The sequence below is a fragment of the Monodon monoceros genome, unplaced genomic scaffold (assembly GCF_005190385.1).
Source record: "Monodon monoceros isolate NGI ecotype Baffin Bay Population unplaced genomic scaffold, NGI_Narwhal_1 Super_Scaffold_7, whole genome shotgun sequence".
NCBI lineage: Eukaryota > Metazoa > Chordata > Mammalia > Artiodactyla > Monodontidae > Monodon > Monodon monoceros.
In genome coordinates this window covers 90,825,068-90,893,347 of record NW_021703784.1, presented here as the reverse complement: position 1 = coordinate 90,893,347, position 68,280 = coordinate 90,825,068, and the positions used below count along the sequence as shown (strand labels likewise).

At 42.7% G+C, this 68,280-nt stretch overlaps 1 protein-coding gene across 1 annotated transcript; it reads right to left on the bottom strand.

Moving 5' to 3' along the window:
• Positions 1-8,419: 8,419 nt before the first annotated feature.
• LOC114887600 (E3 ubiquitin-protein ligase RNF113A-like) lies at positions 8,420-17,334 on the bottom strand. The gene is given in 3 exon segments (XM_029209389.1): positions 8,420-8,615; positions 14,186-15,098; positions 17,331-17,334. Coding segments are annotated over 3 exon segments (1,113 nt in total).
• Positions 17,335-68,280: the final 50,946 nt, after the last annotated feature.

Genomic DNA, 68,280 nt, shown 5'->3' with positions numbered 1-68,280 from the left:
CCTCCCTCCCTCCCTCCCTCCCTCCCTCCCTCCCTCCCTCCCTCCCTTTCTTCCTCTCTTCCTTCTTTTTTTAAATCTGGGAAGACTGTGGAGCAGAAGGGCCAGTGGTGGCAGGAAAGGAATCTAATAGTGTCATTCACAGGCATGGTAGTCCCTGATTCATTTTTTAGAAACTCATGAGCCTGACCAAAAAATTCATAAGTATTAGAATAAATGAAACTCTCTTTGACAGATAAACTGAGGCTCAGAGAGTAGAACGTTTATTTTTCCTAAGACCACACAACTAATTAGAATAAGTGGAACTTTAACTTAACCTGTGCTGACTTCTGGCCTGGAGTTCTTCCTGGTTTTTTGTCTTATTACTTACAGAAAAATTAATGCAGCATGTTTTCTTTCTATTTGTTGGCTGTTTGATAGAATGGCTTAACTTAAAGAAGGTAAGTGTTTCTCCTGGAACTTAAGTAAGAAATAGAACATTTAAATGTTTCCCCTAATAAGAATCAATCGACGATGCCCCTCTTTGGATGATTTACAATTATGGAGTAAGATTACTGGCATGTAATAAATTGCAATTCAAAGCCACACTGACCTGTACTTTTTAATCTACTTACTAGTATTATTAAATACGAAGTAGAAATACTTTAGAACTTAAAGAGCTGATATTGAGACTCATTTTGTGCCAGACGTAGAGCTATAGCCATTTGAAATATAACTTAGATATTATTCTCTTCATTTTGCTGTTGAGGAAACTGAGGATTATGGAAATTGTGACTTGCTAAACATTGTAAAGCTATAAAGTGGCAGAGTTGGGATTCAAATCTGGCAAAGCTGGACTTTAAAACTTGTGTTTTTCACACTGTCTCAAACTCCTGTCCAGTGCTTGGGTACTATAATAATTATATTTTAACCAGTACCCACTGTGTACTAAAAAGCGCTTAGTAGTTAGATAGGGAACTAATATATGTCTGAATAATTTTTTGCTTCTAAGTCATTTGGGAGTTAGCATTTTAGTATTTTGCATGTAAAAAATGTTTTATGTGTTTTATAGACTGAAAAGTTTCATATAACTATCGATTATCATTATCCTTACGTTAGAATTCAGGTTGCCTTCTTGGAATTTCAATGTAGGCCTTTAAAACGACTTTGTGCGGCATTTTGAATTTTTCCATACTAACATAAAGAAGTAAAACATGCATTGTAAGTTGTTTAAAGATTCCAGCAGCTATTATGCATCATAATGTGTACTGAAGTTAATTCTGAAGCATATCTATAGCTCATTTTATTGCTATGGCACCTTGTTTATAGTACAGTATATTTATGGCTTAGAATACCTTTAAATATTCTGGTCTTACGTAGTTGTTTTTTTCTTTCCTCATAAAATCTTAAAAGGACACTTTATGTTTTAAGAAACACTGCACTTGAGGTGCAAAGCTGTTTTATTATTTTGTTACAAGTTAGCTTTTTTCATAATCCTTAGTTTTTAGCTTGTAGATAGTTGGTTCACAAACTGGCCCCCATATGTGGCGGGCAAGGAGAGACTGAAAAAAGAGGCAGACCGCTCCAGAGTGATAGGTGGAAGTTTTAATAAGCAAGGGAAATTACTTAGGAGGCTTGTCTTGGGTGTCCACAAGACAAGTAGATCTCTGCACCAGCCAGGCATCATCTTAAAAGTTTATATAGAGCCCTTAACTGGGTTCAGTCACACATCTGGTCCAGGCGGTCTCAACAACATCTTGTTGTCACAAGGCAAGAGAGAGTGGGCAGAACATACATTGCAAGGACAGGGGAGGGGGTGGGAGGAGCTTCCAGTTACCTGGGTCCAGTTCTCCAGTCAACTAGCAGTCACGTCTTCTCAATGATCTCCCCCAACATAGGGGTTTATAGTAAGAATAAGGTAAGTACTACATTAAATTTTAAAACTTTAAGTACATACTTTTATCTAACACATATAATGATTAGTCCTATGTACCGCTATTACACTGGGGTACCTCCTCACATAGCGAAAGTTTCCTGTTAGGAGACAATTCTCCATAGGTCACTTGCATTTCTGAAAATTTTATGAGCAAAAGCATTGGCTACCTTTGTCCTGGACTATCTTTTCAAGGATGCTTGTACAGTAAGTCCCCCACATACAAACAAGTTCCTTTCCGAGAACGCGTTCATAAGTCCACTTTGTTTGTAAGTCCAACAGGGTTAACCTAGGTACCCAACTACACAATCTGCTATATAGTACTGTACTGTAATAGGCTTATAATATTTTTCACACAAATAATACATAAAAAACAAACACAAAAAATAAGAAAACATTTTAAGTCTTACAGTACCATACATTGAAAAGTACAGTAGTACAATACAACAGCTGGTGTACAGGAGCTGACACTGAGTGAACAGGCAAGAAGAGTTACTGACTGGAGGTGGGAGAGGAGGTGGGAGATGGTAGAGCTGAATGATCACCAGCAGTAAGAGACGGAGGGCAAACTGCAATTTCACTCATGCCTGACATTGATGGAATGTACGTTCGCATCTTTGAAAGCTTGCAACTTGAAGGTTCACATGTAGAGGACTTACAATATAGCAATCAGCCTTGAAGGATAGCTCTAATGTCTCCTTCTGGAGCAAGGGACAGATTTTCCTACAGACTTGGAACATAGAGATAGTATATAGAGCATGGGCCAAGCGGTCTTCTGCTCATTACAGAAAATTAGGGCTCCGTAAGTCAGTGTTAATCTCCTATAATACAACCTTCTTTTTATTGTCTTATGGGAACTAGGATTTTGGGAGCTGGCACAAGTGCTGATACTCTGGCTACTTTTATTATCATGAGTAATAAGTCCTTTATTTCTGACCCAGGAATCTCATGTGTTCTGTTAGCATACGTGAAACTGTGGCAGGCTACATTGTTAGCTTATAAATAGAATAAAATCTCAGACCCTTCATAGCTTTTGACTGAAGTATCCAAATTAAGTATCTTGGACCTACCACCTAGATTAGCAATTTTAATACATGGTAACTCAAAGTTTTTTAAAATTTGAAGAGGATTTAAGCTTCAGAATATTCCAGACTAATATAGTAAAAAAACCATCAAAAATGTTAAAATGTCATCATATTTCCACCAGATTTAAAAAATAAAATGGTTGAAACATTACAAATAAAGTTGAATTCTACTTTGTCCTTTCTCAGAACACTGCTTTTCTCTTCTTTCCTGGAGGCAATTACCATCTTGATTTTGGTGTGTGTCCTTACAGTCCATGATTTAATACTTTCACTATATATATGCAAAGATATGTAGTTCTAGTTTGTGTTTTTTAAAAAATTATATAATTTGTTTCATAGTGTATGATTTCTTAACGATCTTTTCTCACTCAACATTGTTTTTAGATCTAGTCTTGTGGATGCATATTGATCCATTTATTAATTTTCTTCTGCTTCACTATATGAATATAACGTATTTTATTCATCTAAACATTACTGATTAGGCATTTGGGTTGTTTCCAGTATTTTACTATTGCAAACAATGCTGTGATGAACATCTTTATGTCTTGGGACAATGAGGGCACCTTTCTCTTGGATGAATAATAGAATGTGGCAGAATTGACATGGTGCCAGTCTGGGCCTAAGAAAACAAGGCAAGCTCTACTTTTGCTTTTTGGAGGAAGCCAGCTACTATGTAAGAGATCCAACTACTCTGAGACTGCCATGCTGTGAGGAAGTCCAATCTAGCTACGTGGAGAGGCCATGAGGAGAGATGTCCCTCTAGTCTCCCTGCTGTTCCAGCCATCCTAGCTGAAGTGCCAGACATATGAAGAAGTCACCTTTGACTTTCCAGCCATGGCAAATGTCACAAGGAGTAGAGACAAGCTGTTTCCACTGGGGCCCTGCCAAAATCGCAGACTCAAAAGCAAAGAAATGATGACTAGTTTTGAGCCACTAAGTTTAGATGATGAAAATACCCATTTTTCTCGTGGGCATTCTTTTCTTGTATTAATTAGGAAGTATTCTTTATATACTATGGATACACGTTTCTAGTGTTTTTGTGAGGAAACTTGACTCATCAAGGCATAAACTCAAATGCTTTTATTTTTGTCGTCAACTGCTACCAACTGTACTATGTTGAAGCCTCGTTTTCCACTAGGACAATATCTCAGCATCTGCGTTACTTTTCAGCTGCATTCCATTGTTAGAACAGACTCTTAACATTTTCTAAAATTTATTCCTGAGTGTTTTAAAATCAGAGTCTCTTATTCGATTAAAAAATTCTCTAGGAACTTCCCTGATGGCACAGTAGTTAAGAATCTGCCTGCCAATGCAGGGGACACGGGTTCGAGCTCTGGTCCTGGAAGATCCCACATGTCATGGAACAACTAAGCCCGTGTGCCACAACTACTGAGCCTGCGCTCTAGAGCCCGTGAACCAGAACTACTGAGCCTGCGTGCTACAACTACTGAAGCCCACGCGCCTAGAGCCCGTGCTCCACAAGAGAAGCCAATGCAATGAGAAGCCCATGCACCACAATGAAAAGTAGTCCCCGCTTGCCGCAACTAGAGAAAGAGCGTGCAGCAACGCAGCCAAAAAATAAATAATCCTCTAGCTCTCCCTCCTAAATAGGTGAGACTTGCAGGGGGTAGGAGTTTGGAACAGTATGTGTCGGTGCGTATGGGACACGTGTAATCTCAACACACATGGGATGTTGGACAGGCAGGAGTGATGTGAGGCAGATTCTGCCCTGCTTCATGCTCCTGAAGTGTTGAGGCTTAGTTCTTTCCTTGGTTGGCCTTAAATGGTGTTTGAGATTGACGTCTGTGGACTCCATAGGACAAGATAATGGTTCCCACAGATTCAGCTGATGATGGTCTCTTCTCAAGCAGCCTCTGAAGGCATTGTGGGTTCCTTTCATGATTGGCTATATCTTCCACTGATCCTCAATTGATAGCTTTAAAGAATATTTTTTTGAACTGAGTGCCTGTTTGCTTTATGATGTAACCATCACCGGCAAGACTGTAGCCCAAATCTGAGGAAACTGGAATGCAGGTTTGGGATCCAGGAGTCCTGAACTTCCTTCTTCTGCCCTGTGGGCTCCCACCGTGCTTTCACCCCCAATCGTCTCTTCTCCTACTCCACTAGTGCAAGGAAGATCATCAAGTTGAGTGGCTAAGTAAACATCCTACCAGAAGCAAAATATCAATATGACCTTCTTGCAGCCATCGTCAAACTTTACCAATCATTGTCTTGAGTGTTCCCTTGGTTTGGGGGAGAGGAAGCCCCTCCTTCCCTTCCCTTAGAGAGAGGGGAAAGAAGGAAAAATAGCTTCTATTTACGAACAAAGATAGCTTATAACTTCCTTTCGTCCACATATAAATCAGAGGTTTAGGGGAAAGGTGGTGTCAGTTTTGTTGAAACTGCGTCTCTGTACAAGCTCTGAAGGGAGTGACAGCTGGAGGTTTCTGATCTTGAATGTGTGTTTCTTGGATCTGTTTTTCTCAGCCAAGTCTTGGTTTTCCTAACATCATCCTTTCATATAATTAACTCTTTGTTACATATGCTACAAAGATCTATACCCAAACTGTGGGTTGACTTTTAATTTTGTTTATTGTGGCTTTGGTCTTACAGAGGTTTTAATTTTGATGTGGTCAAGTTTATGTATAACCAAAGAAATACTTCCATAAAGTCATAGAAGCATGTATTTTCCTTAATAGCTGTACAATTTTGCTTCTTTCATTAAGGTCTCTCATCCATCTGGAACTTATAAAAATTCATATATGATGTGATAAGGGGATCTAATTTAATTTATATAGAAAGCCAATGGTTCCAACACAATTTACTGAATGTCTATTCTTTTCCCAGGAATCTGAAATACCAGTTTTGTCTTATATCACATTTCCATATGTGTATAGCTCTAATATTTTTGTTTCCTTAGTATATTGCTCCTCTTTGAAGCAAAACAGTACTGTCTTCATTACTATGGCTTTATATATCCTAAGATCTAGTAAGTCTCCCATCCTTTCTCCCAGAATAATTATGATTATTCTTGACACTTTAGTCTTGCATATAAATTTTAGAATTGATATAAGTTCTGTAAAAAACTATGTTATGATTTTGATTAGCACTGTATTTGGACTTATAGATTAATTTGGGTATGAACGAACTCTTTAATGTAAAAAAAATGAAGTAGTTGCCTAGCAGTCTAAATGCATAAATGTTTCCATTTATTGTATAGCTAATATATCTTTCTTACTTGGCAAATTTTTATGCAAAGCTTTATCTATTGTCATGGTCAATGCCTAACACAAAGCTTCTCTCAATAAATATTTGTGGAATTAATGAATGAACCATGTAGACATTTGTGCTAGACATTTTTTAACTTAGAATGTGTTTTGGGAACTCTATGTCATTAGCTATAAATTTTCCAAATTACAAAAATGTCCTTCCTGATTTAGTTTGAGAATGTAGTCTCTCAACAAGAATGCCTAATTTGTAATTATTAAAGCTGCACTAAGTCTACATTTTGCATTTTGTGTGGTCCTATGTTAGTAATTATTGTGTCGTTTCTGCTTATTTGTTGAGGATGGTGGAGTGAGTTATATCTTCAGATTATATTTTTTAACCCCCTGATTGAAGTATGATTGATGTAAAAAATTTTTACATTATTTAATATACACAACTTGATGAGTTTGGGGATATACATCCATAAAACCACCATCACAATATATGCCATAAACATGTCCATCACCTCCAAAAGTTTCCTTCTGCCTTCTTTATTTGTAATAATAGTAATAAAGGCTGTGTCAATTTACATTCCCACTAACAGTGTACAAGACTTTGCTTTTCTCCACACCCTCCCAACACTTGTTATCTCTTGTCTTTCATAATAGCTATTCCAAAAGGTGTGAGGTGTCTCATTGTGGTCTTGATTTGTATTTTCCTGATGATTAGTGGTACTGAGCACTTTTTCATATACCTGTTGGTCAGTTGTTTGTCATATCTATTCAGTTCCTTTACCCTTTTTTTTTTTTTTTGCGATACGCGGGTGTCTCACTGTTGTGGCCTCTCCTGTTGCGGAGCACGGGCTCCAGACGCGCAGGCTCAGCGGCCATGGCTCACAGGCCCAGCCGCTCCATGGCATGTGGGATCTTCACAGACCGGGGCACGAACCCACGTCCCCTGCATCGGCAGGTGGACTCTCAACCCCTGTGCCACCAGGGAAGCCCCCTTTACCCATTTTTAAATCAACTTGTTTTCTTTGCTGTTGAGTAGTATGAGTTCCTTATATATTTTGGATATTAACCCTTTTTAGATATATTTTCTCCCATTTAGTAGGTTATCTTTTTATTTTGTTGGCTGATTCCTTTGCTGTGAAGAAACTTTTTAGTTTGATGTAGTCCACTTATCTACTTCTGATTTTGTTGCATGTGCTTTTGGTGTCATATCTGAGAAATCATCATCAAAATTAATGTCAAAACGTTTCCCCCTTTGTTTTCTTCTAGGAGTTTTATGATTTCAGGTCTTTAATGCTTAAGTCTTTAATCCATTTTGAGTTGATTTTTGTGTATGGTAAGATAGGGATCCAATTTCATTCTTTTGCATGTAGCTATCCAGTCTTCCAACACCATTTATTGCAAAGACTATCATTTCTCATTGTATATTCTTGGCTCTTTTGTTGTAAATTAATTGACCATATATGCATGGGTTTATTTCTGGGGTCTCTATTCTGTTCCATTGATTTTTGTGTCTGTTCTTATGCCAATACTATACTGTTTTGATTACTATAGCTTTGTACTATAGTTTGAAATCAGGACATGCAATGCTTCCAGCTTTGTTCTTCTTTCTTAAGATTGCTTTGCCTATTTGGGTTCTTCTGTGGTTCCATACAAATTTTAGATTTGTTAATTCTATTCTGTGAAAAATGCCATTGGAAACTTGATAGGGAGTGCATAGAATCTGTGGATCACTTTAGGTGGTATGGAGGTTTTAACAATAATAATTCTTCTGATCCTTGAGCATGGAATATCTTTCCACTTATTTGTGTCATCTTCAACTATTTTTTATTAATGTCTTATTGTTTTCAGTGTACAGATCTTTCACCATTTTGGTTGAATTTATTCCTAAGTATTTTATTCTATTGACTGTATTTCAAATGGGATTGTTTGCTTAATGTCTCTTTCTGATAGTTCATTGTTAGTGTATAAAAATGTGACTGATTTTTGTATATTGATTTTCTATGCTGCAACTTCAGTGGATTCAGGACTGTCATAACAAAGTACCAACAACTGAGTGGCCCAGAACAATAGAAATTTATTATCTCACAGTTCTGTAGGCTAGAAGACAGATTAAGGTGCTGACAAGGCCACGCCCTCTCTGAAGGTACTAGGGAAGGACTCCCCCCCCCCCAAAAACAACATTTGATTTGAGAATAATGGGAAAATTAAGTAATGGGAATTGGACCCTCATCGGGGTCTTCTGGGAAATCAGAAGCACCACCCTCTTCTGCAGCTCTATGCTTCTTTAGTTTAGCAATCAATTCTTTCGCTGGATTGAAGATGCCATTGGTCTGCTGGTCACAGACAGAGCACGGGGTGGTGCAGAAATGCTGCAGCGCACAGCTCTCACAGAAATAATGCCTGTGTAAGGAACGGCACCAAAGACTGAGGAGAGCTTAAACAAGCTTTATTTGGGAACACTCCCGGGCGAGGTTCACTGGTCCGAGAGAAAGGGAACAGAGAAGTCGCGCCCGGGCGAGGGTTTGGGCAGAATTTATAGGGGAAGAAGGGAAAGGGGTGTGGTGAATCCGGGAGGGCGCAGGTTATTCCTTATTTGGTGGTCTCTTCGGGTATCGTGGCAATATCCGGTGCCGGTCGCATCAGTCTTGGGACTGTTAGTCCCGCCCCTCGAAAGGCGGGAAGGCTGGGCCGGGTGGAAAGTCCCCAGGTCAGTTCCTGGAACTGGGTGGTCCGGAAAGTCTCCAGGTCAGTTTCTGGAACTGGGTGGTCCGGAAAGTTTTGGTCTGATGCAACCTGTGAGTCTGATTGTGTTCCCCTGCCTCGGGCCAGTTGGCCTTACATCCCGACATCTTTGGTGTAATGGGGCGGCGTTCTGATCTCTGGCTACTTCTTGCTGAATGGGGGTGTCGAAAGGGGAGTCGGGCGACCAGAGGTCCGAGGCTTAAGGGAGACCATTGGGGGGTTCTGTAGGAAGCAAGGTGTAAGGGCCGAGGAGCATTTGGTTTGTGGCCACCCGAGAGACTTCCTCCATGCGCCTGCGAAGGAACCTAAGAAAACAGGGAGCAAGCATGAACAAGATACAGATGAGAATTAAGGGGCCTAAGATCGGTGTTAGCCAGGTATAGAGGGTGGATCGCCACCAATCGGGGACTGGGGAGGCGGACTGTTGGTGTTTTCATTGAAGTTCTTCTCTTAAGCGATGGAGGGCGTTTACGTTGTCTTCGACGAGTCCTGTTTCATTGATGTAATAGCAGCATTCCTCCTGTAGGAAGAGGCAGGTACCTCCTTTGTCGGCCGTCAGGAGATCAAGGGCTCGTTGATTCTGGAGAGCGACTCGGGCTACTGAGGTGATCTGGCGCTGGAAGGAGGTGATGGGGGTGGCAGAAGCCTCGATGGCTAGCTGGAGTTTCTGTTCTAGGTCACGGGATGTTGAGACACTGTGTGTTAGGGCTCCTCCCCCGATGCCCACAGCAACGAGAGGAGGCGAGGGAAATGCCTGAGACCATAGGGAGAAAGATGGCCCTTTGGCCCTTAGAGAGGTCAAGGGCCCGCGTGAGTGCTATCAGTTCAGCCCTTTGAGAGGTTGTCCCTTCTGGGAGGCTGTTAGCCTCGATAATAGTTGAGATAGTTACCACCGCATAGGCTGCTCGTCGGCGTCTGTCAGGACCGAGTATTGAGCTGCCATCTACAAAGAGGGTGTGGTCCGGGTTTGAAAAGAGGGGTGTCAAATAGTCCCTCTCTCGGCGGGCTGAGGGCCTCTACGACTTGGGGGCAGGAGTGGGAAGGGGAGGTCCCGGTATCGGAGATAGGCAAGAGGGAGCCCGGGTTTAGGCGGGGGGGGGGGGGGGGGGGGGGGGGGGGGGGGGGGGGGGGAAGGTCGAGGGAGATAGCAGGGTTTTCAATGAACAGTAGGTGGAACTCCTGGATGCGGGAGGGGCCCAGGAGGGAGAGAGACTTGTGGCCTAGAAGGTCGACCAGCCGGTGGGAGGAAACCACGGTTAGTGGGTGGGCCAGAGTCAGTTTGAGTGTTTGTTTGGTCAGTTCGGTTGCCGCTGCTAGGTCCCAAAGGCATGGTTGCCATCCCCGAATGGTTGGGTCTAGCTGTTTGGAGAGGTAAGCCACGGGGCGGTAGGAAGGCCCTACAGGCTGGGCAAGGGGTCCAGTGGCTATTCCGGCCCGTTCATCCACAAAAATGTGAAAAGGTCGGTTTGGGTTGGGCAGAGAAAGGGGAGGAGAAGATATCAGAGCGTTACGGAGGGTGAGAAAGGCCTGTCGAACGGCGGAAGGAGAGGTGAGGGGTCCTTGAGGGGTTTCTTTAGCGGCTAGATATAAGGGTTTAGCGAGGAGAGCAAAGTTAGGGATCCAGTGCCGGAAAAATCCTGTAAGGCCCAAAAAGGAGAGAATTCGTTCCGCTGTTTCCGGAGGCTGGAGTTCACGGATAATCCGGGTGCGGTCGGCTGTTAGACCTTTTGTGGTAGGGGTAAGGTGGAGCCCCAGGTAGGTTACAGAAGATACAGATAACAGCCTTGGCTGGGGAGACCCGATAACCGCGAGAGCCAAGGTAATTGAGGAGATCTGCAGTATGTTGTCTTGAGAGGCTGAGAGACGGGCTACAAAGGAGGAGGTCATCTACATATTGAAGGAGTGTGCTGGGGGTAAGGGAGCAGGAAGTGAGGTCCCGTGCCAGCGCCTGACCGAAGAGGTGAGGACTGTCGCGGAAGCCCTGGGGAAGAACTGTCCAGGTGAGCTGACTGGAAGTATGAGTATCCGGATCCGTCCAGGTAAAGGCGAAGAGGAAGTAGGAGTCGGGATGTAGGGGGATAGTGAAAAAGGCATCTTTGAGATCCAGAACCGTAAAGTGGGTTGTGGATGGGGGGATATGGGAGAGCAAGGTGTATGGGTTTGGTTCTACTGGGTGGAGAGGAATTATGGCCTCATTGATTAGTCGGAGGTCCTGGACCAGGCGATAATCCCCAGAGGCCTTGTGGACAGGCAGGATGGGGGTGTTGCAGGGAGAATCAGTGGGGATAAGGAGTCCCTGGTTTAGGAGTCTGGTGATAATAGGTTGTAGGCCCCTAAGGTGAGTCTCAGAGATGGGAAATTGGGGCCTTGATGGAAATTTGGAGGGGTCCTTTAGGCAGATGAGGACGGGGGAATGGTATGTTGCTGTTATGGGCTTAGAAGTATCCCAAACTTGGGGATTAATTGGGTTCGGTGTGATTGGAAGAGGGGAATAGGAGGGGGAGGGTTCTAGAGACAGGCCAAGAAGAGGAAGCAGGAGTTGGGAGGAGGGGACCTTAGGGTCAAGTCTAACCAGCTGGAGGGAGGCCCCTAAGTGGAAAAGGACATCTCGGCCTAGCAAGGGAACTGGGCAGGATGGTATGACTAAGAAGGAATGAGTAAAAGGGAGTCCTTCGATATGACATGGGAGTGGACCGGTCTGGAGTGGGAAGGATGGTTTGCCATCAATACCCATGACCGAGATCTGGGAAGGAGAAACTGGCCTGGAATAGGTAGGCAGGACCGAATAGGTAGCCCCCGTGTCCACCAGAAATGAGATGGACTTACCCGCTACCTGTAGCGTTACCTGGGGCTCGGCGAGGGTGATGGGGGTCTTCGAGTCCGGGCGCCGTCAGTCGTCAGCCAATCCCAGCAGTTCAAGTGGTAATGCCATTGGGTCGGCTTGCCCCCCGCGTGGAGACGCTGAGGGAGGGCCAGTCGTAGGGCAGTCACTCTTCCAGTGGCCCGTTAGCCCGCAGCTGGGACAGGGCTTAGAAGGAGGTCGGGGATTGGGACATTGGCGAGCCCAGTGGCCTTCTTTTCCGCATTTGAAGCAGGCCCCCGGCAGGGTTGCCTTTTGTGGATTCCGTGGATGCTGTGATCCATGGGAGATGCCAGGCCTTAGGGCGGCTACAAGACCTTGGGTTTGGAGGATCCAAGCCTGCCGGCTGGATTCTGCCAAATCCTCACGGCCATTATAGACTTTAAAGGCCATCTTTACCAGATCTCGAGTAGGGGTCTGAGGGCCGTCTTCTGCCCGTTTTAATTTCTTTCGGATGTCCGGGGCTGATTGGGTAATAAAATGGGTGGCTAGGACCGTTGCCCCTGCCGGGGTGTCGGGATCCAGCCGGGTGTAGAGAGTTAAGGCCTCTGTAAGGAGATTGAGAAAGATAGCTGGATTTTCTTTAGGTTCTTGGGTTATCTCTTTTCGTTTTTCAAAATGGACTACCTTATGAGCGGCCGCCTGCATGCCAGCCAGGAGGAATTGGATCATGAGGTCGCGTTTACGACGGCCATCTTGGCCATCCTGATAAGTCCAGCCTGGATCGGTGCCAGGTATGGCAGTTGCTTCGACAGGCATGGAGTTGTCGGTAAGGTGAACCTGATCTGCATGGTTTCGGGCAGCAGTTTGAATTCTTTCCCTCTCGTCAGGGGTCAGGGTAGAAGATAGGATCACAAAGATATCGTGCCAGGTTAGATCGTAAGCTTGAGAGAGGTAGCGAAATTCTTTGATGTAGCGGGAAGAGTCGGCAGAAAAGGAGCCTAATCGCTTTTCTATTTGAGAGAGACCTTGGAGGGAAAAGGGAATATGAACTCTAACTAATCCTTCCGCTCCTGCTACCTCCCTCAGAGGGCAGAGGAGATTTGGATCTTGGGAGTCGTGAGAGCGTGTATGTGCACTAACTGGCGAAGCAAGGGGCGTGGGAGGAGAAACCGTTGAGGGAGGCGGGGGAGCGGTTGGATGGGCCGGAGCAGGTTCGGGAGGAGGAGGGACCGCTTCAGGGTAGGGTGGAGGATGGAGAGGAGTTCTGGAGAGGGGAGAGGCGAGAGATTCGGGAGGGTCGGCTAGTGGAGAGGGGTCATCGTCAAAGGAAATTAGCGGCTTGGATGTAGGAGATGTCTGTTTGGCAAGAAGGATCTGGGAAGTGGAACAGTCAACGCAGAGGGAAGGGCGGGAGCGTAAATACCAGAAGGCCTGGACATAGGGGACCTCAGACCATTTGCCCGTCCTGCGGCAGTAATTATCTAGATCACGGAGGATGTTAAAATCGAAAGTCCCTTCAGGAGGCCATTTGAATTGATTGTCTAGAGGATATTGTGGCCAGGCCACAGTGGAATAGAAAATAAGCCGTCGGCAACGGAGATCTTGGGAGAAGCCGAGGGCTGTAAAATTGGCTAGGAGACACCCCAGGGGCGTCTTAGGATCTGGTTTCGATTTTGAGGTTCCCATGACCCCTAGTCTGTCCCTGAGTGAATGGAGAGGGAGAGAGGCGTCCCTGGTCTCAGTCTCCAATTCACGGCAGGTCAGAGGGCGGTCAGGTGATTGGGACGTCTCCACAGTTGCCCGAGGCCCGGAGAGAGGACGGAGGAATCCCTGACGCGGCCGCGATTAAGGACAGGGAGTCTGGTGGGCAGGGACTCTGAGGGTCGGAGGGAACAAGGGAGGGGAACTTACCCCGTTTTCTGCCGGATCGGGTGGATGAGTAGAGGTTCCCTGGTTGTCTCCTGGGGGAGGGGAGGAGCGGCCCGCATGGTAACCCGCGGGGCTTGGTACCCCTCCCGGGTTTCAGCACCAAATGTAAGGAACGGCACCAAAGATGGAGGAGAGCTTAAACAAGCTTTATTTGGGAACGCTCCCGGGCGAGGTTCACTGGTCCGAGAGAAAGGGGCCAGGGAAGTCGTGCCCGTGCGAGGGTTTGGGCAGAATTTATAGGGGAAGAAGGGAAAGGGGTGTGGTGAATCCGGGAGGGCGCAGGTTATTCCTTATTTGGTGGTCTCTTCGGGTATCGTGGCAATATCTGGTGCCGGTTGCATCAGTCTTAGGACCGTTAGTCCCGCCTTTTGAAGGCTGGGCCGGGTGGAAAGTCCCCAGGTCAGTTCCTGGAACTGGGTGGTTCGGAAAGTTTCGGTCCGATGCAACCTGTAAGTCTGATTGCATTCCCCTGCCTCGGGCCAGTTGGCCTTACAGCCTGCAGTTGGTGACAACTGGGTTTTGGAACGTCTGGCGACGGATGAAACACTTGAACTGTATTTACACCTCATCGCTTCCCACTTCATAGTTTTCATCCTTATGGACATCATAGCGACCCTCGTCAAGCTCACGTTCGATCTGCCAGCCATGTTTGTAATCTGAACGGTCATGGAGGAATTTGCAGCTGTCTCCAAAGCCGCAAAAGCCAGTCTCCTTGTAGTCCTTACAAACGTCGGGCTGGTAATCCCAGCGCACGGTGGCACGCAGATGCTCGGGAGCTCGGATGGGGCCTTTCCTCACCATCTTGGAGGAAGCATTGCCCATAGATGTATCCTTGGGCTTCATGTACTTCTGATAATTATTGATTCCCCGATAGATCTTGTCATCTTCCTTGTGCCTCAGCTCCTCCTGGATCTTCTGGCTGCGCTCAAAGATGGCTTGTGCGTCGCGCTCCTTCTCTGTGTCTAGCTCATAGACAGCAGTCGCACCCATATCCTCTGGCCCCACGGGTTTCCCTGAGCGAGTGGACTTATAGACCACGCCGAGACTCTCGGGCTCGTTCTCCTCCTCCTGGCTACTCTGGTCACCATAAGCTGCCTTCTGTTTACCACTGCCAGGGGTCTTCTGTATCATCGGATTGTGGGTCGCCCGCTTCTTTTTCCGGCTAACCACAGCGCTGCCTTCATCACTGCTGCTGCTGTCGTCTCCGGACTCTTGGTGGCAGATCGGGCGCTTTCTGAGACCTGTAGCCCCTTTTCGCCCAGGCTTTTTGAAAAGAAAGGTGCACATCTGGTCTGTCATCTTTCCTGGAAAAAGTTGCTCTGCCGTTTTAAGAGTCTCGGGTTCCCAAACGGCTGTGGCCTGCTGGGTGGGGCGGGGCTTCTTCACGTCACTGCACGTAGTGCGCTCCGCTGCACGTGCGTGCAAAATCAGTTGCGGAAAAAGGCGTGGCCATGGACACTGCGGGAGCACGAGTGGCCATAGTTCTTTGACTTATGGTAGCATAACTCCAGTGTTCACATGGCTTTCTCCCTGTGTGTTTGTCTGTCTTTTCACATGGTGTTCTTTTTATCAGGACAGCAGTCATATTGAATTAGGGACCCATCCTACTCCAGTTTGATCTCATCTTAACTAATTACATCAGCAATGATCCCATTTCCAAATCAGGTCACATTCGGAAGTAATGGGAGCTAGGGCTTCAACATATAAATTTTGGGGGGGGTGGGCTCAATTCAACCCATAGCACATCTGTTAGATCACCTGTTACAACTTATTATTATTATAATTAGTTTATTTATTTATTTATAATTAGTTTATTTACATGTCTTTATTCCTTAACTTCTCTGCAGAATATAAATTCTTTCAGGGATTCCTCATTAATCATTAAAAACGAAAACAAAAGAAACTCCCAGTGCTTAGCACATAGCCTGATACAGAAGAAGGCAAAATACTAGTTGTATGGCTATTTTAAGTGGTAGACTCTGATAATCTAAGGTCTGGGATTTTTATTCTCCCTTTATTATAATGACATCTAATATTTACCCCAAACTCTAGTTATTTGGTTGCCCCAAATAAGGTATTACTTATTTTTTTGGCAAGTAATTGATACGGCTTTAATTAAATTCAATGGGACAATGTGATAGAGAGATTAAACCAGGCATTTCTTCATGCCAGTTGGTGATCTGACCAAGGAAATCAGTCTTTAAAAATTCCTTAAGGCATTTTCATTTCATTTAATGATCAAATTAGATATTGATATATTTAACCTCAATATCTTCTGTATTCTGTTACCTGCTTTAATTTGAATTTAGAAGTGATCGAACACAGGAGGTCATTAGATGCATGACTGCACATTCTGGTTTTGTGAATTCATGTTCAAGTCTGATGCTTGAAAATCAGTTCACTGTAAGCTTTGGATATGAGACTGTAGTATGTATTTATCTTTCCCTTATGGTTACCCATCACCTGACCCATTTCTTCTTCTGTTTGGAGAATCTCCCTTGTTCCCATTCTGAATCTTGTTGAGACGTTGAGATGCCTCCTACTGCAGAAACTGAAAATGCCCAATCCTTACTTTCCTAGCCTTTACTGCAATTTAGGACTCTTGGGGAACTCTCTGGCTGCAGTGCTACAGGAAGATCAGAAACTGCGGTAATAATGGTGACAGTCAGTGCTTGGTAATACAATGCTGTGTTTGGTGGAAGAGCCAATGGTGTCTTCCCCAGACCAATGATGTGGCATGTTTTGTATGTTGCTCCTGGCTGCAGATCTTCAACAGGGCTGCTGTGTTGCAATGCACACCATACATGGCTGGCCTTGAACCTGGTTCTTCAATCATCCTGGTGAGTCTGAAACATATGCTACCCTTTGAATAAATTCCTGGCCCCTATCATTCCCAGTCAATGATAACTTCTTCAATTTTCAACTAAAAACCTTGACGAGTACAAGGATATTCAGTATTTAACTGATGTACCTATAATGAGATATTAGATGTGTGGACCAAAATAAGTTGTTCAGTCTTATGTTTGTCATGAAGATTAGTCTTGTACATCAGCTTCTATGCTGGCTTTGATTGATACATTTTTGGTTCATTTTCTAAGTCTCATTTATTTTTCCATAAATATTTTTTGAGTACCTGAGTGTTAGTTCCTATGGCTACCATAACAAATTACCGCAAACTTGGTGGCTTAAAGCAATATAAATTTATTCTCTTATATTTCTGGAAGCCAGAAGTCCAGAATCAGTTTCACTGGGCTAAAGTCAAGGTGTTGGCAGGGCTGGTTCCTTCTGGAAGCTCTAGAGAATGTGTTCCCTCATCTTTTCTAGCTTCTGAAAGCTGCCTGCATTGCTTGGCTTGTGAGCCCTTCCTTGCATTATTCCAACCTCTTGCTTTTGATGTCACATTGCCTTCTCATATTATGTAGTCAAATCTCCCCTTGCCTCCCTCTTATAAGGACATTTGTGATTATATTTAGGGCCCACCCATATATCCAGGATAATCTTCCCATCTCAAGATCCTTAACTTAGTCACATCTTTGGAGTTGCTTTTGCCATATAAGGTAACATTCGCAGCTTCCAGGGATTAGGACCTGGGTATCTTTGGGAGCTATTAGTCAGCCTAAAACACTATGCTATGCACTTACGCATTGAGAATACAAGGTGTAAAAGATAAATGTTTCTTCTACCCTTATGAGGTTAGTGGGATACACATATTTAAGTAAAAATTACAGAAATAATTCTACAGGTTTACTTATGATAAGTGCTCAAAGGAGAAATACAAGATGGGATGGGAGAATATAATGGGAGAATAACCTGGCAAAGACTAGGGAGGTTATGGAAAATTTTTCTAAAAAATAATATTAGCTAACACTATGTGCTAGCACTTTGCTCAGTGGGTTACATATATTCATTAATTTAATCATCACCACTAACCTATGAGGCAGATACTTATACTACTATCTCAAGATTAATAAACTGAGACACAGATACTATAAATAGCCTGCTTAAGAGTCTGTGGCTACTAACTGGCAGAGGAAGAAACATTGAAGGGGTCCTTAAACGAAGTGGATTTCAGTTGTGTTGCCTGCCTACCATTATTGTGTAACTTGTGTCCTGATTTTCTTTGGAGAAATTTCTGTTCCCTCATTGTACCCAAACACTCTGCCCTCCCCTAGTTAGGGGTGGGCACATGTCCTAACCTGGGAGTGACTCTCCAGAGAAACAAAACAAAACAAAAAGCTGAGGATGATCTCTTTTCCAGAATAGACTGCCCATCATTTCCTACCATCTTAATTGCTTAGGCTTCCTTGGCTTCTGTTATTTTCCAGTTGTGTCTTTAAAGTAATTATTATATTTTAAATTAATTTATTTATTTGGTTGCACCAGGTCTTAGTTGCTGCATGCAGGCTCCTTAGTTGTGGCTCTTGGGCTCCTTAGTTGCAGCTCACCAGCTCCTTAGTTGCAGCATGCAAACTCTTAGTTTTGGCATGCATGTGGGATCTAGTTTCCTGATCAGGGGTCAAATCCAGGCCCCTTGCATTGGGAGCGTGGAGTCCTATCCACTGCGCCACCAGGGGAGTCCCAAAGTAAATTTTTTTTTAATAGTCTTTGATTGTGTGAGCTACTTCCTACCTTTCCAATAAATTCATTTCCTGCTTAAGTTCCTGCTGGTGCCTGTTGCTTACAACCAGAGCATTCTAAGAACAAGGAGGAATTAGGCAGGTGAAGATGAGAGGAGGCAAACAATTCCAAGGTAGAGGGTAGAGTGTGTACCTGAGGTGATAAGCTACTTGTATTTCTAAAGCATTTTGAGAAAGCCATGTGGCTGGAGCTACTGTGGTAGAGAGTGGCATGAAATGAAATTCAAAAGCTTTGCAGGGGCCAGATACACAAACACATGCCATGTGAGGATTTGGGGCTTTATCCTCAGAGTAATATTTTGTTATTGTCTTATTTCATTTTTGTTTTTTTAAAGCAAGACATTTATAACTAATGTATTTTGTCATCTGGACTCAGTGGGGTACAAGCAGAAAGCAAATTTATTCTTTCTTATCACTTTCTGTTAAACTTGCTCCATTAAGTCATTTTTTCCTAGATTCAGGATGAAATCTTGGCTAGGGAGCATGAGTTTTCTGATTCCTCTTAGAATGAATAAATGTCTATCTCTTTTAGGTTATGAAATGTAAGGTTCAGTCTAATATCAGAACTCCACATTTTCATCCAATTATAAAATTCTCTCATTACCTTAGCCAAGGCCTAAGGCAGGCTTCAAACCTGCTTTAAGGGAGGGGTGTGATCATCTTCTTCTTCACATAGCTTTTCTCCTCCCTCTCTTCCACTGAATGTGCCACCTCTGGCTCCTCCAGGGTTGCAGGTGGAGGAGGGATGAGGTTATCCCTTTCCTGGGAGGCTTCTGTAATGTACCTGCAATTTCTTTGTTGCCAACAGTGCTTCTCTTGCTGGAGGTTAATGATCTCCCCTACCCCTCTACTTCCAAGCCCTGACCTCTGCCAGTTCACATTCAGCTTCTTTCTGCTGGGCTTACCTTCACCCCCAAGTGGTCCTTTTCCAGAAGACTCAGGGCTGGTGGAGACAGCAGGCAGCCTGCAGCAGGAGGCAGGTTCACTGTGTCACTAAACTCTAGGAGTGTAATCATTTTTCAAACAGTCTCAACTACTCTCCACTCTGCCATTAGGCTGACCAAACTCTTGCTTTTAGACTTTTTCAGGCATGTTTCCCATAACTGTCTCTGTGTTATCCCAGATTCCAGGGGCCAGTGCCAAGCTCTCTAAATGCTTCTTCTGAAGCTCCCCCACGCTTGGAAATTGCCTGGGATTCACCAAAGTTTTCCTAATCACTCCTCAATTGGCCAATCAACCTCATTGGGCCTATTGCAAGCCTTGTCTTGGACCATCATCTTTGGAGCATGCATAGGCTCATAAAGTGACCAGGAAAGCATTTGTTGAGGTTGAGGTATGAAAGAAGGAGCAGATGTGGGACAGAAGAAGGGAGGAAGGAGGGAGCTCCAGGCAGAAGGAATACTGTGAGACTCATGAAAAATCTGGGGCTTTTTCTTGACTGTATATTGCAGGAGAAAGCTGTATTATCTCTAACCACATTTAGAGGAAGATTACACAGTTTAAGGAACAATATCTTAATGAACGTTTCTTCAGTGGCTGAAAATTTGCCAGAGTTGACCCATGAAGTCAAGCTTGAGGTATGGGCTAGGGAGTTTGTCTAGTTCACACAAACAGAATTTTGTTGAATTCCTACTGTGTTGTAGGCATCAGGAACTGGGAATGCAGAGATGAAATGAGACACAATTTCTTCTCTTGAATAGCTTATTGTTGAGCAGGGGCAAAGATACTACAAAAAAAGAAAATTACAGACCAGTATCACTGATGAATATAGATACAAAAGTCCTCAACAAAATACTAACAAACAGAATCCAACAACACATTAAAAGGATGATACACCATGATCAAGTGGGATTTATCCCAGGGATGCAAGGATCCTTCAATATATGCAAGTCAATCAATGTGATACACCATATGAACAAATTGAAGAATAAAAACCATATGATCATCTCAATAGGCACAGAAAAAGCTTCTGACAAAATTCAACACCCATTTATGATAAAAACTCTCTAGAAAGTGGGCATAGAGGGAACCTACCTCAACATAATAAAGGCCATATATGACAAATCAACAGCAAACATCATTCTCAATGGTGAAAAACTGGAAGCATTTCCTCTAAGATCAGGAAAAAGGCAAGGATGTCCACTCTCACCACTATTATTCAACATAGTTTCGGAAGTCCTAGCCACGGCAATCAGAGAAGAAACAGAAATAAAAGGAATACAAATTGGAAAAGAAGAAGTAAAACTGTCACTGTTTGCAGATGACATGATACTATACATAGAGAATCCTAAAAATGCTACCAGAAAACTACTAGAGCTAATCAATGAATTTGGTAAAGTTGCAGGATACAAAATTAATGCACAGAAATCTCTTGCATTCCTATACAGTAATGATGAAAAATCTGAAAGAGAAATGAAGGAAACACTCCCATTTACCATTACAACAAAAAGAATAAAATACCTAGGAATAAACCTACCTAAGGAGACAAAAGACTTGTAAGCAGAAAACTATAAGACACTGATGAAAGAAATTAAAGATGATATCAACAGATGGAGAGATATACCATGTTCTTGGATTGGAAGACGATTATTGTGAAAATGACTATACTACCCAAAGCAATCCACAGGTTCAATGCAATCCCTATCAAATTACCAATGGCATTTTTTTACAGAACTAGAATAAAAAATCTTAAAATTTGTATGGAGACACAAAAGACCCCGAATAGCCAAAGCAGTCTTGAGGGAAAAAAATGGAGCTGGAGGAATCAGACTCCCTGACTTCAAACTATACTACAAAGCTACAGTAATCAAGACAATATGGTACTGGCACAAAAACAGAAACATAGATCAGTGCAACAAGATAGAAAGCCCAGAGATAAACCCACACACCTATGATCAACTAATCTATGACAAAGGAGGCAAGGATATACAATGGAGAAAAGACAATCTCTTCAGTAAGTGGTGCTGTGAAAACTGGACAGCTACATGTAAAAGAATGAAATTAGAACACTCCCTAGCACCATACACAAAAATAAACTCAAAATGGATTTGAGACCTAAATGTAAGACTGGACACTATAAAACTCTTAGAGGAAAACATAGGCAGAATACTCTATGACATAACTCACAGCAAGATCTTTTTTGATCCACCTCGTAGAGTAATGGAAATAAAAACCAAAATAAACAAATGGGGCCTAATGAAACTTAAAAGCTTTTGCACAGCAAAGGAAACCATAAAGACAAAAAGACAACCCTCAGAATGGGAGAAAATATTTGCAAACGAATCAATGGACAAAGAATTAATCTCCGGGCTTCCCTGGTGGCGCAGTGGTTGAGAGTCCGCCTGCCAATGCAGGGGACACGGGTTCGTGCCCCGGTCCGGGGAGATCCCACATGCCGCGGAGCGGCTGGGCCCGTGAGCCATGGCCGCTGAGCCTGTGCGTCTGCAGCCTGTGCTCTGCAACGGGAGAGGCCACAACAGTGAGAGGCCTGCGTACCGCAAAATAAATAAATAAATATTAAAGAATTAATCTCCAAAATATATAAACAGCTCATGCAGCTCAATATTAAAGAAACAAACAACCCAATCCAATAATGGGCAGAAGACCTAAATAGACATTTCTCCAAAGATGGCCAAGAAGCACATGAAAAGCTGCTCAACATCACTAATTATTAGAGAAATGCAAATCAAAACTACAATGAGATATCACCTCATACCAGTAAGAATGGGCATCATCAGAAAATCTACAAACAACAAATGCTGGAGAGGGTGTGGAGAAAAGGGAACCCTCTTGCACTGCTGGTGGGAATGTAAATTGGTACAGCCACTATGGAGAACAGTATGGAGGTTCCTTACAAATCTAAAAATAGATTTACCATATGATCCAGCAATCCCACTACTGGGCATATACCCAGAGAAAACCGTGATTCAAAAAGACACATGCACCCCAATGTTCATTTTAGCACTATTTACAATAGCCAGGTCATGAAAGCAACCTAAATGCCCATCGACAGACGAATGGATAAAGAAGATGTGGTACGTATATACAATGGAATATTACTCAGCCATAAAAAGGAATGAAATTAAGTCATTTGTTGAGACGTGGATGGATCTAGAGGCTGTCCTACAGAGTGAAGTAAGTCAGAAAGAGAAAAACAAATATCGTATATTAACGCATGTATGTGGAACCTGGAAAAATGGTACAGATGAACCGGTTTGCAGGGCAGAAGTTGAGACACAGATGTAGAGAACAAATGTATGGACACCAAGTGGGGAAAGCCCCAGGGGGGTGGTGGTGGTGGTGTGCTGAATTGGGTGATTGGGATTGACACGTATACACTGATGTGTATAAAATTGATGACTAATAAGAACCTGCTGTATAAAAAATAAAATTAAATTAAAAAAATAAAAAGCTCATCCTGGGGCTTCCCTGGTGGTGCAGTGGTTAAGAATCTGTCTGCCAATGCAGGGGACATGGGTTCGAGCCTTGGTCCGGGAAGATCCCACATGCCGCAGAGAAACTACGTTTCTGCAGAGAAACTTAGTTTATGCACTAAGCACAGGCTTAGTGCACCACAACTACTGAGCCTGTGCTCTAGAGCCCGGGAGCAACAACTACTGAGCCCATGTGCCACAAGTACTGAAGCCTGCATGCCAAGAGCCCATGCTCCGCAACAAGAGAAGCCACCAGAATGAGAAGCCCGCGCACTGCAACAAAGAGTAGCTCCCGCTCGCCGCAACTAGAGGAAACCCGTGTGCAGGAACGAAGACTCAACGCAGCCAAAAATAAATAAATTAAATAAATTAATTAAAATAAATAAATAAAAAGCTCATCCTAAAATGTCTCCTGATAAATACCTAGATTTAATTTCTCCAGTTTCATGATCACTCTAATAATAACTATATTTATTGAGTGCCTTCTAAGTGATAGATATGTTAGTCTTTTTCCAGTTCTCATGACAACCCTTCAGTGTAGGTCTTTTTTTTTTTTTTTAACATCTTTATTGGGGTATAATTGCTTTACAATGGTGTGTTAGTTTCTGCTTTATAACAAAGTGAATCAGTTATACGTATACATATGTTCCCATATGTCTTCCCTCTTGCGTCTCCCTCCCTCCCACCCTCCCTATCCCACCCCTCCAGACGGTCACAAAGCACCGAGCCGATATCCCTGTGCCATGCGGCTGCTTCCCACTAGCTATCTACCTTACGTTTGTTAGTGTGTATATGTCCATGACTCTCTCTCGCCCTGTCACAGCTCACCCTTCCCCCTTCCCATATCCTCAAGTCCGTTCTCCAGTAGGTCTGTGTCTTTATTCCTGTCTTACCCCTAGGTTCTTCATGACATTTTTTTTTTCTTAAATTCCATATACATGTGTTAGCATATGGTATTTGTCTTTTTCTTTCTGACTTACTTCACTCTGTATGACAGACTCTAGGTCTATCCACCTCATTACAAATAGCTCAATTTCGTTTCTTTTTATGGCTGAGTAATATTCCATTGTATATATGTGCCACATCTTCTTTATCCAGTGTAGGTCTTTTATTATCTCTGTTTTCCAAGGAGGAAAGCAAAGCTGAGAGAGTCCACCTGTATTGCCCAGCTATTAGTAAGTGGCTAATGGAAAATACAAAAGGTAGATAAATTAATGGAGTGGGTATCATGTCCTAGGCACTGCACTAGATGCCGGGCACACAGCATCTTATGGAATCTTCTCATCACTGGAGAGGAGAAATACCACTGTCATCCCCATTTTATGGTCAGGATAACAGGCTCAGTAAAATTAAGCAAATCATCCAGAGTCTCACAGTCGGTGTTATGGACCGAACGCTTGTGCCCTCCCGAAATTCATGTGTTGAAATCCCATCCCCCAGTGTGCTGGTATTAAAAGGTAGGGGCATTTGGGAGGTGATTAAGTCATGAAGGTGGAGCTCCACTACCCCTTTATATCTTTTTTTTTTTTTTTTTGGCGATACGCAGGCCTCTCACTGTTGTGGCCTCTCCCATTGCGGAGCACAGGCTCCAGACACGCAGGCTCAGCAGCCATGGTTCACGGGCCCAGCCGCTCCGCGGCATGTGGGATCTTCCCGGACCGGGGCACGAACCCGTGTTCCCTGCATCGGCAGACGGACTCCCAACCACTGCGCCACCAGGGAAGCCCCACGACTCCTTTATAATAGAGTCTCCAGATTGTTCTCTTGCCCTTTTGTGCCGTATGAAGATGCAGCCTGAAGTCAGCTATCTATGAACCAGGTTGCGGGCTCAACTTCCCAGCCTCCAGAACTGTGAGAGATACACTTCAGCTGTTCAGAAGCCCCCCTAGTCTATGGTATTCTGTTGTAGCAGCCTGAGCTGACCAAGACAGTTAGTGTAGAGCAAGGATTCAGGCCCAGCCTGCTTGGCCCAAAAGCTGATAGTCTTTAAATTTTTTAAAAATTTATCTATTTGTATTTATTTTTATTTTTGGCTGCGTTGGGTCATCGTTGCTGTGCACGGGCTTTTTGTCTAGTTGGGGTGAGTGGGGCCTACTCTTCGTTGCGGTGCGTGGGCTTCTCATTGCGGTGGCTTCTCGTGGCGGTGGCTTCTCGTTGCGGAGCACGGGCTCTAGGCATGCAGGCTGCAGTAGCTGTAGCACGCGGGCTCAGTAGTTGTGGCGCACGGGCTTAGCTGCTCCGCGGCATGTGGGATCTTCCCGGACCAGAGCTCGAACCCATGTCCCCTGCACTAGCAGGCAGATTCTTAACCACTGTGTCACCAGGGAAGCCCTAAAAGCTGACAGTCTTTAACAACTATGCTACCTTTCCTCTCCCCAATGTGTTGTACAGGCGACAGCTTCACTCCAGCTCTGCTTTTCTCCTTGCTTAACCAGAAAACAGAGTGAATGACAAAACCATTTTGAGTATTTTCTTGAAAGGCCAGGAGTGAACTTGGCTGGAGGAGAAATTTCCTTTAGAATTCTGAGGCTTGGTGTACAGCAGTGGCACCAGGAAGGAAAAAATGCCATGCTTATTAAGCAATTACTGAGACTCATGGTTAAAACATGAGGTTGCCTTTCTAAGAGAATCCCTGGAATAAGTGGTATTCTTCATTTTGCCTTGGAGCCTGGTTGATCGGTGTCTAAGAAATGCACCTTCTTTTACTGGAGAAGTAATGGGGAAGCAAGGACTGTTTCATCCATTATCTCTTTGGATCATTACAACAACCCTTTGGAGACATATGGAGGATATTTGGTTTGGAATTTTAGTGGCCAGTTAATCAAGATCCATCCTGCTTTTGAATCCTGGATCATTTGCAAAATATATACAATAGTTAGGGATTCCAATTGCAGGTTTATCGCTTGGATTGGATCTCATATCTTGGATCCAGATGCCCTTCCTCACTTACCCCCCCAACACTTGCTGCAGTTAGACTTTGGGATCTGCATTTAGAAAGGGTTGGGCTGGTAGCCAACTGCCTCATACCAGGTGAGTGCAGGGAGCCTGGGAGAGGAAGGTCTCCTAGAGGACACGCAGTAGCTTTGCCTTTCCCCAGTAGAGGTATATGGAGGATGGGATGTCTGTCTCTTACCACCTCCCATGTTAGATGAATCATTCCCTCTCCTGTGAGGAGAAACCAATGAAAGTACGGAGGGCAACAGTTTCTTACCAAATACATCTGAGAGGTGTTTTACTGGCTGAAAAATCATAGGGAGACGGAGCATATTTGTTTTCAGGGCACTCCCTGAGCTTGTTCTTTTAGTCCATTGCCCTCTCCTGATTTGACAGGTGGAGAATTTGAGTCTCAGAGAAGCTAAAGTTTTGAAAGTCACACTTTAATGACAAACATGAGGCTCTGTCTCATAACTAGCTAGTGGATGGAAGCTTAGAGCTCAGGGGTTCAGAACTTTTATGTCAAAAATGTACTAAGACCTTCACAGAGAAGATATGTGACTCGCACAAGGTCAAAGTGGCAGGACTAGATATCAGGTCTTCGGACTCCTTCTGGCTTTTTCTAGTGTCTCACAGAAGTCTCCTTCGTAAGCTGGTGACATTTGTGCTGTTGGCTTGTAAGCATGGTCTTCTGGATACCTGGCACTATTCCCAAACCAATTAAATCAGAGTCTCTTGGTGGAGAAGCTCCATCATTGATGTATTTTTTAAAGCTCCCAAGGTATCCTGATCTACAGAAAGGTTGAAAGTCACAGCCTTGGTGATGTCACACTTTTGTTTCATCGCAGTGATACTTTCTTTGAATGTAGAGATGATGAGAACTTGCATTTCCAGGCAGATTATCTGTTTATTAACATTTGAAACCTAAATCCAAGCCTCAGTAGGTCCCTGTGTGAGCTTCCTTAGCTTACTAATGGCAGTCCTTTACCTGCGGATAGGGCATAGGTATAAGGATAGACAAGGGCAGTTCTTGCCCTGTCTTGATGCCACTTGATTTTTACAACAGCCCTGTGAAGTCAATAATTATTTACATCATGCACAAAATGAGAAAACTGGGTTCTTACCTAACCCTGCATGGAAGAAGGGTTCTGTGCTGGTCTTTAGAAAAGAGGTTCACACCAAGTGTGTTAGTAGCTGATCTTTATTCCCCACTCTAACAATGGCATCTTCCCATTTGAGAATTCATTGGGAAAACCCATTTTGATCTAGCAAGCTTGTTTTTAACCCCCAACGGGATCCGTGGTCAACGGTTATACAGGTTGTGCCCTATCCAACCCCAAGAAGTGCCGGTTGCTACAGTTTATGTGAATGGCATCCCTAGCTCTTAGGCAAATACCCTGGCTGGATAACTGTACATGGTGAACCTGCATATACTTAAAGAGGTGTTATCTTGCTCAGGAGGCAATCTCTCTAATAGGATGTAAAGGGTGCTGGAACAACCCACAAATACTGCCCTTTCATGAGATAACATAAAATCAGTGGGTGGTCTATTTCTTAACACTATCTTCTCCAAGCTCTCTCATTTAAAATGCACATACTCTTAGGAACAAGAAACTATTCTGAACTCTTAAACTGTTTTTCTCTAAGGTGTTAAGGATTGATAATTCATATAGAATAGGGGGTTATGCTTTTCAAACAGTCTTCACATTGTCTTCTGTGATGTAAGTATTATTATTCCCAATTTACATGTGAGCAAACTGAGATTCAAGAAAGATCACTGTCTCTCACAGATATAGGAGACAAACTTGTGGTTACCAAAGGGGAGAGGGAATGAGAGACAAATTAGGGGTCTAGGTTTAACAGATACAGTGTGTAAAATAGATAAGCAACAAAGTTATACTGAATAGCACAGGGAATTATAGCCATTCTCTTGTAATAGCCTATAATGGAGTATAATCTGCAAAGATACTGAATTGCTATGCAGTACACCTGAAACTAACATAATATTGTAAATCAACTATACTTCACTTAAAAAAAGATCACTGTCTTGACCCACATTACCCAGTAATTAAGAGCTTGAGCTCATTTTTTTTTGTCTCAAGATTTAAGACTTTTCCCACTACCCCCTACTAATGAGGATAAGATTTTATTTTTATTCTCCTTGATTACGTGCTTTTAAGAAATGTGAGCATCAAAACAAACATTTGTTAGAGAAGTCTCAGAGGCTGTAGTCCTGTCAGCATTCAGCAGTATCCTTTGGGGTAATTTTTCCAGTTCAGATGCACCCTCACTTGAATCATTTATGCTATATTTTCTTTCTTTTTTTTTTTTTTAACATTGCAATAAAGCATTTATCAAGGAGTTATTAGAATTCTTCAAAGATGTTAGAATTCTTGGGAAACATTGCAAAACAAATATCCACAGGTTTGGAAATAGAAATTACAGTTAACCATTGTCATTGGAAAAAACCCACTATTTTTATGTGCACCACTTATTAATGAGGTATGCTCTATTTTCTAAGTAAGAAACTTTACATGATGGACAAGTTTCTTTTTTTAATTAGTATGGATGCTGAGGTAATAGTGTATGTTAAACTATGTTGGTTTTCTTTGGAAAACTCATGTATTGAAACATGGCTAGACTATTTACGCAATTGGCTTCTCTTTGAAAATGATAGTCTTTGCTCAAAGAAAATAAATATTTTTATTCATAGAATGTAGGCTATAGAGTAAAGGAAAGAGTATGCGCTTTGTTGTCAGACAGGCCTGAGTTCGAATACAGACTTCTCCTTACTGATGTCTTTGTGATTTGAAGTAAATTGCTTGTCATCTCTTAGCCTCAGTTTCCTCATCTATAAAATGGGGGTAATGAGACTTGCATGATAATAAATCTAAAGCATATAGCACATAGAAATCCCTCAAAAATGTTCATTGATTTACATCCCTCTTGCGGTAAAAATCTACTATCCACTAGGTAATATAATTACCTATTTTTATTATTATATGAGAGATTGGGAAAGTACATTCACCTAGCTTGCAGAAAAGAAAAGCCTAGATAGATGGGCTTTGGCAACGTTCATTCGTTTATGCATTTACTAATTCAGTCACACAGAGTAATTTCTTTAAAACACAAAACTTATTACTGGCTCCTCTACCTAAGACTGCTCAAAGGCTCCCTAGCCTCTGTCAGTTTCCTTATCTGAAAAAGAACAAAATAATAGTATTTAAGAGAGCAGTTGGGCACATTAAATGTGAATCTTAATGTATATGAAGCACTCATTGTCTGGCATGAAGTAACTACTCAGAAAACTGTTGAGTGGTGTCGTTATTTATTACTTATTTTTTTGACCACGCCGTGTGGCATGTGGGATCTTAGTTCCTTGACCAGGGATCTAACCTGTGCCCCCTGCAGTGGAAGTGCAGAGTCCTAATCACTGGACTGCCAGGGAACTCTGGTACAGTTATTTTTATTTTATTTTATTTTTTACATCTTTATTGGAGTATAATTGCTTTACAATGGTGTGTTATTTTTATTAAAAAAAATAAAAACAATTATAAATTTTAAAATTATTTTTATTTTTTATCGTTACTGCAACCAAAGCGTTTTCATATACATTAGCCTCATTTGTGCTACACAGTAGTCCTATGTTATTTTTATTCTTCCTATTTTACAAATGAGAAATAAACTGATTTGAACAGGTCACAAGGTTAGCAGGTCATCAGACTTCAAGTGGATGTTTTCCCTGCTACCATGGCTTCCTTTCTGATTCACGTACCTCTCAGGGACCCATCCCTGGGTCCTTGACAATTCCATCTCTTGGGTAAATCTTTCTTTTTGAAAGACTCCTGCTGAAATGTCTACCAAAGTGGAGTTAGTTACCTGCTATACCTTATCACCTATGAACACATCACAGCTTATTGTCAGAAGGGTTGGGTTGGGTTGTCAGGTGAGCTAGCTCATCCCTCACAGAGCAGAAGACAGTTAGTCAGTCCTGGTTGCAGTAGAGGAGATAAAAGAAGGTCCAGGAACTCTGGAATCCCACCCAGCAAAGGCAGGCTTGGGTGCAGTCTGCAGCAGGTAGGGAGGAGGGAGATTTCCTGCTCTTACCTATAAAATCGAGAGAATAATGGTTGCTTTACAGGTCTGTTGTGAGGATAAATGAGGTAACAGTCATAGCTCACATTTATTAAGCAAATGCCATCTACATGTATTACCTCAGTCCTCCCAACAACAGTTTAGTGAGCTCTAGTGTTATCCCATTTCTCAGAAAACTGAGGCAAAGAGAGGTTATTCTCCTAGCTGGTTCTCTGCCAGCTAGGTGAATAAGAGCCCAGCCTCTGTTTTCTGAGATAGCATATGGAAAACCCCTGACCAGAGGGGGGATTAACTAGGAACTTGCCCTTTCAAGGCACTGAGTCTACTTTATATTCATACTTTTATAGCTTTTTTCTAAAAAAGGGTATCTGAAATCAGATAAGCTTCAAACCCTGGTCTGCCTGTAAGCCTGAGAGTAGTGGGTACTTAAAAGAAGTGAGCTGCCTTCTCGCCTAGATGGTGGAGTCTCAAAGCAGGAGAAAGTTGATGAGACAAAGTGTGACCTGGACCACTGGCGAGCAGTGGTCGGGAGTGGGGGGATATTAACCCCCTTCTTTTGCAGACCCTCTTCCTAACACAAGTTGTTACTCCCATCAAAGGGCTCTGTGAAAGCATGAACTGAAGCTTCTCTTCCAAGCAGTGCCTTGGGGCTGCCTGAGGGTTTCGCTGAGTTTTGCTGATTTTCTGGAGCTCAATTTATAGCCAGCCAGTGAGTGGAGCTAAAGCTTCATGAGAAGCTGCTAGTCCAGCAGACCTGCTTGGGAATTCCTGCCTGAACGTTTCCTCCATGTGTGTCCAGCTCCTTCCTCACCTCCCATAAACAGTCCTGCTGAGAAGCTTATCTCAGCCCAGTGGAGCGGAGTGTCACACTTCCAGATAGCCTCTTTGTGTCACATGCGGCCCACTCCTCCCCCATCTTGGTCTCCTTTCTCAGCCCCTGGCATTCTCAGGGCTAAATCCATGCAGTGTCTGCTGGGTTTTATTAAACTCCCTAGCCTGGAGAGAAATGGAGCTGAAAAGATCCTTTCTCTTATTCTTGGAGTGAGCATACACAGGCATTTTAACTCCTTGAACTGAGCAAGTTGTTTAAACCGGTGGTTGCAAACTCAAATGCCTGGGGGGGCCAGGCAGGAAACATCCAGAGTGGTGAGCTGGGTGAAGACAATAGGGATGGGTAGGGACTATGGCTTTCTCTGCAGTTACCCAGCCCCAGTCGTTGTAGCCTGGTGGAAATGCAGGTTGAGGGTTGTCTGATTCTCTGATAGTCTAGGAGTAAGTGTAGAGCTGGATTTTGGGTGAAATTTCCCAATTTTTAAAACACTTTCTGAGTCAAACAAAATGCTTCTGTGGGCTTGTTTAGTGTATGGGCTGCTGGTATAAGAATGCTGATTTCAGCCATGAGGAGAAGTCCTGGCTTTGGCTACTTTTTCTTCACTTCTTGCTGCTGCTCTACCCTATTTGATTTCCGTGCAAGTGGCTGTCAGCCAGGAGACCTTGCTGGGCTGAGGAAAAAGCTGTGTGGAAGGTGTTTGGATCTTTCTTGGTGAAACCTGAGCACAGCATTTGCTTGTTCTTTGATTCTGTCCATTCATTCATTCAATCATTATTCAGCAAATACTGACGGGGTATTTTAGACTCATACTCTACTGTAGGGGTGCAGCAGTGAGCATGGCACTGCTTTCAAGGAACTCACAGTCTCAGAGGAGAAGCCAGCAAAGCTGGTACTCTTAATAATTCAGCGTGGTCTGGGCTTTAATAGCTGCCTATGAGACACATAAGAATATGGACGACAGAATTCTAAGCTCCGCCTGAGGGAATGAGGAAAGAATCCTTGGAAGATGCAGGGAGGTGTGAAGGCGAAAGCAGAGCAGGACAGGGGCAATGGATCTGAAGCCTGACTGAACAGGTAGAGTAGGTATGGGGGCTTGGGAGGGCCTTCCCGATAAGGGGAAACAGGGTGAGCCAGGCTGAGTGGCGTGGTGGCGCATAGTACGTTGGGAAATATCAAGTGTTCAGTGCGGGGGATGCTGGTTTGGAGTGGCTGCAGAAGATGCTGGAAGGGTGGTCTGGGGCCAGGTTGGGAATGGTCCTGTGAGAATCTTAAGGACTCTACCTGGTAACCTCTGGGGAGCTATTGAAGTTGTATAAACAGGGAGTGCTGTGCCATATCTGTTTCAGAAAGATCATTCTGGTTCCAGTGAGAAGCATGATTTGGAAAGGCAGACTAGGGGAATTGTGGGCGTCATGAGATGGGATAAGAACTGGAGAAGGAGGAAGCTCAACATGTCAGGAGAGTGGTTCTCAGTCCTGGCTGCAACACCGACGGTTAAGCCCATCCCAGGCTAGGGAAATCAGGAGTTCTGGGTCCCAGCAGTGGGATTCAGAGCTCTCTGAGCGACTGGGTATCACTGAACTTGGAGACCATTGCCCGGTGGGGGGGAACGTCTCCGGGAGAGAGCGAGCTGAAGTTACTTGGGAATCCTTGTGTCTCAGATTGAGCCCTTATTCAGTCCAATAGCTCAATTTGACAGATGAGCAATTGAAGTCCTAAAGAGGCATTTGCTGTTACATTAGATTAAAAAACTTTTAAAAAATTAAATAATTGATAGATACTTTGTGTAGGAAGGAGCCTGGGATTTGAATGGCTCTGTTTTAAATTCTGCCTGGGTTACTCATCGGCTGTGATAAGCTGGACAAGGCATTGACCTCTCAGTCTTATTTTCTCATCTATAAAACGGAATTATTAATACTTGCCTTTGAAAGTCATGGTGAGGACCCACCATCGTAAAACACGTAGCACAGAGCTTGGTCCACAGTGGTAAATGATGCGTAAATGTTACTACTGTTCTGAGGATCACAGTTATGAGAGACCAACTTCATGTGTCAGCTGCGGTTTCTGGACTACTGCGCTACAAAGCCTCCAGGGACAGGACGGTCGGAAGCAAGGAGCGGGGCAGTGTCAGAAAGAATTCTTAAGGGAGCTTTGTTCTGAGCAGAGATTAAATGGAAAAAGCAGATTCGATTTAAATTCCCTTCCATAACTGATCCCCTACACTTAGTTTTCTAAAGTGTGGGCTATTAGTCATTATTCTATGCTGCCTCCTCATGCACAATTGCTTCTCTTTCTTTGAGACATAATATTAGTTTTGAAATAGTTTTAAGACTTACCAGAAGTTGCAAAAATGGTTATAGTTTCTGTGTACTTCTCACCCAGCTTCACCCTATGATAATATCTTGTATAACCATGGTTCTGCTTATTTATTTATTAATTCATTTTACAGACCTGTACTCATACTACTATTGTTTCTTACTCCCCTCTCAACATAATAGTCTGCTCACTTTCCTTTATCATAAATTCATGGTAAACATGTATTTCAATGTCTTGATGTTTCATCCTCTAATTTTCTTACTGTTGGACGGGTGATGATATTCCAACCAATTACATAGGTTATGTCTGCTCTTTTGTCATAGTATTGCTGGTGAGCATCTTTGTGTATGAGGCTATTTTCATATTCAGGATTATTTCATTAGGATGGATTACTGAAGGTAGAATTGCTGGGTCAGAGAATCTGAATGGGTGAAAGTTTTGGGGTACATATTTATTGGTGGTTGCTGAAGAAGAGCTGCCTGAAACGAGCTCTCAGGGCTGCTGCTCCAGAAGCTGAGGGAGGGACTCCAGGAATGAGCTTGAGCCGAAAAGGCTCTAAGTACGGGGGCAGTGAGTGACTGCAGCTGAAGCTTAGCAGGAACTGGAGCAGCAGATCCCTGCTGAGGCTCAAGCACACGGCAGCCCCTCGACTCCTGGCTGAGAAGCCCAGAGCCCCTGAGGCTTTGCTGTTCTTGACTTGGCTGCCTGCTCAGTGCCATTGCTGAGACTGCCTCTCATCTCCTGTGCCCAAGCTCTGGGTTCTTTTTTCCTTACCCGTTTCAGACCATTTCACTGAAACGTGAGTAAATGATTGATCACTCTAAAGCAAGGAACAAATGGACTTGCTGGGCAATCAGACCTCCTTCCAGTCAGTGCATATTTGGGCACCCGGTGGTGGGTACAAGGTCATCAGCGTACGAGGGTTGGGATTTTCTACGTGGTGACCGGCAGAACGATCCCAGTGATTTGTCTGGGCTGCAGTTAAAGGCTGAACAGGAGCACTCTCAGGGTAGGGACTGGAAGCTTCGTCTCTTATCAAGGGCTCAGAGTTCCCAGGCAGGAGGAGTGGGGGCCACCAGGAGCAAGTGCTGAGGTGGAGGAGAGCGTGAACTGAATTGATGGCTAAATTCCCTCCCACTGGCTAGAACCTGGCATTTACTTGTTTTCCGTACAGCGTATGATAATCTCTTACCCATGAATAGTGACAAACTGAAAATTACTACCAGCTCTGCCACATTTGCTGAGCACCTACTGTGTGCCAGGCACTGTGATAAGTATTTTATACACATTAGTTCATATAATTGTACGTCAGTGTTTATCTCTTTTGGGAACAAGAAACCTGAGGCTCAGAGAAGGTGCCAGGGTTGATCAGGTCTACCTGTGTTCTTGCCCTTGCTGCTTTAAGTTTGCTATTGCCCATGATAGGCTGATTGTTTCATGAATGCTCTTAAAAAAATGCAATGTATTTGTTTTTCTTTTCTTTTTTCCTTTAACATCTTTATTCAAGTATAATTGCTTTACAAGGTTGTGTTAATTTCTGCTATATAACATAGTGAATCAGCTATATGCATACATACATCCCCATATCCCCTCCCTCTTGCATCTCCCTCCCACCTTCCTTATCCCACCTTTCTATGTGGCTGCAAAGCACCCAGCTGATTATCCAGTGCTATGCAGCTGCTTCCCACTAGCTATCTATTTTACATTTGGTAGTGTATATATGTCAGTGTTACTTTCTCACTTCGTCCCAGTTTACCCTTCCCCCTCCCCGTGTCCTCAAGTCCATTCTCTACGTCTGTGTCTTTATTCCTGTCCTGCCCCTAGGTTCTTCAGAACCATTCTTTTTTTTTTTTTTTTTAGATTCCACAGATATGTGTTAGCATATGGTATTTGTTTTTCTCTTTCTGATTTACTTCACTCTGTATGACAGACTCTAGGTCCATCCACCTCACTACAAATAACTCAATTTTGGTTCTTTTTAAGGCTGAGTAATATTCCATTGTATATATGTGCCACATCTTTATCCATTCATCTGTCGATGGACACTTAGGTTGCTTCCATGTCCTGGCTATTGTAAATAGAGCTGCAATGAACATTGTGGTATGTGACTCTTTTTGAATTATGGTTTTATCAGGGTATATGCCCAGTAGTGGGATTGCTGGGTCTTATGGTAGTTCTATTTTTAGATATGTAAGGACCCTCCATACTGTTCTCCATAGTGGCTGTATCAATTTACATTCCCACCAACAGTGCAAAAGGGTTCCCTTTTCTCCACACCCTCTCCAGCATTTATTGTTTGTAGATATTGATGATGGCCATTCTGACTGGTGTGAAGTAATACCTCATTGTAGTTTTGACTTGCGTTTCTCTAATGATTAGTGATGTTGAGCATCCTTTCATGTGTTTCTTGGCAGTCTGTATAGCTTCTTTGGAGAAATGTCTATTTAGGTCTTCTGCCCATTTTTGGATTGGGTTGTTTGTTTTTTTCATATTGAGCTGCATGAGCTGCTTGTATATTTTGGAGATTAATCCTTTGTTAGTTGCTTCATTTGCAAATATTTTCTCCCATTCTGAGGGTTGTCTTTTCATCTTGTTTATGGTTTCCTTTTCTGTGCAAAAGCTTTTAAGTTTCATTAGGTCCCACTTGTTTACTTTTGTTTTTATTTCCATTTCTCTAGGAGGTGGGTCTATGTTTCCTCTAAGAGTTTTATAGTGTCTGGCCTTACATTTAGGTCTTTAATCCATTTTCAGTTGTTTTCGTGCATGGTGTTAGGGAGTGTTCTCATTTCATTCTTTTACATGTAACTGTCCAGTTTTCTCAGCACCACTGATTGAAGAGGCAGTCTTTCCTTCATTGTATACTCTTGCCTCCTTTTTCAAAGATAAGGTGACCATAGGTGCATGGGTTTACCTCTGGGCTTTCTATCCTGTTCCGTGGATCTATATTTCTGTTTTTGTGCCAGTACCATACTGTCTTGATTACTGTAGCTTTGTAGTATACTCTGAATTCAGGGAGTCTGATAACTCCAGCTCCATTTTTCTTTCTCAAGATTGCTTTGGCTATTCAGGATCTTTTGTGTTTCCATACAAATTGTGAAATTTTTGGTTCTACTTCTGTGAAAAATGCCAATGGTAGTTTGATAGGGATTGCATTGAATCTGTAGATTGCTTTGGGTAGTAGAGTCATTTTCACAATGTTGATTCTTCCAATACAAGGACATGGTATATCTCTCCATCTGTTTGTATCATCTTTAATTTCTTTCATCAGTGTCTTATAATTTTCTGCATACAGTTCTTTTGTCTCCTTAGGTAGGTTTATTCCTAGGTACTTTATCCTTTTTGTTGCATAGGTAAATGGGAGTGTTTCCTCAATTTCTCTTTCAGATTTTTCATCATTAGTGTATAGGAATGCATGAGATTTCTGTGCATTAATTTTGTATCCTGCTACTCTACCAATTCATTGATTAGCTCTAGTAGTTTTCTGGTATCATCTTTAGGATTCTCTATGTATAGTATCATGTCATCTGCAAACAGTGACAGTTTTACTTCTTCTTTTCCGATTTGGATTCCTTTTATTTCTTTTTCTTCTCTGATTGCTGTGGCTAAAACTTCCAAAACTATGTTGAATAGTAGTGGTGAGAGTGAGCAACTGTGTCTTGTTCCTGATCTTACAGGAAATGGTTTCCGTTTTTCAACATTGAGAACGATGCTGGCTGTGGGTTTGTCATATATGGCCTTTATTATGTTGAGGTAGATTTTCTCTATGCCTACTTTCTGGAGAGTTTTTATCATAAATGGCTGTTGAATTTTGTCAAAAGCTTTCTCTTCATCTGTTGAAATGATCATATGGTTTTTCTCCTTCAGTTTGTTAATATGGTTTATCACATTGATTGATTTACGTATATTGAAAAATCCTTGCATTCCTGGGAAAAACCCCACTTGATCATGGTGTATGATCCTTTTAATGTGCTGTTGCGTTCTGTTTGCTAGTATTTCGTTGAAGATTTTTGCATCTATGATCATCAGAGATATTGGCCTATAGCTTTCTTATTTTGTGATATCTTTGTCTGCTTTTGGTATCTGGGTGATGGTGGCCTCGTAGAATGAGTTTGGGAGTGTTCCTCCCTCCGCTATATTTTGGAAAAGTTTGAGAAGGATAGGTGTTCGCTCTTCTCTAAATGTTTGATAGAATTCGCCTGTGAAGCCATCTGGTCCTGGGCTTTTGTTTGTTGGAAGATTTTTAATCACAGTTTCAATTTCAGTGCTTGTGTTTGGTCTGTTTATATTTTCTATTTCTTCCTGGTTCAGTCTCGGAAGGTTGTGCTTTTCTAAGAATTTGTCTATTTCTTCCAGGTTGTCCATTTTATTGGCTTATAGTTGCTTGTAGTAATCTCTCAGGATCCTTTGTATTTCTGCAGTGTCAGTTGTTATTTCTCCTTTTTCATTTGTAATTCTGTTGAATTGAGTCTTCTCCCTTTTTTTCTTGATGAGTCTGGCTAATGGTTTATCAATTTTGTTTATCTTCTCAAAGAAACAGCTTTTAGTTTTATTGATCTTTGCCATTGTTTCCTTCATTTCTTTTCCATTTATGTCTGATCTGATCTTTATGATATATTTCCTTCTGCTAACTTTGGGTTTTTTTTTTTTCTTCTTCTTTCTCTAACTGCTTTAGGTGTAATGTGAGGTTGTTTATTTGAGATTTTTCTTGTTTCTTGAGGTAGGATTGTATTGCTTTAAACTTCCCTCTTAGAACTGTTTTTGCTTCATCCCATAGGTTGTGGGTTGTTGTGTTTTGATTGTCATTTTTTTCTAGGTATTTTTTGATTTACTCCTCAATTTCTTCAGTGATCTCTTGGTTATTTAGTAGCATATTGTTTAGCCTCCATGTGTTTGTATTTTTACAGTTTTTTTCCTGTAATTGATAACTAGTCTCATAATGTTGTGGTTGGAAAAAATACTTGATATGATGTCAATTTTCTTACACTTATCAAAGCTTGATCTCTGACCCAAAATATGGTCTATCCCGGAGAACATTCCATGAGCACTTGGGAAGAAAGCGTATTATGTTGTTTTTGTATGGAATGTCCTATAAATATCAATTAAGTCCATCATGTTTAATATGTCATTTAAATCTTGTGTTTCCTTATTTATTTTCATCTTGGATGATCTGTCCATTGGTGAAAGTGGGGTGTTAAAGTCCCCTACTCTTATTGTATTGCTGTTGATTTCCCCTTTTATGGCTGTTAGCCTGTGCCTTATGTATTGAGGTGCCCCTATGTTGGGTGCATAAATGTTTACAATTGTTATATCTTCTTCTTGGATTGATCCCTTGATCATTATGTAGTGTCCTTCTTTGTCTTTTGTAATGGTCTTTGTTTTAGAGTCTATTTTTTCTGATATAAGGAGTGCTACTCTAGCTTTCTTTTGATTTCCATTTGCATGGAATATATTTTTTCATCCCTTCACTTTCAGTCTATATGTGTCCCTAGCTGGGAAGTCGGTCTCTTGTAGACAGCACATGTACGGGTCTTGCTTTTGTATCCATTCAGCCAGTCTATATCTTTTGGTTGGAGCATTTAATCCGTTTACATTGAAGGTAATTATCAATATGTATGTTCCTATTACAATTTTCTTAACTGTTTTGGGTTTGTTTTTGTAGGTCTTTTCTTTCTCTTGTGTTTCCTGCCTAGAGAAGTTCCTTTAGCATTTGTTGTAAAGCTGGTTTGGTGGTGCTGAATTCTCTTACCTTTTGCTTGTCTGTAAAGGTTTAATTTCTCCATCAGATCTGAATGAGATCCTTGCTGGGTAGAGTAATCTTTGCTGTAGGTTTTCCCCTTTCTTCACTTTCAATATGTCCTGCCACTCCCTTCTGGCTTGCAGAGTTTCTGCTGAAAAATCAGCTGTTATCCTCATGGGGATTCCCTTTTATGTTTTTTTTTTGTGTGTGTGGTATGCAGGCCTCTCACTGTTGTGGCCTCTCCCATTGCAGAGCACAGGCTCTGGATGCGCAGGCTCAGCGGCTATGGCTCACGGGCCCAGCCGCTCCACGGCATGTGAGATCTTCCCAGACCGGGGCACGAACCCGCGTCCCCTGCATCGGCAGTCGGACTCTCAACCACTGCGCCACCAGGGAAGCCCCCCCCTTTTATGTTATTTGTTGCTTTTCCCTTGCTGCCTTTTATATTTTTTCTTCGTATTTAATTTTTGATAGTTTCATTAATATGTGTCTCGGTGTGTTTCTCTGGGTTTATCATGTATGGTACTCTCTGTGCTTCCTGGAGTTGATTGACTATTTCCTTTCCCATGTTAAGCACGTTTTTGACTATAATCTCTTTAAATATTTTCTCAGGCCCTTTCTTTTTCTCTTCTTCTTCTGGGACCCCTATAATTCGAATGTTGGTGCATTTAATGTTGTTCCAGAGGTCTCTGAGACTGCCCTCAATTCTTTTCATTCTTTTTTTCTTTATTCTGCTCTGTGGTAGTTATTTCCACCATTTTATCTTCCAGGTCATTTATCTGTTCTTCTGCGTCAGTTATTCTGCTATTGATTCCTTCTAGAGTATTTTAAATTTCAGTTATTGTGTTGTTCATCACTATTTGTTTGCTCTTTAGTTCTTCTAGTCCTTGTTAAATGTTTCTTGTATTTTCTCCACTCTGTTTCTGAGATTTTGGATCCTTTTTACTACCATTACTCTGAATTCTTTTTCAGGTAGTTTGCCTATTTAATCTTCATTTATTTGGTCTTGTAGGTTTTTACCTTGGTCCTTTGTTTGTAACCTATTTTTTTGTCATTTAAATTTTTTTTTTTCTCTTTTTGTTGGGTGGTGCTGTGTTCCTGTCTTACTAGTTGTTTGGCCTGAGACGTCCAGCACTGGAATTTTCAGGCAGTTGGATAGAGCCAGGTCTTGGTGCTGAGATGAGGACCTCCAGGAGACCTCACTCTGATTAATATTCCCTGGGATCTGAGGTTCTCTGTTAGTCCAGCGGTTTGTACTCAGAGCTCCCACCACAGGAGCTCTGGCCTGACCTCTGGCCTGGGAACCAAGATCTTGGAAGCTTTGTGGCATGGTTAAAAAAAATTAAAGAAAGAAAGAAAGAAAGGAGCAGTACAATATCAAAGAATAAAAAAACAAAATAAAATTAGAAAGATAAAATATATTAGGAAAAATAAAACTCTAATTGAAACAACTGCAACAAGGTAAAATAAAACCACAACAGAAAAAAAATGGTGGGGGGGGTGGAACAAGCCAAAAGAAGAGAACAATGACAAAGTATAAAGAGTAAAATTAAATTCGAAAAATAAAACATTTATTAGGCAAAATAAAAATATAAAAGAATCAACAACAATGAATCAACAAGGTTAAACAGAACCCCAATCTAAAAGAGGAAAAAAGAAAAAAAAGTCTTGGCTATGGGGGTGGAGTTTAGGTGGGATGGCACTTAGGCAGGGGTGGGGTTTAGGGTGGGGCAGGACCTAGGGAGGGTGAGGGGGTAATGTTTGAGCATGGGGTGGGGCCTAGGTGGGGCGACATTCAAGTGTGTGGCAGGGCCTCTGCTTAGGACCTGCGCAGAAGGGGAGAGGCAGCATGTGGAAAGGAGGGCCTCTGGAGAGTGGGATTCCGGAGTTTGGAGGTAGGGCCCTGAGTGAGGGTTTGTGGGTGGGGCTTAGGCCCAGCTCGTTGGAGGGGGTCTCTGAGTGTAGAGGTAGGGCCCTGGGTGGGGGTGTAGGGGCGGGGCTTGGGTTCTGTGCTGCAGGAGGGAGGCTCTGAGGGCAGAGGATTAGGCCTGGGAGCCCAACAGGCTTCTCAGTGCCTAAGTGGACAGGGAAAGCACTGGCCCCGTTCCCTTCTGTTCCTTTGTGTCCCTCCCCCACCGTCTCCCCCAGGGTCTCCCCCGTCACTGCTGGACCCCTAACCATGGGTGGGTCCCACTGGGTGTAGGAACTCCTTCCCTCCGCCAGCCACCCCTCAGGGATGCCAGTCCTGTCCCACCTTCACTTCTCCTCCCGCTTCACTCCCCACCATGCCCCATGTCCTACCCAGTTTCTGGGGGTTCCTGCCATCCCCTTAGGTGTCTGTGGTCCCCCACTGGTGCCTGGTAGGTGCCCTAGTTGTGTGGAGATGTGAATTCCACATCCTCCTAATCTGCCATCTTGACCTGTGTTCTCTGTTCTTGAGCACACTGGTAGACTACATTTCCCAACTTCCCTTGCAGGTAGATGCACCCATGTGACTGAGTTCTGACCAATGGAAGATGAGCACAAGTAATGTGCATCATTTCCAAGTTCTCTTCTCCTAGTGGCTAGTTGCCATGAAGATTTTCTTTGGGGGTGATGGAACCTACCTGTGAAAGAAGGCAGTCTGTGTCAGTGTAGTTCCCTGAATGTCTGTGTGGAGCAGAACCTTAACCCACCTCCCCATCCCCACCCGACAATCCATTTACCTCCCTATACTGTTATGTAAACAGCATGTAAACTTCTTTTATGTTTAACCATCATACATTTTGGGTCTTTTTTTTTTTTTTTTTGTGGTGCGGGCCTCTCACTGTTGTGGCCTCTCCCGTTGTGGAGCACAGGCTCCGGACGCACAGGCTCAGCAGCCATGGCTCACGGGCCCAGCCGCTCTGCGGCATGTGGGATCCTCCCGGACCGGGGCACGAACCCGTGTCCCCTGCATCGGCAGGCGGACTCTCAACCACTGCACCACCAGGGAAGCCCACATTTTGGGTCTATTTTTACATTTGTTAGGTTATCCACATAATACAGAATGCCAATGCCATTATCTTAAAAATTCAAGAGGATTCAGCAGGGCTGTTCCAAATACAGGTTGGGAGTGGTTCAAAGGGATTTGCAGATGGAAACAAAGCCTGTATACATGGCAAGGGATGGGTATCCTCCTGTCTCATTGCCAACAAAATTACTTAATAGTTTTTGAAATGCATCTTGCTCTTTCTCATCTCCCTGTCTTTGCCCATGCTAATCCTCTTGCCTTAAACAGGCACCCTCTGCCCTGCCAAATCTCAATTCTCCTATGAACTTAAGTAATTTTTTGGCATTGGAAGTGGAGGAAATGAAGGCAACACTTTGTAATTTTTGAATTTTTGTATCTATCTTGCTAGTTTTTGAGTTCAGGGATCATGCTTTGTATATCTTTATAAGCGGCTATCTGGAACAACAGGGGTTTCAGTAAGTTTTTGCTGAGTGAATGAGAGTTGGCTGATGTTGAGTCACTGACATCTGCTGGTCTCAACTCTCAAAGCTGCTGGTCTGGGCTTCTCTGGTGGCGCAGTGGTTGAGAGTCCACCTGCCAATGCAGGGGACATGGGTTCGTGCCCCAGTCCGGGAGGATCCCACATGCCGCGGAGCGGCTGGGGCCGTGAGCCATGGCCGCTGAGCCTGCGCGTCCGGAGCCTGTGCTCCACAACGGGAGAGGCCACAACAGTGAGAGGCCTGCGTACCGCCAAAAAAAAAAAAAGCTGCTGGTCTGATGTTCAGCCCTGTAGGCCCTCAAGACAGGATGGGCGTAGATTCCTCCATCTATGAAACAGCTGGAAGCTTATTTGCAAATGACAAGGAAGAACACTAAATATTTGATGCTTAAAAGTTAAATGTTATTATAAAAGTAATTTAATATAAATGGCTTTCAGCAAATCTGTATCAGTATTTCATGACGGCAGTGGGTGTCTGGGTTCGAATGTTTGTGAGTAATTAATTTTAATGGTTATATACCCTCAATTTCTCTCTATTTTTCTCCTCAGCAGACCCCTCAGGTCCATGAGGAAAGTGAAGAGCTAGACGTCAGATGTCACTGTGGACTGAAAGAGACACAGAGCTCTGAGATGAGGTGTCCAAATGACAAGTTAATAGGCATTTGGGAGTTGCTGAGTGGTACCTAAGCAGTGATGTTGTAAAACTCTGAAGTATGGTGCTGACTTGGTGACATGATGCCTTTATTCCCCCACTGAATAGTTGCCAGAGTTAGGTATACCCTCCTCTGTGATTCCATAGCACCTTCATGATATTCCCTTATAACAGTAATAATTATGATGATGGCTGTCATTCATTGAGTACCTACTATGTGTTAGAAACCACACTGAGACTGTTATATTCTGTTACAACAACCATGGAAAATTGACATTTTATTCTCCATTTATTCAGATGAAGAAACTGAGGCTTAATGAACGAAGCTGCTCAAGTTCATGTGGTCTATTGTTGCTTTTTGTCTCTTTGGATTGTGAGTTCTGTATCAATAAAGATCTCATCATATTCTCCCCTCTAACTCCAGTAGCACAGTGAAGAGGATAGGTACTCAGTGCATGCTCAATGAATATTTGTTGAATGAATAAATGAACTGCAAATATTATCTTGGTACTTTGCGAGGGGTTTGGCGTGCGAAAGTGAGCCCTGTATCTTCTCCTCTAGCCTTCAGGTTTCATAGTAGTAAAAGAGGAGGAGTAGGGACACAGGATGCTGATTAACTTTCTTGATTTTTGATCTTCAACTCTGACCTTGGCTTCCCCTCCTTCTCACGATGACAAGGGTCATCTTTTGATAGTAGGGACTCCCCAGCTTTGGTTGTGATGGGGAGGAGGGCTGTAGAATTGCATGGTTTTCTAACAAACACTTGCATTGCATGTTGTGGGAAATTACGCTTATCTTTGGTACTGTGCATCTGCAACTTCTTTGCCTTGAATAAGTATGTCATAGATTGATGCATAACATATGCAAAGTTATGCAAATATAGTCAGTCCTCTTAAATGAGTCACTGGGGTCACACAGACAACTTGCCCTTTGCAGTTTTCCACTGAGTGCCCTCAGTCGCCTAATAGGAGAGATCAATAAGGGTCAGTGTGGCTCTTGTCAGGGGAGGGGGGTGTTGGCTGAATACCAGAGCCCAACCCAAATTCCCAAATTATGTAACATATCCCGCTGGGAGGCCATACTGTTCATTCAATGGACATTGACTGCTTACTTTGGTCCCAAATCTATGCTAGGTGCTGAGGGTCTCTGGCTAAGATTTGAAGTGTTCCATTGTAAGATGGCCAAGGCAGGTAGCAGAGAGATGCAATGCTTTTGAGATCTAATAACTCTTAGTGGAAAAAGTATGGGGGAGGGGAGAGCTGGGGTGGGCAAAAGACTCTTTACAGGGAGGGACCTGGGATTCAGAGAAGTTAAATAACTCATCCCAAGTCATGCAGCTTGTAAAGGGCAGGACTGGGGTTGAAACCTTGGCTTTTCTAAGGGACAGTGTTACAACTGCTTAGCGATGAAGAACATGGGCTGTGGAATCGTAAGACCTGGGTGTAGACCCTGACCTGTCTCCTATTAGCCTTGGGACCTTGGGTATCTTACATAACTTTTTTTTTTTTTTTTTCGCGGTACGCGAGCCTCTCACTGTTGTGGCCTCTCCCGTTGTGGAGCACAGGCTCCGGACGCACAGGCTCAGCGGCCATGGCTCACCGGCCCAGCCGCTCCGCGGCGTGTGGGATCTTCCCGGACCGGGGCACGAACCCGCATCCCCTGCATCAGCAGGCAGACTCTCAACCACTGCACGACCAGGGAAGCCCTTACATAACTTTTTAGAGCCAGAGTTTTCTCAGCCTGTCTTGATACTGTTATTTCAGAGGGTGGTTATGAGGGTAAAATGAAGAAACATTGGCAATGTATTGATGACCTTGCCGGGCATCTGGTAAGCACCAATTAAACAAAAGCTCTTAGAGTCTGCTGGAAGGTATGTATTCCTTTGTCAAAGCCCAACATAGTGGGGATTGGGAAGCAGGGGGTCCCACAGGGTCCTAAACAAGGTAAGCTGTGGCAGGTAAGACCGCTGGGTTAGGGCCTGTGGTTCTCAACCCTGGCTGCCATTAGCATCCCTTGGAGAGATTTAAAAGCCTAATGGGCTCTGAACTCTACACACAGAGATTCTTATCTCTGCAACCTTAGTTTTTAAAAAGCTACCAGTGATTACAGCTGTGCCACGAAGTTGAGAATGGCTGGATTGGGCAATCTTAGGAAGCAAACAGTTTTGATGGTGAAACACTGTCCACCCCTACCTCTGTCTCAATGTGACTGAGTTCCTAGATAGTGGGTCACCAGTGAGTGTCCTGCAATGACCACTGTTGGGAAATATTGATCATTTGATAGTTCTGACAGCGGAGTCAGGGTGCTAACTAACCCAGGAGCCATGGACTCTGCCCTGAAGGGACCTGATCCAGTGGCATTGCTGGGGTCAGGCCCCAGGCTATGTGTGGTGGCAAGAGATGACAAATCCAGTAACAGGCTAGGAGAGGCCGGCAAAGCAGTCATGCCTACAGGACCAAAAGTGCATGTGTGTAAACCCCAGGCTTCCTAGGTCTCTCCTCGGCCTGCCCCACCAGGGTAAATTTCTCCAGAGCAACTTTTTGGCAGTCATATGTCACAGCAGGCTTGTATGTCCTAATCAGTATGATTCATTTTGTTACTGTAATGAAGAACTCAGATTTGCAAGTGATTTATTTTAAAACATCATAATAATATATATCAGAATGAAACGAAGTTATCTCTAGTTTTCTTTTTTGCCTTTGTAACCAGCCAAGGACAAAGCATGAGCCGTCATCTAACTGCAACAGCCCCCTTACTGCTCTGTCACATCAAGTCTTGCCCTTCCTTTCATTCTCCATCCAGCAGCCAGAGTAATTTTCTTAACATGTAGATCAGATCGTGTCATTCTCCTGTTTAAATCTGCTGGTACCTTCCATTGTACTAAAAATAAAATGCAAAGCCCTTCCCCGAGCCTCAAGACCCTGCAGGAAATGAATGCACTTCTCTGCCGACTTCTCTTTCTCTCCCCCTGGACCACCAACCCTGAGCTCTAGAGAGTGCTGAACTCTTTCTTACCTCAGGGAGTTTGTGTTTTCTGTTCCCTCTGCCTCGAATTCCTTTATCCCAGCTCTTCATGGAATCTCAAATGTTACTTTATGGGAAAGACCTTCCCTGACCGCCTGAGCTGAAATTCCTTCCACACTTCCTGCCCTGGGTCATTTTCTATCGCATCACTTCTAGGTCTCCCCCGTAGCAATGATTACCATTCCTAACAACTAAATCTTACTTTTGATTGGTGTATCAATGTACAGCAGCTATTCTCACTAGTATAATGGAACTGCCACGAGGCCGGGGCCCTGTCTAACTTCTTTACCATTTTATTGCCAGCACCTAGCACAGTACCTGAAATGTAGTAAACATGCAATAAATATTTGTTGAAACAAAGAATGAATAGTTTGATAATTCTGTCACTCTTACACATTCTGAAATACTTTCTAGAGAGGGAAAGAAAGAGGGGGAAATGATAATTGACTTGCTGTAAGTTGCACATAAACTGAGTAAGCCTATGGAAACATTCCTTTATTCAGTCAACAAATGCATACAGAATATTTGCTCTGTCCAGACACTGTTCTAGGCAATGAAAATACAGGCAAAAGTAAGGCGCCAAGTTCCCTGCTCATAATAAGCTTTTAGCAAATATTAGCAAACAAATAAACAAGATTATTCCAGCAAGTAATAAATTCTATGAAGAACTTATTCGTTAACAGGATGATGTGGTCAAGAATGATTGGGGGCTCTGGTCAGGGAAGGCTTCACCAAGGAAGGGGCATTTACGGAATTCCCCAGGCAATGTTGCCTCCTATATGGATATCAAATATCTTGTGTGTATGAAGAAAAGTAACTTTCAAAGTTATGCTCTAGAAGATAGTACTCAAGTTTTAATTAGAATCCACTTAAGTCAGACACTAGTTTGTTCCCTAATAGTGATTAGCACTGTGTTGGGTAATTAACAGCTCTTAGATTTGGAGGGGAAAATACTTAATTATCTGCCTGACCTTGATTTTGTGAGTGCTGAGTCAAAAGGTATGAAAATGGCCAGTATCTAGCTGGGTAGTGGAGACAGATGTAGTCCAAGCTTAACCTGGCTATGAAAGAATCCACTGGGAAAATGGTGAATGGACTTCCTGAAGGGAGGTGAGATTCCAAGGACTGGGCTTGTTGGACTCTCTTTTTTTCACACTAGAAGTCATGGTCCAGACAGCTTTTCTCATGCTATACCGGGTTTGACCTAGACCAAGAAATCTGCATGCGACTCATTGGCTTTGCTTGGTTCCCTCTTGCCCACCCACTTTTCTAGAGACTGTAGCTAAGTCTAACTGTAGCTAAGCTCTTCTTCCCTTTAGCTTCCCTGGCTAAGGGAGGCTTGATCACAACCCGAAGCTAAGAGGTCCTCTTCTAATAGAAGCGACAATTTTCCACACTGTCATTTCCTCCTACTCAGTCTCTCCTTAGCCAAAGACAGACTCTGGAAAGTTGTGTATGAAAGAAACCGACTTTTTCAGTTACAAGTCAGGCAATTTAATGTGTGTTCTTTAATTTTTTTTCCCTACTCCATGTCTACCTCGCCGTCCCTCTTCCCCTTCCACTTCCATCCAAGTCAGTTTTGGATTAGAGTTTCAGACCAACTTTCAATTCTCTTTCAGCAGATTTTTAATTCTCCTGAAGCCACACTGAGAGGAGGCTGGTTCGGAGGCTCCAGGCAGCTTTAGTCACATCTGCAGAACACATAGGTACAATCTCTATGGCAACTGACCCATGCTGGGTAGGAGCAAATAAAGCTCAGAACCAAAGGTTAATTGCTGTTTCATTTCTGCTTTTTTTTCCCCCTTGCAATTCCAGCATTGTGGATGGAGGTTCTAATTAGAATCAAATTATCAGCAGATTGAACAACTTCTCTATTATTTCGGTGGCTGAAAAATTACTATGGCTGGCTTGGAAAAGGAAAGTGATAGATGGTTTTTATTGGCCTCGATGGCTCCTTTTCCCACCTCCCAGCGGGACAGTTAGCTTACCTGATCCAGCGAAATGGCCTGGACCTTTGCAACACCAAGAAGTAGCATTTTTCTTCATTCTTATGCTATTTTGACTTTGATAATATTACTGATACTGTCAACCATTTATTGGGAATTTACTTGTGCCAGACACTCTGCTAAGCACATATGTACATGATCTCATTTAAACTGTAAAGCAATGCTAGGAAGTCGAGCTTCTGAACCTCACTTTACAAATGAGGAAATAGCCTCAGGGATATTAAGTAACTTGCCCATGGTCACGTAACTAGCAAGTTGCAGAGCTAAGGCTTGAACCCAACTTATCTAATTGTAAAGCTCTTAACCATTAGCCAGATACCACCATACACTCTGTGCGGCTCTGACTTGGTTAGAGAACCAGGGAGATTCCTAGAGAAGGTAACTTGGCTCTCCTGGTTAGCTGTTCCAACTCAAATGTGCCCAGGAATTGGGCTAATCTCATTCTCTTCCCATTAGTGTTCTGAAACAGTAATTACAGAGTAAAGGTATCATGGTGCACATTAAATCTTATGTAGTTCCTCTGTTTCCCTAGAATTAAAAACAAAATCAATATAAGGTCTTTATTCATCCTACCCTAACACAGTACTGTTGTGCTCATTTCTTATTTTTATTTTTTTTTTACATCTTTATTGGAGTATAATTGCTTTACAATGGTGTGTTAGTTTCTGCTGTATAGCAAAGTGAATCAGTTATACGTATACATATGTTCCCATATCTCTTCCCTCTTGTGGCTCCCTCCCTCCCACCCTCCCTATCCCACCCCTCTAGGTGGTCACAAAGCACCGAGCTGATATCCCGGTGCTATGCGACTGCTTCCCACTAGCTATCTATTTTACGTTTGGTAATGTATATATGTCCATATATACACTACCACTCTCTCACTTTGTCCCAGCTTACCCTTCCCCTTCCCTGTGTCCTCAAGTCCATTCTCTAGTACGTTTGTGTCTTTATTCACGTCTTGCCCCTAAGTTCTTCATGACCTTTTTTTTTTTTTAGATTCCATATATATGTGTTAGCATACGGTATTTGTTTTTCTCTTTCTGACTTACTTCACTCTGTATGAAAGACTCTAGGTCCATCCACCTCACTACAAATAACTCAATTTCATTTCTTTTTATGGCTGAGTAATATTCCATTGTATATATGTGCCACATCTTCTTTATCCATTCATCTGTTGATGGACACTTAGGTTCCTTCCATGTCCTGGCTATTGTAAATAGAGCTGCAATGAACATTGTGGTACATGACTCTTTTTGAATTATGGCTTTCTCAGGGTATATGCCCAGTAGTGGGATTGCTGGGTCATATGGTAGTTTTACTTTTAGTTTTTTAAGGAACCTCCATACTGTTCTCCATAGTGGCTTTATCAATTTACACTCCCACCAACAGTGCAAGAGGGTTCCCTTTTCACCACACCCTCTCCAGCATTTATTGTCTGTAGATTTTTTGATGGGTATTCTGACTGGTGTGAGATGATATCGCACTGTAGTTTTGATTTGCATTTCTCTAATGATTAATGATGTTGAGCATTCTTTCATCTGTTTGATGACAATCCGTATATCTTCTTTGGAGAAATGTCTATTTAGGTTTTCTGCCCATTTTTGGATTGGGTTGTTTGTTTTTTTGATATTGAGCTGCATGAGCTGCGTGTAAATTTTGGACATTAATCCTTTGTCAGTTGCTTCATTTGCAAATATTTTCTGCCATTCTGAGTGTTGTCTTTTTGTTTTGTTTATGGTTTCCTTTGCTGTGCAAAAGCTTTTGAGTTTCATTAGGTCCCATTTGTTTATTTTTGTTTTTATTTCCATTCCTCTAGGAGGTGGGTCAAAAAGGATCTTGCTGTGATTTATGTCATAGAGTGTTCTGCCTATGTTTTCCTCTAAGAGTTTGATAGTGTCTAGCCTTACATTTAGGTCTTTAATCCATTTTGACTTTATTTTTGTGTATTAGGAAGTGTTCTAATTTCATTCTTTTACATGTAGCTGTCCAGTTTTGCCAGCACCACTTATTGAAGAGGCTGTCTTTTCTCCATTGTATATTCTTGCCTCCTTTATCAAAGATAAGATGACCGTATGTGCGTGGGTTTATCTCTGGGCTTTCTCTCCTGTTCCATTGATCTATATTTCTGTTTTTGTGCCAGTACCATACTTTCTTGATTACTGCATCTTTGTAGTATAGTCTAAAGTCAGGGAGCCTGATTCCTCCAGCTCTGTTTTTCTTTCTCAAGAGTACTTTGGCTATTCGGGGTCTTTTGTTCTTCCATACAAATTGTGAAATTTTCTGTTCTAGTTCTGTGAAAAATGCCCATGGTAGTTTGATAGGGATTGCACTGAATCTGTAGATTGCTTTGGGTAGTAGAGTCATTTTCACAATATTGATTCTTCCAATCCAAGGACATGGTATATCTCTCCATCTGTTTGTATCATCTTTAGTTTCTTTCATCAGTGTCTTATAATTTTCTGCATACAGGTATTTTGTCTCCTTACGTAGGTTTATTCCTAGGTATTTTATTCTTTTTGTTGCAATGGTAAATGGGATTGTTTTCTGAATTTCAGTTTGAGATTTTTCATCATTAGAGTATAGTAATGCAAGAGATTTCTGTGCATTAATTTTGTTTCCTGCTACTTTACCAAATTCATTGATTAGCTCTAGTAGTTTTCTGGTAGCATCTTTAGGATTCTCTAATGTATAGTATCATGTCATCCGCAAACAGTGACAGCTTTTCTGATTTGGATTCCTTTTATTTCTTTTTCTTCTCTGATTTCTGTGGCTAAAACTTCCAAAACTATGTTGAATAATAGTGTTGAGAGTGGGCAACCTTGTCTTGTTCCTGATCATAGTGGAAATGGTTTCAGTTTTTCACCATTGAGGATGATGTTGGCTGTGGGTTTGTCATATATGGTCTTTATTATGTTGAGGTAAGTTCCCTCTATGCCTACTTTCTTTTTATCGTAAATGGGTGTTGAATTTTGTCACAAGCTTTCTCTGCATCTGTTGAGATGATCATGTGGTTTTTCTCCTTCAATTTGTTAACATGGTGTATTATTGATTAATTTGCATGTATTGAAGAATGCTTGCATTCCTGGGATAAACTCTACTTGATCATGGTGTATGATCCTTTTAATGTGCTGCTGGATTCTGTCTGCTAGTATTCTGTTGAGGATTTTTGCATCTATGTTCATCAGTGATATTGGTCTGTAGTTTTCTTTTTTTGTGACATCTTCGTCTGGTTTAGGTATCAGGGTGATGGTGGCCTCATAAAATGAGTTTGGGAGTGTTCCTCCCTCTGCTATATTTTGGAAGCGTTTGAGTAGGATAGGTGTTAACTCTTCTCTAAATGTTTGAGAGAATTCTCCTGTGAAGGCTTCCGGTCCTGGGCTTTTGTTTGTTGTAAGACTTTTAATCACAGTTTCAATTTCAGTGCTTCTGATTGGTCTGTTCATATTTTCTATTTCTTCCTGGTTCAGTCTCGGAAGGTTGTGCATTTCTAAGAATTTGTCCATTTCTTCCAGGTTGTCCATTTTATTGGCATAGAGTTGCTTGTAGTAATCTCTCATGATCCTTTGTATTTCTGCAGTGTCAGCTGTTACTTCTCCTTTTTCATTTCTAATTGTATTGATTTGAGTCTTCTCCCTTTTTTTCTTGATGAGTCTGGCTAATGGTTTATCAATTTTGTTTATCTTCTCAAAGAAACAGCTTTTAGTTTTATTGATCTTTTCTATAATTTCCTTCATTTCTTTTCCATTTATTTTTGATCTGATCTTTATGATTTCTTCCCTTCTGCTAAGTTGGGGTTTTTTTTGTTCTTCTTTCTCTAATTGCTTTAGGTGTAAGTTTAGGTTGTTTGTTTGAGATGTTTCTTGTTTCTTTAGGTAGGATTGTATTGCTATAACCCGCTCTCTTAGAACTTCTTTTGCTGCATCCCATAGGTTTTGGGTCGTCGTGTTTTCATTGTCATTTGTTTCTAGGTATATTTTGATTTCCTCAGTGATCTCTTGGTTATTAAGTAGTGTATTGTTTAGCCTCCATGTGTTTTTATTTTTTACAGATTTTTCCCTGTAATTGATATCTGGTCTCATAGCGTTGTGGTTGGAAAAGATACTTGGTACGATTTCAATTTTCTTAAATTTACGAAGGCTTGATTTGTGACCCAAAATATGATCTATCCTGGAGAATGTTCCATGAGCACTTGAGAAGAAAGTGTGTTCTGTTCCTTTTGGATGGAATGTCCTATAAATATCAATTAAGTCCATCTTGTTTAATGTATCATTTAAAGCTTGAGTTTCCTTATTTAGTTTCATTTTGGATGATCTGTTCAGTGGTGAAAGTGGGGTGTTAAAGTCCCCTAGTATGACTGTGTTACTGTCAGTTTCCCCTTCTATGGCTGTCAGTATTTGCCTCATGTATTGAGGTACTACTGTGTTGGGCCCATAAATATTTACTATTGTTATATCTTCTTGGTTTGATCCCTTGATCATTATGTAGCATGGTTCTTTGTCTCTTGTAATAATCTTTGTTTTAAAGTCTGTTTTGTCTGATATGAGAATTGCTACTCCAGCTTTCTTTTGATTTCCATTTGCGTGGAATATCTTTTTCCATCCCCTCACTTTCAGCCTGTATGTGTCCCTAGGTTTGAAGTGGGTCTCTTGTAGACAGCATATATACGGGTCTTGTTTTTGTATCCATTCAGCCAGTCAATGTCTTTTGGTTGGAGCATTTAATCCATTTACATTGAAGGTAATTATCGATATGTATGTTCCTATTACCATTTTCTTAATTGTTTGGGGTTTGGTATTATAGGTCTTTTCCTTCTCTTGTGTTTGCTGCCTAGAGAAGTTCCTTTAGCATTTGTTGTAGAGTTGGTTTGGTGGTACTGAATTGTCTTTGCTTTTGCTTGTCTGTAAAGTTTCTAATTTCTCTGTCAAATCTGAATGAGATCCTTGCTGGGTAGAGTAATCTTGGTTGTAGGTTTTTCCCTTTCTTCACTTTAAATATGTCCTGCCACTCCCTTCTGGCTTGCAGAGTTTCTGCTGAAAGATCAGCTGTTAACCTTAATGGGATTCCCTTGTATGTTATGTGTTGTTTTTCCCTTGCTGCTTTTAATATATTTTCTTTGTATTTAATTTTTGATAGATTGGTTAATATGTGCCTTGGTGTGTTTCTCCTTGGATTTATCCTGTATTAGACTCTCTGTGCTTCCTGGACTTGATTAACTATTTCCTTTCCCATATTAGGGAAGTTTTCAACTGTAATCTCTTCAAATATTTTCTCAGTCCCTTTCTTTTTCTCTTCTTCTTCTGGGACCCCTATAATTCGAATGTTGGTGCATTTATTATTGCCCAGAGGTCTCTGCGACTGTCCTGCATTCTTTTCATTCTTTTTTTTTTTCATTCTGCTCTGCAGTAGTTATTTTCACTATTTTATCTTCCAGGTCACTTATCCCTTCTTATGCCTCAGTTATTCTGCTATTGATTCCTTCTAGAGAATTTTAAATTTCAGTTACTATGTTGTTCATGATTGTTTGTTTGGCTCTTTAGTTTTTCTAGGTCCTTGTTAAAAGTTTCTTGTATTTTCTCCATTGTAATTCCAAGATTTTGGATCATCTTTACTGTCATTATTCTGAATTCTTTTTCAGGTAGACTGCCTACTTCCTCTTCATTTGTTAGGTCTGGTGGGTTTTTACCTTGCTCCTTCATCTGCTGTGTATTCCTCTGTCTTCTCATTTTGCTTAACTTACTATGTTTGGGGTCTCCTTTTCGCAGGCTGCAGGTTCGTAGTTCCTGTTGTTTTTGGTGTCTGCCCCCAGTGGCTAAGGTTGGTTTAGTGGGTTCAGTGGGTTGGGTAATCACCTGCCTCCCCTGGTGGGGGGGACTAGTGTCTGTGTTCTGGTGGATGAGGCTGGATATTTTCTTTCTGGTGGGCAGGTCCACGTCTAGTGGTGTGTTTTGGGGTGTCTGTGACCTTATTATGATTTTAGGCAGCCTCTCTGCTAGTGGGTGGGGTTGTGTGCCAGTCTTGCTAGTTGTTTGGCATAGGGTGTTCAGCACTGGAGCTTGCTGGTCGTGAGTGGAGCTGGGTCTTGGCGTTGAGATGGCGATCTCTGGGAGATTTTTGCCATTTGATATTATGTGGAGCTGGGAGGTCTCTGGTGGAGCAGTGTCCTGAACTTGGCTCTCCCACCTCAGAGGCACAGCCCTGATGCCTGGCTGCAGCACCAAGAACGTGTCATCCACAGAGCTCAGAATAAAAGGGAGAAACAAAGAAAGAAAGAAAGAGAGAGGGAGAGAGAGAGGGAGGGAGGGAGGGAGAGAGAGAGAGAGAGAAAGAAAGAAAGAAAGTAAGAAAGAAAGAAAGAAAGAAAGAGAAAGAAAAAAAGAAAGAAAGAAAGAGAAGGAAAGAAAAAAATAAAATTAAAAAGTTATTAAAATAAAAAACAAAGAATAATTATTAAAAATTTTTTAAGTAATTAAAAGAAAGAGGAGAACAACCAAACCAAAAAACAAATCCACCAATGATAACAAGCGCTGAAAACTATACTAAAAAAATAAAAGAAACGGACACACAGAACCCTAGGACAAATGGTAAAAGCAAAGCTATAGAGACAAAGTCACACACAGAAGCATACGCATACACACTCACAAAAAGAGAAAAAGGGGAAAAAAATATATATATCATTGCTCCCAAAGTCCATCTCCTCAATTTGGGATGATTCGTTGTCTATTCAGGTATTCCACAGATACAGGTTACATCAGGTTGACTGTGGAGATTTAATCCGCTGTTCCTGAGGCTGCTGGGAGAGATTTCCCTTTCTCTTCTTTGTTCTTACAGCTTCCGGGGTTCAGCTTTGGATGTGGCCCTGCCTCTGCGTGTAGGTCGCCTGAGGGCGTCTGTGCTTCGCTCAGACAGGACGGGGTTAAAGGAGCCGCTGATTCGGGGGCTCTGACTCACTCAGGCCGTGGCGGAGGGAAGGGCACGGAGGGAGGGGCGAGCTTGCGGCGGCAGAGGCCGGTGTGACATTGCACCAGCCTGAGGCGCGCTGTGTGTTCTCCCGGGGAAGTTGTCCCTGGATCCTGGGACCCTGGTAGTGGTGGGCTGCACAGGCTCCCGGAAGGGAGGTGTGGAGAGTGACCTGTGCTTGCACACAGGCTTCTTGGTGGCGGCGGCAGCAGCCTTAGCGTCTCATGCCTGTCTCTGGGGTCCATGCTGATCGCCGCGGCTCGCGCCCGTCTCTGGAGCTCCTTTAAGAGGCGCTCTTAATCCCCTCTCCTCGCGCACCAGGAAACAAAGAGGGAAGAAAAAGTCTCTTGCCTCTCCGGCAGCTCCAGACCTTCTCCCGGACTCCCTCCCGGCTAGCTGTGGTGCACCAAGCCCCCTGCAGGCTGTGCTCACGCCGCCAACCCCAGTCCTCTCCCTGCGCTCCGACCGAAGCCCGAGCCTCAGCTGCCAGCCCCCACCCGTCCTGGCAGGTGAGCAGACAAGCCTCTCCGGCTGGTGAGTGCCGGTCGGCACCGATCCTCTGTGCGGGAATCTCTCCGCTTTGACGTCAGCACTCCTGTTGCCGCGCTCTCCTCCGCGGCTCCGAAGCTTCCTCCTTCCGCCACCCGCAGTCTCCGCCCGAGACGGGGCTCCTAGTGTGTGGAAACCTTTCCTCCTCCACTGCTCCCTCCCACTGGTGCAGGTCCCGTCCCTATTCTTTTGTCTCTGTTTATTCTGTTTTCTTTTGCCCTACCCAGATACGTGGGGAGTTTCTTGCCTTTTGGGAGGTCTGAGGTCTTCTGCCAGCGTTCAGTAGGTGTTCTGTAGGAGTTGTTCCAAATGTAGATGTATTTCTGATGTATCTGTGGGGAGGAAGGTGATCTCCACGTCTTACTCTTCCACCATCTTGAAGCTCCCCTCCTGTTGTGTTCCTTTCTTTCCCGCTGCTCAAGTCTTCGCTTTTCTGGAACTCTCCTTCCCTTTCCATGTCTGTCATTTTATGCTTCTCAAACTTTAAAGCCCAGTTAAAAAACTACAATATCCTATATCAATAGTATCTTTTTATTTTTGGTAACTATGTTTCATATTTTTTCTTTTATCATGAATTCCTATAACCATTCGTTTTCTGAATTGTGCAGTAATGGTTAACTATTTAGATTCCAACTTAGGTTTCCTGGACTTGAATCACAGCTCTGCTGTTGAATACTTCAGTGTTCCAGAGCTAGTTACTTCTCTGTGCTCAATTTCCTGTCTGTAACTGGAGACCATCGTAGAACCTATACCTTAGAGTGTTCTTGTGAGGATTAAATGAGTTTCTACAAGTAAAATGCCTAGAAGAATGCAGTGTTCATAGTAAGAACGACATAAGTGCTTGCTGTTATGCCCTGTCTTGCTCATTAAGTGTTTTGCTTTATATTATTCAGGACAGAAATTCAACTCCAATACATGTAAGCATAGCAAGGGAATTTATTGGCCCATTAACTGGGAAGTCCATTGATAGACTTAACACCAGGGACTCAGTGATGTCAGTCAGCAATGTTCTTTTCTCTGTGCTGCTTTGATTCCCAGGCAGGTGCTCTATTTGTGGTGCCCCTCCAGCATTAGGCTACATCCTTCCACTCCAGCAATTAGGTAGCACTTCTTTTCTGGTAGCCCCAGTAAAATTCTGGGGCTTGCTTTAATTAGCCTAATTCAGATTACATGTCTACCAGTGAGCCAAAGTTTGTAGCCAGGGGGATCCTCATTGGTCAGGCCCTGGAGACAGAGCATAGTTAGCCCTAGTCAAACATTGTGGCCAAGGGGTTCCCCAAAGAGAAATCAGGGCGTATGTCTATCTCAATGTCTGTCATCCCATTTTGATGATAAGCTCTATGGGGAGGAAAATGTTGGACTCCTCTTTTATGCTTAACATTGGGCAGAAGCTCAAAAATGACTTCGAAATGGGCTTCTACGTGATGTCAGACCTAAGACTAGAAAGTGATCAGCATGAGAAACCTAGACTCATTCAAAGCTGTCTTCTAAAGTTAGCACTTGGGGAGGGAGGGAGAAGAATGAGGTGGATGGGGATGGGAGAAACCTTCATCTGCATTTGTAATGTTTTATTTTTCAACAAAAGGATATGAAGCAAATATAGAAAGTTGTTCATATTGGTTAAAACTGAGAGATGGGAACTTTGGTGTTCTAATAGTCTTTGCCTTTCTCTGCATGTCTGATGTATTTCATTTGAAAACAACAAAGTGACAAAACAAAGCAAAAAGCAGTAGCTACTTAGCCAGGCAATGATTTTTTCCCCTCTGGGTCTCCTGGATACCAAAGGAGAGCTCAGCAGTCACAGAATCCCTGGTGGTTTTCTGACGAATGTCATTCATGAAAATCAACCCTTCCTTCCTGCTCCCTCATCTGATAAAAAACACAAAGTTCAGAGTCATCTCAAAGGGAAGTTCAGCAGCCTCCGGACATGGTTTGGAGAAAGAGCTTTACCTGAAACCCATATGAGAAGTAACACTGTCAAACAACGATCATAGTAATAATAGCCTTAATCCTTAAATAATAGCCTTAAACATAATCCCTTATTGAGGGTTATTTCTCAGGTATTGTGCCAAGCACTTAGTATACATGATCTCATTTAATTCTCCCCACAGCCCTCTGAGGTGGGTAGTACTATTGTTCCTACACTGTAGATGAGGAAGCAGAGGCTCACACTGGTTAAGTCACTTGTCCAAAGTCACATAGCTATAATTTGTGGAACTTGGTCTCTAATCCAGATCTGTCTGATTCCAAGGCCCGTCTCACCCCTTCTGTTTGCCCTCCCCAAGGGGTATCATTAAGAACATGGGCCCTGAAGCTCTGGACTGTGCTGCTTACTAGCCAGGTGACTCGGAGAAATCCCTAAAACTCTTCGAGCCTCAGTTGTACATGAATGAAACGGAGGGAAAGAAGCACTCACTTCAGAGACTTCCCTGACGGTTAAATGAGACTGTGCATGTCAAATGCTCAGCACAGTGGTTAGCAAATAACAAGTGCTCAATAAATGTTAGTATTTTTTTCCATTAGAAGAAGGTGACACCTCGTAAGTCCATTCCACTTTAGTCTCTTTCATCACAACAGTATTTTGCAGCACTTTAAAAAGTTAATTATCAACACACAATTCAATAAACTTAGGTGGGTCTACAAGGCTTTTAATGAAAATGACTCACCCCTTCCCTTTCCTTCTCCACCTTCAATATCCGCTTCTAAGAGTAAATCACTTTTGATTCTATCGGCTTGTTTTCTTGCGGGGGGATTTTACCTCCTTATCTCTCTTAAGTTAAACTTTTTATTTTGATATACCTGTAGATTCACATACAATTTATTTCATATAATAAATAGTATAGAGAGGTCCTATGTACACCTTATCTGCTCCCCCCCCCCGCCGCGGTGGTAACAGTAGTACGATATTATGACTAGGATATTGTCATGGATGCAGTTAAGATATAGAACATTCCCACCACCACAAGGATCCCCCATGTTGCCCTTTTATAGCCATACCCCCTTCCCTCCTGTCTCTACCTTCTCCTTAACCTCTGACTTCCACTAATCTGTCGTCCATTTCTATAATCTTGTGATTTCAAGCAGTTTGTATAAAAGGAATTGTATAGTGTGTAACTTTTGAGATTGGCTGTTTTCAATCAGCATAATTCTCTGAAGCTTGTTGTGTGTTTCAATAGTTTCCTTTTTATTGCTGGGCAGGGTTCTATGGTTAAATGTACCACCCATTCTCAGCACTTTTTATATTAATGCTCAGCTGTGTATTCACACGTGGCCCCTGCATTTAGTTTTAGGGAAAATACCCCTTTTCTTTATTCTCTCCCCTCTCCCTGTCAATGCATGTTAGTCATCTTCAAAGCGATGCCTCCCAGCAGACTTACGTGTTTGCCTCCTGCTTTTTCATCCCTTTATTTGTCATTCTGACAACAATTCAAATTACCCTCTAAGAAAACGAGGAAGGATATCTACAAATGTCCTCATATATAATTTCCCCCTGGTAATGTTTTCATTGTCAGGTGCAGAAGTTATTTTGTACATTTGCACAGAACATGTGAAGAATCATAAGTGACCCATGTTAGTGAAAAAACAAAAGGTTTGATAGGGTTAAAGCTCTGACTCAGAGATCATTAGCTACCTCGGTGCAGGCAGAGCCACGTCCTGAGCCATATTGCCCAGAGAATCCTTTAGCTGCTCTCTCAAGGATGACATTATCGGTAACATCAGGAAATGACTTCCCTGCATAATTGCTCCTACCATTCACTTTTAGTTGTAAAACATCTAATAAAGTGTGTGAAGTGTCTGTGCCTGTGTGTGTGTGCGCCTGTGTGTTTAGGGTAGAGGTAAGGAGGGAAATGGGTTTGCATGCACAAACAATAGATTTTCTAAATCAGTTTGTCTTTCTCCTTCTCCATTTGGGTTCTTACTGCCTGTTTCTTTGCAAACTTCTCCTACTTAGCTTTACACAGAGTTCTTTTCAAGGCCATGGTAGCAATAAGAATCAAAAAAGCCTTGTTTTCCCTATTGAAGATTGTAAACACTTTCAGGGAAAAGGACTACTCTTTCCCATTTTTAATTGTTTCCAACATAGTGTCTTCCACATAGTAAGAGCTCAGTAAATACTTTTTGGTTTGATGTATTGTTGAGTCATGAAAGTGTGAATTAAAATCATCCACCTTTTTGAGTTAGGCTATTTCTAGGGCTTTGAGAAGACATTTTTCATATTTGCCACTTTCTATTTTTTTCTCTCTGACATTTTGCCAGATCTTGGTTTGTCCCCATACTTTCCATTCCTATAGAAGAATGGACTGGGAGTCAGAAAGCCTATTTCGAGTGTTGGATCCATCATTTACTAACTGCAAGATTTTAAGCAAGTCAACTAATCTTTGTAAAATGGTATTGTAATGAATACTCAGGTCTGCTGGGGCAACCTAGAGATCATTCTGCCCAGAATTTTCTGATACAGTGTAAAATACTGTCATTGCCTATTTTGAGGGGGTGAAGGGAGTACAGGAGAGAGAGAACTCTTTCTACTTGTATATATAGAGATGGGTATTCCAAAAATGTGGACACTGACATTATTCTTCAGTGCATGGGTTTTAGGGCCCTTATTAACAGGTCTTTGGTATCTTTCACTTCAATTATCCCAAAAAAGTTTGCCATATATTTTCCCCTTTCATAAGGCAGAATCTCTTTTTGTAATTTGTTGCAATTAAAAATTCTTTTGGCTTTCCGGCAGAGCTCTGGGGATATTGCTTTTTCTTAGAGATCTCAGTGGAGTGAATTAATCTACATTCAAGCAAGATTAGAGATTCAATTATATGATAACCTTTAAAAGGATAATTATGTTCTTAATGCCTTCAGCTTTTGTTGTCAGAGCCGATTTCTGAACATTCCTTTCCAGTTTGGCCTCTAACTGTATGTCCGAGGTCAGTGGTGATTCCCCTTTTGCGATATGTGGTTTTCATAATTTGTAAGGCATAATTGCTACCCCCAGGAAGGCATTGGGACACCAAGATGGCTGAAACATTGGCCATTAACCTAGATACTTCAAGATGATGGATTGAGTAAAAGCAGGTATAAAGAATGGCAACTAAGTAGAACTATTGTTGCTGAAATGTCAAACCAAGAGGAAGGCCAACTGGTCAACCATCACTTCTTGAAAATCAAATCACAGGGGAAAGAGACTAACATTTCTGCAAAACCTATCATGTGCTACACACTGGGCAAAGTGTTTTAAATATATTATTTCATTTATTTTTCACAACTAGTACCATTTTATAAACAAGGACTTGAGACTCAGAAATACTGATTCTGTAGCATGCACAAGATTGCACTTGTAAGGGGCAGATTTGAACACAAATCTCTGATTCCAAAGCTGATGATCTTTCAGTAGGACCTGCTGCTTTGTGGTGGAAGAAACAGGTTCACTAGGATGTGGGGTTGGATGAAGATGCTGATTCTAGAGGGGCTTCTGGAAAGATAGCAACATGAAACTCACCCTCTTTTCCATTCAGTATCAATCAACTCCAATATATCTTCCACTTTTGAGTCAACTAGTTGGGCCTGAAGGTTGCTAGGTGGAAATGAGCCCATGGATTCTGTGGCAGTCCCAGTAGAGAGAACTTGTACAGGGTTTTCTGCTCTGCGGGTTGGGCCAATGTCTAGCTACTGGTGACAGAGAGCCCTGAGGGAGGGGTTATAAAATGAGGATGCTATGAAGAGTTTGGCCCAAAGAGATGTGTGGATTTGGGGAAGAAGTTTGATGGCCCTCCATGTGTGTGTGCCAGGTTTCCACAACACCTGAGATGCCAAGGAATAGCCAAAAGTACAGGCTTAGTCCTCCCTGCCTTTGAGGAACAGGGAGGCTCCTACAGAGCAACATTTTGCCTTCCTCCACTGTGGACTGCTACCTTGTAGGACAGTCCAACAACAACACCTGAGTCTAAGTTATCCAGAAAAATCACAATATATCCAAATCAGAGATAGCCAGATCCAGCAGAGCATACTGAATTCAGCCATAAATAGAGCTGCTGAAGGAAACATGACAATATGGACAGAAAAGTAAGTGTATTTAAAAAGATTCAAGTACAGTTTGAAAGGACTTTTTAGAGCTAAAAATATACTTCCTACAGTCATAGCTGAGTTAAGGCAAAATGACCACTTTTAAGATGACATAGCAGGCTTGGAAGAGCAAGTCCATTGACATGAAAAGGTCAAATTCAAATGTAAATTAGGAAAATGCAAATTAAAATAGCAATTGGATATCACTTTACAATGTTTTAAAAAAATTAAAAAGACAGATAACATTTAACGTTGGTTGGGATGTAAGAAATGGGCACTTCCATACATTGTGCTGGAAATGTAAATTGTTCTGGCCATTTTGAGGAGCCATGGCAACATCTATTAAATTAAAAATACAGAAAGCCTTTGAGTCCAATATTCTAAACTTGGAAATCTATCCTGTACAAATAAAGTCACCACTACACAAGCATGTATGTATGAAATTATTTAATGCAACAACACTTGAGGTGGTGAAAAATTGGAAACCTTGTGAATTCCCAATAGTCAGGGACTGCCCCATATAAATTATTGTAGGTGCACATTATGGGGCTATTACATAGCTTTTGAGAAGCTTGGGAGAGAGCTGTACTATATCTCTCATTGTGGAAGAATTTACATGAAGTATGAGTAAAACAAGGTATGTGTGTGAAAGTATGTGTATTTGATTATCTCACCATGGAGAAAAATATACTAGGTTATTTACATGCATTATCTGAGTGGTTGTAGGGAAGAAGAGGGAGGTAGGAATCAAGAAAAGAAAAAGGAAAAGGAGAAGTAAAATATGGAACTAAAAAAATACCTAGTGCATACATGAATTTATCTTGTTTGTGCATTTTTGAATACATATGTGTACATGTGAAAAGAAATAACAGAAAGGAAAAATATCAGATGCTGAATTTGAACAGTTAATGCCCTCCCTTTTCTCTGCTGCACTACGCTGTCCACTAGTCGCAGACTCCTTGGTTGCCATCTGACAGTTCAATGGAAGAATCCAGAGAAAAGTTCAGATGTCTGGGTCAGAGACAGCACAAAAGTTCAGCTTCAGCCTAGTCTAGGGGCAGGGATCAAAGGTTCTCAATTGTAGACCCCTGAGAGTTTTTAGAATATTACTCACAATTTAGTTCTGCTTTTTGCTTATATTTTTGGACTTGCCTTGTCTTCAAATGAATTTGTTCTTATCAGGTCCTTTTCTCCAGATCCATAGGACAACTAGAAAGGAGTCAGAGACCTGGGTTCGAGTCCTGGCTAAGCCACTTACTTTTTGCTGTGAAACTCTGATAGAGCCAGTGGCTTACAAACTTGAGCATGCATTGGAATTACTTGGAGGTCTTGTTAACACACCGATTTCTGGATCTTACCTCCAGAGTTTCTGATTCTGTGGATCTGCAGTGAGGCCTGATAATTTGCATTCCTAATAATTTTGGTGTGATGCTGCTGCTTCTCATCCAGGAACCATAACTTGGAAAGCATTTAATTAAGCTAGTTAATCTCTTGTAACTTCCTTCCCCCTCTCCACCCCATAGGAAGAGTGAAAATAATAATAGACTTAGGATCTGCTGGGATTTGAACGACCTTATGAATTCAACCTTCTCCCTTTTGTAGATGAAACTGAGGCTCAGACAAGTGAGGAGACGGATGCTTTTTGGCAGAGCCAGGGTGAAAACCCAGGTCTTTTGAGTTCTGGTGCAGTGTCTGTAGCATCCAGCTATTTAATGCTGTCTGGGTCATAGTCTTGATGGGGGAGCAAATGAAATGCTGATGAAAGTGTCCCTACTGAACCCTTACAAAAGCAAAGGGTTATTATTATCATTTATTTATGTCCTAACCGTTGAGTGGCGGTGGGGCAGGGAGGTGTCTCTGAAGGGGTCTAATAAGCAGCATCCTTTTTTTCATGGCTCAGTTCTAAACCAATTGATAAATAACATAAAACACATGGAGGATGAAAATATCATTTCATTATTGACAAAGATCCTTTGAAGGATGAAGCTTTTATTTATTGGTGAAGGATTTCCAAATGTTAAACCCGTGAATTAAAATGGGAAATAAAGGTTTTCTCCCTATTACCTTTTTTTTTTTTTTTGCGGTACGCGGGCCTCTCACCGCTGCGGCCTCTCCCGTTGCGGAGCACAGGCTCCAGACGCGCAGGCCCAGCGGCCATGGCTCACGGACCCAGCTGCTCCGTGGCATGTGGGATCTTCCCGGACCGGGGCACGAACCCGTGTCCTCCGCAAAGGCAGGCGGACTCTCAACCACTGCGCCACCAGGGAAGCCACCTATTACCTTTTTAAAAAAAATAATAAATTTATTTATTTGTTTTTGGCTGTGTTGGTTCTTCACTGCTGCGCGCAGGCTTTCTCTAGTTGCATTGAGCGGGGACTACTCTTCGTTGTGGTGCACGGGCTTCTCATTGTGGTGGCTTTTCTTGTTGCAGAGCACGGGCTCTAGGCACATGGGCTTCAGTAGCTGTGGCCCGCGGGCTCAGCTGTTGTGGCTCACAGGCTTTAGAGCGCAGGCTCAGTAGCTGTGGCGCACGGGCTTAGTTGCTGCACGGCATGTGGGATTTTCCCGCACCAGGGTTCGAACCCATGTCCCCTGCATTGGCAGGCGGATTCTTAACCACTGGGCCAGCAGAGAAGCCTGTGTCCCTATTACTTTTAATGAAACTCATTTAACCATTTCCATTGGCCAATGAAATAAATCATATTATTATCAACACTTTACAGCTGAGGAAACTGAGTCTCAGAAGGACTAAGTGATTTGGCCAAAGTGGAGTTTGGATTGGAACCAAAAGTTAAGACCTTCAACAACTGTCTATACTTAAATTATACCAGTGTTTCCTTTTGTGAGCATTAGGTTTGCTTGGGAAACAGAACCTCTATGAGTCATAGGCAATCAAGGGTTTATTACTGGGGTTAGGCTTTGCATGCTTGTGGAGCTGGAGAAGAGCATGGGAGGCTGTTGTCACCACCACTGGTGATGAGCCTGAAGCCACTATGGGTTGGGAGGGTGGGCAGTTGGGGAGAGAGAGGACAAACTGGAATCGTGTCTGTCTTTCACCTCCACCCCACTGGTGATGTGGGTGACCGGCAGAAGTGGCTGGCATGTGTTCTGGCCTGAGACTCAAAGAAGCTGAAGAGCAGTCCAGACTACAACACCCAACAAATCGGCAACCACGTGGGTGGGCTACAGTGGTGCCTGGCACCCAATTGCTTCAGAGCCAATTGCTGCTGCTTCACTTAATTTTTTTGGCTGTCATGCCGCTTGCGGGATCTTAGTTCCCCCACCAGCCGTAGAATCCGTGCCCCCTGCAGTGGTAGCACAGAGTCCTAACCACTGGATGGCCAGGGAATCCCTACTTCACTTCTACTCTCCAAATCTCACACAAGCTAACCCAGGGCCAGGCAGGGACAGGAATTCTGAGAAACATAGTTCTAGCTTGGCTGAATTGATTGTACAAAACCACCACACACTTTGAAAATTGTTTTGCATATATTCTTCATTTATCTTCAAAGCAACCTTCTAAGGCAGGACCTCCAGTTTACAGATGGGGAAACTAAGTTTGAAGAAGTTACATAATTTTTTAAAGGTATAAACTGCCTTAAGTACATTCCAGTAAGTGTTTTGAACTCAGATCTGAGTGACTTTAAGCCCATGCTCTTACCTCCTGCATGACACTATCCACTGATTTTCCTCTAAGCGTCCATCTGTGCTACTCTTATGGAAACTGATGTCACTGACATAAAGTAAGAGACTTCACACAGGACTGCTCCAGGCATATTTGGAGCCCCAAATGCTTTTCTCACCTTTCCTCATTCCCTAGACTAGGACTTCCTAGACTGGGAGCTTCTGTTAGAGGATAGGCCTGCTTGGGATGGGCTTGGGACAGCAGGAGGCCCGGGAAGGTCACCTCCAACTCTTAGCAACCTCATCTGTTTACCTCAGTGCGTGTCATGACTTCATGACTTGAAGGCTATGATCTCCCAGGATATGACTTGCTTCACAGGGAAGGAATTTGTTGGCCTCTGTGAAATGAACCTAAGACAGGAATGGGGAGGACTTCTGAGCAGCCTGCTGAATGAGAGATACTGGCTAGAGGGTGTGGAGGAGAAAGCCTTCATGTGACACTATCAGGGTCCCCGGTGGCAGCCAGGTGTCTTGGTTTTGATTTTCGTTTTATAAATATTTTTCCTACCTGTCAGTTCTCCAAATGGAGGCAAACTCATCTCCGTGGCAGCTGAAGCATAAGAGCCCCAGTGAATATGTCAGAGCTGAGGAGAAAGTTTCACTCTAAAACAGGCATAAAAGGAAGAAAAGATAGAGGTTCTCTTTTATCACAGAGTCTGGACAATACTAAGGGGGAAAATCACATAACAGGGTGTTAAATAGAAAATGTCCTGCTCTTTCTGGAACTTCAGTTGAGCACCTGAAGCTGAGGACATTGGTTGATAAGTGCTCACACCTTCTACTAAGAAAGTTGTCAATCATATCTATGCAAGGCTTGCTAAGAGATGCCCACCAATTTCGGTCACTATTAGCAAGCGCATTTAAGATGAGCCTAGAAAGTCACTGAGACAAAATAAAACCAAAATTCTCTCTTAGGTTGGGTTCTTTCAAAAGCAGACCCTGAACCAAAGATTCATGTACAAGTAATTTATTAAGAAAGTGTTCCCTGGAGAAACCAGTGAGGGAGAGGGAGGATGGACAGAGAGGGGGAAGACCAAGAAGGGTGCTATTTCGGCTGAGTTCCCTGGGTCAGGCTGATCCCCGAGGGAACTCTAGAAAGTAAGTTACACGTCAGTGTTTACTCTGTCTGGAAGCAAAGGAGCTGGGTTTCTGAACTCTCACACAGGGTCTGCTCTTAGCTCTCGGTGCCCAAGGCCATCCTCTGGAGGTCCCAGCTGCCCTATTAGTAGCAAAGCATTGCAGAAATTGGAGGATGAGCTGATAAAAGAGATCCCAAGGGACTTACTGCAGTGACGGCAGCAGTGTCTTCTACAGAAGGAAAATTGGGGGGTAGAAGGAGGTTCTTCTCTCCACCACAGCACTTCAGGCCAAAAGAGGGGCCCTAGGAGAGCCAGTCATGGAGATCGGGGCTGCCTGCATTTGGAGAGCCTGGCTTCTCTCGCATCTCTGATCTAGTCTGGTGGGATGCTTGCTGAGCTGAAGGAGCTCCTGGGCTCGCCTGACGCTGCCACTGGGCCAGAGTGGAGTGTGGTGAGAGTTCTGGGGACAACTTGATTTGTGCCTCCTAGACTTTGGCATCAAGGCTGGAGAAGCAACAAAGCAGCTGCAGCTCCCAAGGACATGGGGAGGAGCCAGGGCAGAAGTGGAGCATCCACACATAGTGGCAGTTGAATGGTGTGCTGGTCAAGGGTATGGACTCTGGAACTAAACTGCCCAAGTCTGAAACTTGTCTCTGCCATTTACTAGCTATGTAATCTTGAATAAGTTTCTTGACCTCTTGTGTCTCACTTTCCCCGTTAGTAAAGTGGGGATAATGCTATTACCCCCACGTGGGGTTGTTGTGATTATTAAAATCAGATTGGGCATATATATATTCACACACATATATATGTATGTATATACATATATACACATATATATACACAGACACACACATATATCTACCTATATATCTACCTACTATATACATAAGTAAAATCTACTTTGTATATATCTACTATATATAAAATATATATATATAATCACACATATATTATATATTATTATTAATATATTAATGTGTGTATTATATATGTAACATATACTACCTATAATATATTACATATGAGCCATATTATATACATATAATATAATCTACTATACATTATCATATATCTTAGATATTACTAAGTGATGGCTCGAAGTCATTCTATAAAAGCAGATCTAGGATTCAAACCAGGCATCTGACTCCAGAACCTATAGTCTCAACCACTGTGCCATACTGATCTTGAATATACTTTATACTCTAAAGGTTAAACTGCTAGGGAGTTTTGAGGTCAGCCAGCTTGGATCTAAATCCCAGCTCTGCTATTACCGTTAACTGTGTGACCTTGGCCAATTGTTGAAACTTCCTAAGATTAAAACAGTATCTCCTTCATTGAATTGTTAGGATTAGATGAGATAACACGTGTAAAGTACATAGCAGGGTGTTTAGCACAGAGTAAGTGCTCAATAAATTATTATTGTGTTATTTTCCCAGGCCTGTTTCTACCTCTGCTTCCTGCCTGCATATTCATTCCTCACTTTTGGCTTTCTGTTCATGTTGAAGAGCTGTAGACTTGGGTCGGGGAGAAGGGGGAAAAGAGACAGCAAAGCCAGGCTAAGGAGGGCATCTCTCCATGACAGGTTCTAAGATTAAAAACAGAGAGAGAGGGCTTCCCTGGTGGCGCAGTGGTTGAGAGTCCGCCTGCCGATGCAGGGGACGCAGGTTCATGCCGCGGTCCGGGAAGATCCCACATGCCGCGGAGCGGCTGGGCCCATGAGCCATGGCCGCTGAGCCTGCGCGTCCGGAGCCTGTGCTCCGCTACGGGAGAGGTCGCAACGGGAGAGGTCGCAACGGGAGAGGTCGCAACGGGAGAAGTCGCAGCAGTGAGAGGCCTGCGTACCGCAAAAACAAACAAACAGAGAGAGAGAAAGGAATTGGCAGTGATGGAAATGTCACTGACTATGCATTAGTGCCTCAGAACTTTAATATTAGTCATTTGACTTTCCTTTTGTGTTTTATTTTTCTACACAGCATGATCAAGCCCCGAGTTAGGTTTTAAAATTGAATGAATCATCCCGTTATCCTTGAGAAATGCATCAGGGACAGGAAGTATTATTCTCATTTCACCAGTGAGAAGCTGATAAACAGAGAGGCTAAGTGATTGGTTCAAGGTCACAAAGCTAG